Source organism: Galendromus occidentalis, unplaced genomic scaffold, assembly GCF_000255335.2.
Source record: "Galendromus occidentalis unplaced genomic scaffold, Mocc_1.1 scf7180000077470, whole genome shotgun sequence".
In the NCBI taxonomy this organism is placed as follows: Eukaryota; Metazoa; Arthropoda; class Arachnida; order Mesostigmata; family Phytoseiidae; genus Galendromus; species Galendromus occidentalis.
In genome coordinates this window covers 491,818-561,163 of record NW_003805458.1, presented here as the reverse complement: position 1 = coordinate 561,163, position 69,346 = coordinate 491,818, and the positions used below count along the sequence as shown (strand labels likewise).

At 50.9% G+C, this 69,346-nt stretch overlaps 6 protein-coding genes and 1 non-coding gene across 7 annotated transcripts; 3 read left to right on the top strand and 4 right to left on the bottom strand.

The window, feature by feature from the left end:
• Positions 1 to 19,316: 19,316 nt before the first annotated feature.
• On the top strand, positions 19,317 to 20,537 carry LOC108864409 (cyclic AMP-dependent transcription factor ATF-2-like). Its single transcript, XM_018639998.1, has one exon. It carries the CDS (start codon positions 19,374 to 19,376, stop codon positions 20,535 to 20,537), a length of 1,164 nt encoding a protein of 387 aa, XP_018495514.1. The 5' UTR covers positions 19,317 to 19,373.
• A 4,390-nt stretch (positions 20,538 to 24,927) lies between these two features.
• On the bottom strand, positions 24,928 to 33,627 carry LOC108864408 (early endosome antigen 1). The gene is made up of 11 exons (XM_029111793.1): positions 33,447 to 33,627; positions 32,951 to 33,256; positions 31,504 to 32,787; positions 30,488 to 31,352; positions 30,207 to 30,383; positions 28,895 to 30,161; positions 27,685 to 28,831; positions 26,284 to 27,537; positions 25,969 to 26,177; positions 25,229 to 25,377; positions 24,928 to 25,121 (listed from the first exon to the last, which is right to left on the bottom strand). Exons 1-11 carry the CDS (start codon positions 33,625 to 33,627, stop codon positions 25,097 to 25,099), a joined length of 6,864 nt encoding a protein of 2,287 aa, XP_028967626.1. The 3' UTR covers positions 24,928 to 25,096.
• Positions 33,628 to 38,393: 4,766 nt separating this feature from the next.
• LOC100901781 (uncharacterized) lies at positions 38,394 to 42,253 on the top strand. Its single transcript, XR_003777112.1, has 5 exons — positions 38,394 to 38,537; positions 39,019 to 39,387; positions 39,598 to 39,770; positions 39,892 to 41,468; positions 41,660 to 42,253. It is a non-coding gene; the product is annotated as an uncharacterized LOC100901781 (transcript).
• A 2,196-nt stretch (positions 42,254 to 44,449) lies between these two features.
• On the bottom strand, positions 44,450 to 47,369 carry fzr (fizzy and cell division cycle 20 related). Its single transcript, XM_003744546.1, has 5 exons — positions 47,112 to 47,369; positions 45,921 to 46,144; positions 45,474 to 45,802; positions 44,965 to 45,308; positions 44,450 to 44,815 (listed from the first exon to the last, which is right to left on the bottom strand). The coding sequence occupies exons 1-5, from the start codon at positions 47,367 to 47,369 to the stop codon at positions 44,669 to 44,671; spliced, it is 1,302 nt and encodes a 433-aa protein (XP_003744594.1). The 3' UTR covers positions 44,450 to 44,668.
• A 6,990-nt stretch (positions 47,370 to 54,359) lies between these two features.
• Positions 54,360 to 57,388, top strand: ash1 (histone-lysine N-methyltransferase ash1). Its single transcript, XM_029111792.1, has 4 exons — positions 54,360 to 54,493; positions 54,638 to 56,256; positions 56,374 to 57,131; positions 57,257 to 57,388. Exons 1-4 carry the CDS (start codon positions 54,360 to 54,362, stop codon positions 57,386 to 57,388), a joined length of 2,643 nt encoding a protein of 880 aa, XP_028967625.1.
• A 1,632-nt stretch (positions 57,389 to 59,020) lies between these two features.
• On the bottom strand, positions 59,021 to 60,750 carry LOC100908458 (thymidylate kinase). Its single transcript, XM_003744511.2, has 4 exons — positions 60,710 to 60,750; positions 60,125 to 60,283; positions 59,871 to 59,985; positions 59,021 to 59,782 (listed from the first exon to the last, which is right to left on the bottom strand). The coding sequence occupies exons 2-4, from the start codon at positions 60,272 to 60,274 to the stop codon at positions 59,421 to 59,423; spliced, it is 627 nt and encodes a 208-aa protein (XP_003744559.1). The 5' UTR covers positions 60,275 to 60,283; positions 60,710 to 60,750; the 3' UTR covers positions 59,021 to 59,420.
• Positions 60,751 to 60,852: 102 nt separating this feature from the next.
• Positions 60,853 to 64,001, bottom strand: LOC100901497 (WD repeat-containing protein 6). Its single transcript, XM_003744545.2, has one exon. The coding sequence runs from the start codon at positions 63,961 to 63,963 to the stop codon at positions 60,853 to 60,855; it is 3,111 nt and encodes a 1,036-aa protein (XP_003744593.1). The 5' UTR covers positions 63,964 to 64,001.
• Between the last annotated feature and the right edge of the window lie 5,345 nt (positions 64,002 to 69,346).

The following is a 69,346-nucleotide window of genomic DNA, read 5'->3' as shown; positions in this document are numbered from 1 at the left end:
CGAGCTCGGGAAATGACGGCCACTCCGAGGATAAGATTGAACACACAGATGCGAGTACCATTCCGGAAGCTGAGTTGATCAATTTACGACAACGCACGATTCACGTTCCTCTTCTTAACCTAACCTAACCTAAACTTTTTCGGGCTGATCCACACAGCCAAGGTTTAACGTCCCGGGTACTGTTATTCACATTGCTTCCGAGGACGGATCCATAGAGCAAATGTACCCAGGAGGATCAAGGCGAGTACCTGCGTTTCCGTAAGGAATATTTTGCCGGCAGCAGGGATCGAACCCACACCGCCTCCCGCGCGAGCGGCGTCGTTGCGGCTATGCACGAGTAGTGACAAACGCGCTAACCACTCGACCACCCGTCGGTAACCTAACCTAACCCAAACAAAGCAGCAGGACCTGATGGCATACCGGGCAGAATTTTCAAAGTGGTCAAACACGTATCCTGACGTCTGCAAAACAGCTCTTCTCCACCCGGTTCACAAGTCTGGTTCACGCTCGAATGTTGCAAACTTCAGACCAATATCGCTTCTCCCGATTGCGAATAAGATAGTTGAGAGGACACTCAGTGACCAGATCATTGCCTTTGCTGAGAGAAACGACTTGTTGAGCGATAGACAGTTCGGATTCCGGAAGGCGCGCAACTGTGACCAGGCGGCGCTCTGCCTCATCGATTATGTTGTTAATTGCTTGGAGAGTAATCTCCACTGTGTTGCAATTTTCTGCGACATTAGTAAGGCGTTTGACTCCGTCTGCCATGCTCGACTTCTGAGGGAACTGGACCGACTGGGCTACAGGGGTTACTCATTGGAGCTGATCCACTCATATCTGAGAGACAGGAAACAAATATTCAAAACTGGTACACAGACTAGCCAGCCCGGTTGCGTCCGCACGGGTGTCCCCCAGGGTAGCGTGATCGGTCCAAACTTGTTCATTCTCTACATGAATGATCTCCTTGAGGGTCTGCCTGACTGCCAGGCCCTTCCCTTGCGGACGACACCACCCTTCTGCTGTCCGACCCAGATCCTCACCGACTCGGCTTACGAGCTTCTGCGTGTATTTCTGAGGTCAACCGATGGATGCATGTGAACGGTCTGGTATTAAATTCTGCCAAAACCAAGTTCATATCTTTCAACAGACTATCCCCAGTCTTCGACATTCGGGTCCACCGTGCCTCCTGCAGCGGCAGCGGTTCGACCTGCCTGTGTGACCTTATTGAGGGCGGGCAGCATCATAGATTCCTTGGACTTATTATTGATGCCAAGCTCAATTTCAAGCAACACATAGACAGATTGTGCGGAAACATCCGCAGGGGTCTTGCTGTCCTTGCCAGAGTACGCTCCGTCTGTCCGGTCGACTTCAAACTTTCTCTCTACCATTCCCTAGTCGAGTCCAACATAAGATTCATGCTACCAATATACGGCGGATCCGCCAAATATCTCACAGATAAAATCCATAGGCTACAGAAGAGAGGTCCTAGACTAGTCGGTAACCTCGCGTCCAGTACCCCGTCCGGCCCACTCTTCGAGACCTATGACGTTCTCCCGTTCCATAATCTATACGTCTTCTCCCTTCTGCTACTACTTGCTCCCAGCGCCAAAGTCCCCCCCCCCTCGACCGATCCACAATCATTCAACGCGATTCAAAGAAAAGCGATTCTTGCTTACCTCAGTCTTCCGCAGGACTGTCTCATGCATGCGTGACGAAATTTCTGTATTATCCTCCACGCAAAATAAAGCGGATGTTTATAAAGAAAAAAACATCGGGCCCTGAATGCCGTCCAGTCCAGTCCGTCTGTCATCAAAATATCCAGTTCCACGATTGTTGATCTCTGGAGGTCGCTCTTAAAAGATCTTCAGATAGATCGCTGGGATTTGGAGACCTTCTCCCTCTCTCGCGTGTGGCAAGATCGCGTCCATCTTGCGAATGATTCCGAGAACGGGTGCCCCATTCCTTCAGACGAGCGGTCTGTTGTCATTTCTGACTTCTGAAAGGTCTCGCCTCCTGGGAGAGGCGTCGGGGAAGCCCTCAAGACCTCATGGTTTGCCATGTTCGTCGTTCGCCACAGGACGGTGGAGCGAAACGTCCAGTCCCAAGAATATTATGAGGATGGGCAATCAGCGGCCGGTGGTCGTTATTCTTGATCGAACATGACCGAGATTTGTAAAATTTTCTGAGAAACTCTTGAAAGGTATCATGGAAAATATGCATGTTCGGAGCTACAACGCTCCCGGTCGTGATTCGCAAGTTTTCTTCGACTCCAGCGAGGTGTCTTCCGTGCAACCTATTTCGGCCGAAATTTTCGCAGACTTCCCCGTAGTAGCTCCAATGAAATTCGAGATGTTCGGAAAGAGCGTCCCCGTCGGATAGTTTCCTCGAAGTCAGAGTCAGTGGAACGATGATTCCAAGGATTTCTAGTCTTCCTCTTAGGAGTGGAGAGAAACTCCCCGACGGCTTCATAGATCGATCGATGATGTCTTCCCGCAGTCAGAGAGATCTATCCATCACATGCATTGAACTGTTCCATCGCGGATTGCACTGTGATCCAGCAGAGAGCGTATCGATGGGGCGTACGTTGAGCTGATCATCCAGTCGTGGGGTCAGTCAATGAGGCGTCTCAAGTCAGAAAAACAATATGATAATAATGAGTAAAGCCAGGGAGTTAGGCGGATTGCATATATTCGCTCATAATTCATAATGCTTTTCTCCGCCCAGAATGCCTGTTTTCGCCTGAAATGCCTTTCTTCGCCTAACATGCCTACTTCCGCCTAAAATGCCTATTTCCGCCAGACCTGCCTTTAGCGCCAAGTCTCTTGAAAGTATGATCGTTGTCTATCAGATTTGAATACTTCGCGCTCATTTGGGAGATATCGCTCTGTATCACGCGAACTTCGTTATTCGGCACGTATTGAGTGTGTTCGAAGTTTCGGAGTGATCTCGGAGGACTACTAGACTACTAGACTCAAAAATTTCTCTCTCCGCGTCCCGAAGAAAACTGACTAAAAATGCCCCGACAAGGAATCGACACGGCAAAAACTCCGACTCTATGTGGAAGAGTTCGGCCCTGATGTCTTTAGCACGAACGGGGAAAGTCTCATGTGCGACGTCTGTCGCAAACCTGTGAAGGCTACGAAAAAGTACTTCCTGCAACAACACGTGCGAGGTTCCAGACACTTGGCTCGTCTGAATTCCAGGGACCTCCACAGCCTTCCTCCACAAGCATCGCAACAACAGTTGGTGCAACTTTCTCCGCGAGAAAATCCCTTCAATATGGATGTGTGTCGAATGTTGGTGGAATCGAATATCTCTACATATAAACGCGAATGTATGTGTGTCGCTTTGTGCTTTATGCACGGCTAAACCACGCCTAGGAATCTCTACATATAAACGCGAATGTATGTGTGTCGCTTTGTGCTTTTGCACGGCTAAACCACGCCTAGGAATGCGATAAAATTCGCCCAAGTTTTCGCTCCCATCACCAGGATGGTTTACGCCAAATAATCTTTCATGTAGGTTCCTCCAATTCGCGGGAAAAAACTGTTTTCCCTTGGAATGCACATTGTCGTCTTCTGATCACTCCGGATGTTACCGGCAGCGGGCGCTCTCTAAGGACCGGCTAATATGTTCTTCGATATATTTGAGCCCCTGTGCGTGTGTGCACGTGGAAAATATAATTTTCTTCTTGCCGAGTACGTAAATTCCGCTGATCTGCTCAAAGAGCGTCGAAATGCCACCTAAGCGGGCAAGTATCGGTCGTTGTACGCGTAGTGCACTCAGAAGGCGTGCTTCGTTGGTTGCGGAGACGGATGCGCAATATGAAGCGAGATTAGCAGCTGCTCGGAGATCGGATATACAAGCTCGGTCGAATGAAACGGGAGTGCAAGGCACTTCGCGATTGGATGCAGATCGCTCACGAGTGGCCCTGAGTCGCGCAAATGCTTCAGAGAGTCGAGTCAATTTGCGACGAGTAACCGCTCGACTCTGTAATACTCGAACCCGCTCCCACGAAACAGCGCAACAGAGGAGGGCACGGTTATTGAGAAATCGCGAACGGAACGTTCGATCGAGACTGTCCGTGTCTGTTGACTTGACCTTTGCAGCTTTTCGTTACGATCCAAATTCAGAATATGGATCTCATCCGAAGATCGTCATCGGTGAAATGAATCATGCTTGCATTTTTTGCCGTGCTTTGAGGTTCAAAAATGAAGCTCCGGGAATGTGTTGTGTAGGTGGGAAAGTTAAATTGGTGGAACTAAATCCGCCACCCGAACCGTTGTCATCGCTATTAATGGGAGTAACGGCAGATGCGAAGCATTTCTTGACCAATATCCGGAAGTACAATTCATGCTTCCAAATGACGTCTTTTGGCGCAACAGAAATTTGTGTCGACACTTTCATGCCGACATTCAAAGTGCAAGGGCAAATCTATCATCTTGCGGGGTCCCTCCTCCCTCCTCCCTTTGCCGGATTCTGAAAGTAAATTCCTTCAAATTTACTTCATGGGAAGTGCTGACGATCGGCGTTGTCGAATCGATCCTAGAACACGTCGAGATGTTGTTCTCGCTCTCCAGGAGTTTTTCGATGAACACAAGGAATGAGTACGGCTGTTCCGGACTGCTCTCGAACGAATGCCGACGGATGATTATGTAGTTGTTCTTCGGATGCTTCTTCATTCTTCGGATGCATTAGGTCGAATATACACTGTCCACCCAAATAATCAAGAATGTTTCTTCCTACGACTACTCTTAGTTAATGTTCGCGGACCGAAATCCTTCGATGATTTGAGAACAGTGAATGGAGAAATGTTCTCGACATATCGTGACGCCTGTCAAGCCATGAATCTTTTAGAAAACGATAAGGAAACCACGGTCATGACTGAAAAGGCGGTTCGCCACGCAGAGCTCAAGAACAACCGCCGCGAAGCGGCGACGGGTTCCGCTAGTTCCTCTATACAAACTTCGGCATCCTTCTTTCCGGGGCTTCATGGAGGAGTACTGCGGAAAAGTGCTGCCAGACCACACCACGTTGAGGAAGACGTATCTAAAGAAAGTTTACGATGAAACCTCACTGAAAATCCGAGCTTCCGTGGGAGAACACCGCATCTGAGTTTCGATCGACGAAACCACAGACGTCAAAGGTCGCTTCGTCGTAAACACAGTCGTCGGTTGTCTCTCTGCGCAGCACCAATCAAGAGCTTTTTTTTGAATACGGAATTCGTGGAGAGGACGAATCATTCTACCGTTGCTCAAGCCCTCGTCAACTCTCTGAACCTGCTCTGGCCTGAGGGGCTCCGCAATGACAAAGTCCTTCTGCTAGTCACTGATGCGGCGGCGTACATGAAGAAAGCGGGCGATGCCTTGAAGGTCCTTTTCCCGAAGATGACCCACGTGACTTGTGTTATCCATGCAATGCACCGTGTCTGTGAGGAGATTCGCGTACTTTTCCCGGCAGTCGATAATTTGATCGCGAATGTCAAGAAATTTTTTTGAAAGCTCCTTCTCGCGTTCAAACCTTTCGACTTCTAGCGCCGAATATCGGTCTCCCTCCACAACCGGTCCTCACTCGCTGGGGCACGTAGTTGGCAGCAGCTCTGTACTACACAGAGAACTTCGAGGCTGCCCGAAGTGTGGTGTCGATTCTAGAAGGCGCGGAGGTTGCATCCATAAGAAGGAGCCAGGAGATCATGGACGACTCCACGCTGAGCTCCGACCTGGCTTTCATGGCATCATGGGAGCAATTACGCACAGTTCCCGAATTTCATGACAAAACTGGAGTGCAGCTCGCTCCCCCTAAGCAGTTCGCTCAATATTCTGGAGGAATTCAGAGTGTGCTTGCATTCGGCACCCGGCCCGAAAGCCGCCTCGGTGAGGGCCAAGATCGAGAGAGTCATCCAGATGAATACTGGCCTCGCCAGATTGGCTCAAACCGAGAAGGCGCTTCGAGGGGAGCAAGTTGACGACGGAATTTCTGAGCTGTCTGTCGCAGATCTGTCGTCTCATAAATACGCTCCCTTGCTAAGCGTTGATGTTGAGTGATCCTTTTCTCGATACAAGGAGATTCTCTCGGACCGCCGTCATTCGCTGACATTAGAAAATTTGAAGTATCATTCAATACCGATGTGCAATCTCACGACCGATGAATCATAATTTTGTCTCAAATAAAGTTCTGAGCGTTCCGCGGCACCACAAATCATAAAACTGCTGGCATTCTTCTACTTCTTCTTCTTCCACGCCCACTTCTCAATTCTCGATATATTCTTCGATCTCTCCCTTCTCAATCCGTATTTCGCCTATCTCAAGCACCTTCTCCGCCTATTTCGCCAGTTTCGCCTATCTTCGTCGAATCGAAGTGCTTATTTTGCCTATTTTTGAATGCCTGACTTGTGACTTGCATATTATTGGGTGCTTATATCGACAATTCTATTCCGCCTAACTTCCAGGCACTAATTATGAGGCTCTTGAGGATGACGCAGGATTATTGTGGTCGTTCACTGATATACTGATATCCATGAATCCGGTGCATGACAACTCGATGCCGGGACAACTCGATTCCGAACAACTCGATGCCGGGACAAGTCGATGCCGGACAAGTCGATGCCTGATCGGCACAGCACCTGATACTTTCTAGTGACATCTCCATGCGAATGGTCTCGTGTCTCGTAGAGGGAGCAGAGGCTTCTCAGCCGATCCCCTCGGACGAGCAAGATTGGGATATTTGTCATCAGAAGAATCGATTGTTGGGCTCCATGACGTTCGAATATCGTCTTACGCACAGGGAAAGAATCGCCCGAACAGACTCATTCTCGAGCGAGGTCGCTCCATCTACCACCGGGTCATCCCTCATTTACTCTGTACAAGGTATTGATCTCAAGCTTGAAGGTATTAGTTTTAGGATATTCCGGAAGCATTCAAGTTAAGAGCCGCGCTACCCGACGAACTTGCAGAAAGAGAGGATTACGGGTGCATTTCATAGTTCCCCGTCACGCCCTGGAGGTATTCGATTGAGGTGTGACTGTGGAAAGTATCAACAGTCCGCCGCAACCTGACGTCGGCTTCGACGTACTCCCTACGTTTTTTTTCGCTTAATAACCTCCTATGAGGCGGGCGTAGCGCATATCTCTATGATGCTGAACCTTCCGGCAACCATCTATAAGCTTCCAAAGGCTATGGCGGTCGACTTCAAATTCAGTTTGCGGTCTTTTGTGAGCCGCTCAGCGTAGTTATTTGTTCGCGACTCGTCATCCGCAGTACGTTGGTACACCGACCAAATCTCGACGGCGAACAAGGGCTGTCGACGGACTGCGCGTCCGTCAGGCAAGATGTGGAGGAGCGAACCGACGCCGACGTACGTGTCTTCGAAGTGCTCTAGCGTTGGCATGAGCTCTTCGGTAAGGTAAAGCGCTAGAACCGCGATCACATTATCCAGACAATCTTTAGGCACGAAGGCAAGGCGTGATCCTGCGTGCGGCAATGTTGAAATTTGCAACATTGCGATAGCGTCCCATGGGATGCGGCTTGCCGAAATTATTCTTAAGATTCTGTACGAGACGGAAAAAAGAGCCGTGCATTTCGGCGGCAGGGAAAGCATCGGCGAAGGCATTCAGGAGACCTCTTCCAGAATTAGTTGAGACTGCCATTGAATTTAGCGTCGGCTTGCCGAGCATTCTCGGCATCCGGCGATAGACTTCTTCAGTCTTGCTGGGCAGAAGAGCGTAGCATACGGGTGAGACGTATCCGTCCCGCTCGGCCAGGTTGACCAGGATCTGGTAGAATATGAGCGGGGACAAGCTGAACGTTCCGACGACGTAAATCTCCGGAGCCAGACCGATCCATTCCGAAACCGAGTCGCGGCCAAATAGCATGATACAATCGGGATCGCCTTCGCCTGGAGAAATTCGATCGATTGAATGCATGAGAGAAAACTACCGACGTCTGAGGATCATTGTGGAAAAGTCATTCCCCAAGCCGTTTCCTGATCCCCCTGGATGACGATTAGCTTCACGACTCCATCCGTGGTGACGCAGGTGTGCAACCGCGCTTTGCGCACCCCGACTCGTTCACATCGCCAGAACTGCGTGAAACCGTGCTTACTCCGCTTTTCTCGAATATACACGTGCCCGTCGTGGATTTTCTCGAGTGCATCCCCCTGGGAAACGATCGATCGAGATGTCGGAGTCATTCTTCAGACGAGAATTCGCGAGTTTTCAGGCACACAAAGATGAATTCCTAGTCGGACTTCACAAGGGATGCGACGGCAAACAGCTGATCTAATTCAGTGTAATGGAACGAACTCATCCGAGCGGGGAAATTGGCTCAGAGCCCTTCGGGCGTGGGCTTCTTGGGCGAGTTGTTCAAGCGAATTTCTCAGACGTCTAGAAGCCGATCAATTGGAAGCGCCCACGCCGATCGATGAGTATCCCTTCATATGACTCTGGACGATGCACAAGCCCCCGCAAACGAAGGGGACAACAACAGAATACCCCGGAAGATCTGCTGAGGTGCCCGCATACTTTTGAAAATCTAAGCGTGAAGTGCACACTCAGGAACGCGAGAGTGTAGCGACGAGAAGCTCCGCTCGTAAATAGACGAGCGAGAACAGCGATATCAACGAGGAAGTCAACCGGTACTCGATTTTCTGGCTGAATACTTCAGCGTCTCTAGTTTTGAGGAAGATAGGTCTCTATAAGTTTTGAGTTCAAACTTCTTGAGTTGTTTCTGCGGTGGAATCGAAGACCCAATGTCCGCGTTCGATAAGCTTCATCTGGATTGACCGGACCTTATTCGCTCAAGTTGATTTGCAAGGTTCCTCCAAGTTTCGGCCTCGTCTGGGGCATCGAATTGTCGGCATCGAGTTCTCCGGCATCGAGCTTTCCCGAAGGGGAACGCATTCTTCGCCGCGAGCTGACGAGCAGACGGGCATAAGGCTCCGGTGATGCAGAAGGACAGGGGACACGATTGATGTAGAGGGATTTAGGTACATAGGGCCCAAGAGGGTCGCGAGTCGCGACCAATAGCCTGTCAAACGAGCTCCCCGATACGAGGCATGCTTTCAAACCGATATTCGAGCCAACTCAATGAATTCGCAAAGGCCCGAAATTACTGCATTGCATCTTCAGCGCAGTGGGAGATTCAATGCTTAGGCGAATTATGGTTGGTCGTCCGATATTTATATTTTTCACCCTTATTCAAAATTATACAAATTGTGCTCCGTATGAAAATAGACCTCATCAATCACCACTCAGCGCGTCGCCATCCCTTGTGTGGTTTTTTCTCTATATTTTCAGGCGGGCCATTTCGCGCTGAATAGTAGCCATGGGATCAGCATTTTGACGACATCTTGATCGGTGAGTCCGGTCAAGATCGGTCCTTGATTCCAGCGCAGGAGAATTGGGAATTTTCCGCAGCAAAGCGTTCCCATGAGAATCACAGCGTCCGCGTCCTGCGCTGATGGCTGGCGATGCCGCCCATGCCCGTGCTCCAATGGCTTTGTTCGATGCTCGGCTGAAGATAAATCTTCGGAGGCTGGCGACGAGATCCGATTTGTCCCGGATACGGTCCGCAGCGGCATCACAGCTCCCTTCACTCTTTCCCTGAGGCTCCATCATTGATTGGGCCGCTTGCATTGCCCCAGGGGAGAGCTCTTCGGAGATTGTTCGCATCGGGGAATCCGTTCGAGGATTCGGATCCCTGGTCTCCACAGCAGATGGTGTTGCCTGGACATCTCCTCTCAAGGTGGGACAAGTGAGGGAGATCTCGAACCTTTTCCTTTTCGACGAGGACTCCGTCACTTGTCGATCGGAATCGACTCGCTTCACTCGCGGACGACTCCGGATATCCACTAAAGGCTGGATCCTGGAGGACGCCTTTGCAGTTTCGGATGGTGAACTTCTGGTAGGAGACACCGAGTTTATATAGAAGTAGGAGGAGCTACCGATCAAAAATTTGAGAACGCTCGAATATTGGTCGAAAAGTGTGAAGGAAAGGCGCTCCAGGAGTACGTATAAAGGCTAACACACCGATAAACATGATCAACTTCGTCTTTGACATGAACTCCATGCAACATGCAACTATCGCATGGCGCCGCCAAGGGCCATATTGAAAACGGAATTCTCAAGGGGCCGTCGCAAAACATTCAAAATTCGGCGGGAGCTCCCTCCCTTTGAAACTGGATGAGGGTCCAAATTTTAGCTCGTGTCCCACACTAGATGCCAAGAAAATAATCATTCTCGAAAATGCCGCACCGCAAAGCGTAGTACATAAGATCTAAAGGTAAGTTGCAGTTGTTCAATTCGTTTGAGCTACGAAATTCATTTCGGAGGCGATCTTCAACCAAGCTGCGGGCGTCGCGTCCTGGTCTATACGTGAATGTCTCGGCGTGCTCAAATTTCGCCAGAGAAGCGAGCCGCGATCGTGGCTTCGAGGAGAGCAGGTCACACTTATAGGGACATTGCACGTCTTGAAAATGTCTCACTTTGCGGTGCTATAACCGCAGTCTAACGGTATCAGGAAACAGGCAAAAACTGTGATAGACCCAGAAGGGGAGCACCGCGCAGAACAACCAAGGCGGAGGATCCCTACATGTTCGTGATGAGCAAGCGCGATCGATTCAAGACAGCTCGGGATATCCGTGGTGACCTCATGGAAGGCAGAGATGGAGAAATATCCGTATCTATGGTCAAACGCCGTCTCCGAAAAGTTGGGCTTGAAGGAAGGATTGCTTGCAAAAAGCCGTTGCTCCGACCGAAGAATAGGCAGAAGAGATTGGCTTGGGCGAAGGAACACAGGAACTGGGCGCCATCCGATTGGAGGAAAGTCCTTTTCACGGACGAATCGAAGTTCGAGGTTTTCAACTCAAAACGACGCACAGTGGGCCAGCGGCGGCCGAAAATACCTTTTAGAAAAAAATTACACCAGAAGCGCGATTTCCGACACCCGAGGGCTGGGGACATCGATTTGAAGCAATATTGGGAGCTCGAATTAGCTCCGTTGGATTCGCGAGCCGAAAACAATCGAACATTAGGGATATATGAGAATAGGCAGATTTCGAATTTATTCGCATCGTTTTCACTCGATTGTGGACTGAGCCGAGAACCGTCTCAGCCCAGAGTCTCAGATTCTCTAACAGAGGGCTCTTTCGGATCATTTCGAATCGATTTCTACACTATGCTGAATCGGAACCATGAGCGTCACAATTTTTCAGAAGGTATTGCAAATCTTCATCGAGCTCATATTCGGTTTCTGGCGGTTGCGACCCGAAAGAGTTGATGTAAGGATCCGAGAGAACCAGCATTTCATGGAATACATCCTCATTGGTCGTCGATCTCGAAATTTTTCGGGAGTGTCCGAGGCGGTTCTCTCGATAAACCTTATTCGTGGCCTCTTGGGCTTCCTCGCTCAGTGACCCGATAGGGAGGGACAAAGCTTCAGCCGATCTCATTATGTAACTTCCATGAACGAGGACTTTGTGCATGGTGTTCGGCATCGGATACCACGGGTACAGCTGAACGTAGATCACAGCCGTATCCATACGAAAGTTTTCGAACCTTTCGACATCAATCATCCCATTGCAATTGATTGCATTGAGTATGGTACGGAATCGCCCGAGTAAGCCCTCGTCCAATTCCGTGATATTCGCTGTCGCAAGGGGATCTTCGAAGAAGCGTCGGTAGGTGTTGCCGTCGTTTGTCATCCCCATGCCCTGTCGCACCCTATCGACTCTCAAGCCCGATGTCTCTTGGAACTTCCTCTGGATCTCTCCTTTGGCCGCTGCTCTCATGGCTTTCATCTCCTCGGTGGTCGCACGCCAGCGCTTGAACTTGGAGTTGTAAGCGATCTTCAGCAAGCACTCCATTATCTTTATTCTAGCATGCAGGGGGGACATGGAAAGATATTTATCCGGCCCAGGCTGCGCTTTCGCATACATCAGGTCCAAATCGTTCATCTGATGAGTCGGCTTGGCGCCGCAAATCGAGCATACGGCCATCGACTGGGAGTCGTTCATCACTTGGAGAACTTTGCCGTCGACCATTGAGAAATGCATCTCGAAATTTATCGTGAAATGCGTCTCCTGGACCACAATGTCCACAGGATGTAGGGCCTCAATCTCTTTCTCCATGCGTTCGACTTCAGCCCGGATGACCGCTGCGGTTTCCTTGATGAACTCGAACTTGAGGGGCCGGCAAAGTCGAGTTGACGAGGGCCTGGGATTGCGCCAGAAAAAGGTGCGGCCATCTTGGCTCCGAAAAGTCAAAGGGACCGTCCGTGGAGACATGAATATACTGGTGTAAGAAACGGTGGGTCCTAAGAAGGCTTGCTTGTACTCGCTGTGTCCAGACGATCCATCGCAGCCCCATTTGAAGACAAGCGACATCTCATCGACCATTTTTCGCAGATCATCTGCGGACATTGCGAGTAATAAGCGTTCGGCTGTGTGTTCAAGGAGACTTTGCGTTTTAACGAGCGCATACGTTTCGGTAACTTCTATATCTTTGGGATAACATGTCTTCTTGGCAACTCTGATATTGTTGCAGGAGGGAATGACGTCCATACCACGGTTTTTTAATTTCGTTCTGAGGTTTTGGTACTTTTGCTTCGTCAGATCCAGATATTGCTTCATGGCGAGCGCTTCCTCCGGACAGAAGGGCGGATGTTTCGCCGCTTTACGTAGTAGGTCGGGATTCATGCTTCCCTGGATTTCTCTGATCTTCCTCCTCTGACTCCTAGCGGCTAAGTCGTTGAAGTCCTTTCGCGGGCGACCGCGACCCCGGCCGCGGGGCCTCTCCGGATTCGCGGGATCACATGTGGATGTCTCGGTAGTGGAATCCCCCTCGGATTTTCCGGTACCAGGATCACCGTCAGACGTTCCGGTATCTTTGCATGAACTCTCGGGAAAAACTCCGATGAATAATTTTCTCTCCAACCAGGTTGTGCATTTTTCTTTCATGCGTTCTATACTCCGGTTGTTCTTATTCAGCTTTTTCCTCAACTGGGGAAGGAAGTTCTGCCCGAGGAAATGTCTGACTTCTCCTGGAAGCTCCTGTGGTATCTTCAGCTCCAGAGACCCGGCTTGTATTGCTCGCATGATTGGCTCGAGCTCCTTTCCGTTTTGAATGGCCACTCTGAGCAGGAGCGAGTAAGGGATTTCGATCATGATTGTTTCTCCGTGATTACTCAAGCGATCCGAGTTATGCGCTCACCGACGTGATGTATTGAGGAGGTGATTCAGTGTTGATTTCGAAGGTCCGCGAACGATCCGCAGCCTTCTTGTCCAGACCACGAAGGGGTAAACCTTGATCACAGTCAACGGAGAAACAGCGCCTAAATTCTCTCTCCTTGTATCACTCGATGTTCAACGATGGAGACGATCACGAAGAATGAAAAGTGTTCGATTGTTTCTGCCGAGCATTCGCTGAGGATGCACGTGATCCCAGCGTGGAAATCGATTCGAAATGAGAATTCTGTGGGAGAAGTTGACACTCTGGGCTGAGTGGGTTCCTGGCTCACTCCACAATCGAGTGAAAACAGAGCGAATCAGTTCGACAACAGTCTACTCTCATATATCCCTAATGGTCGATTGTTTTCGGCTCGCGAATCCAACGGAGCTAATTCGAGCTCCCAATATTGTTTCCAATCGACGCACAGTGTGGCCAAACCCGATTTTAGGCGGCAGAAATTGAAAATGAAAAATTTTGAAAAGTTATGTCGCGGCGTTCTGGAGGAAGTATGGGGACCTCGGAAACACACACCAATCAGAAACCAAGCACTTGTATCTCCGTGGAGAGACTCCGGAATGAGGTAGTTTTTTTGCTCCGGACCGTCACTTTTTTCTTCCGATTCGTGCTGACGCTCGAGTTTCCGTGGAATCGATCGAGGAAGGAGCAAACACCGAATCGTGAGTAAGATTGAGTCTGAAACTTCACGTTTAGCGTTTCATTCGACGAGAATATGCAAATCAGAAGGTTTTCTGAGTCCATCTTTTTTTGCGAAAAAAAACTGATTTTCATGAAATTTCACCGTCAAAAAAGTATATGGACCATGGCGGACCCGGGCGGCTCATGGGGTGGAAAATCTTCTTTCATTCCCCCGCCTTCCATTTCCGAAAAAAAAAACCAGCAAGTTTTGGCAAACGTGAATGCGTGCTGTTCTCAGATATTCGAATTTGAGTGCCCCGGAGGGCATTTGCGAAGACAATCTTCAACTCCCCGAAGGACGAGTGCATCGATGGGTTGGAGAAACTCATTTTGAGTCATGCTCATGTTGAAATTGAGCAAGTAAGCAACAGATCTCACATCAGGAAGTAGATCAGCAGGCATGTGTCCCGAGTGAGGGGAAACTTGGGAGACATAATTCGAAAGCGGAACGGTTCTTCGCTGAAGGAGCTGAATCGCGCGAAGCCAAAAGCTTCGATTTCATCGTGCACTACACTGAGCTACCCGCACAAGACGAACAGGTCTTACTCCGAGCCGGGACTGGAATCCACATGTGTCAAGTGTGGAATGGTACCGGAAACCATAGGCCGCGTCATCTGCGAATGCAACGAAGCATTCTTCGAGGAAGAGGAAATACTGAAACGACTGGGACTTGACAGAGACCCCTCCTCGAGGATGATTCGCGACACCAAGAGACTCCTACAGCGGAGGAAGGAAGAAACTAGCAATATCCGCTGAGACTACTTGCCACTGAAGTGAAAGTGTCATTTAAGAAACTTAAATGAGGATAAATAAATACCAATACCAAGACGCGCCCGAGGAGCCGGAACCATCGAAAGCGTTTCAAGGGACACCTCGAGCGGGACGACCAGAGACAAATTTCTCGGACTCGGCGGAGAGCACAGAACGGAACAAGGTCAAAGATCTTCTGCCAGCCGGACCTGCTAAGCTATTGTACGCGGCTCTCCGAGGAGCTCAGAGCCAGAAATTCCCTCTGATGATTGATACGAGTTCGTAACACGAGAATAATCCAAAAAACTCACTGAAATAATTTCTGCCGCCTAAAATCGGGTTTGGCCACACTGTGCGACGTCCCCAGCCCTCGGGTGTCGGAAATCGCCCTTCTGGCGCTTTCGATCGCGGTAGATCTCTCGCGTTTTTCATTTTCAGACAATATACCATTCCAGGTCCTCGAATTTTGCTCGGATCAAATTTCTGAGTCGAAATTCGGATTCCCGAGGAAATTTTAGGCCACCTAGGTACTCTTCCCGTCATCACAGACCATCTGGGAAGCTTCAATCGTCATCCGTTAAATAAAAGGTATTTTCGGCCGCCGCTGGCCCACTGTGCGACGCAAATTCGTCCGCCGCAGACGGGGTGAGCGCATGCTTTTAGCTTGTCCACAGCCCACTGTCAAGCATGGAGGGTGGTCGGTGATTGTTTGGGGAGGTTTTGGTGGGGCTAAAGTCGGTGATATCGTGAAAGTTGAAGGACGCATGGATGCTTCTTACTGCCACCGAATTTTGGTGAGGCACGCCGTGCCTTCCGGAAAACGTTTGATTGGTCGCGGTTTCACGCTCCAGCGAGACAATGGTCCGAAGTACACTTCCCGCATCTGCCAAAATTATCTTCGTTCGAAGGAGTCGCAGGGGGAACTGAAGCTGATGGTATGGCCTCCTCAGAGTCCCGACTGCGACCCTATCGAGTTACTGTGGGACCATTTAGATAGAAAGATCCGTATAAGACGAATCACAAATACAACGACGCTCTGGGACGTCCTACGGGAAGAGTGGGCGAGCATCGATGAGGAGACTATAGAGAAACTCGTGAGAAGAATGCAACGCGTTTGTGCGGCCGTCATTAGAGCTCGCGGCAATTTCTTCGAGGAGAGTAAGATCTGAATCGGGATGTCATCGCGCCATTGCGCTTCTCATGAATAAATCGAGACTTCTTCCCGCGGGCCGATCCGCTTTACGGCGCAGTATTTTCGTGGACTTTCATTTTCTCCGAGCCCTTGTGCGGATATCGACCTGAAAATTAGACGCCGGCTCGGTGTTGAAGGGACCGATATTCGAACGTCTTGCGACGAGCCCTTCAGGAATCCCTTCTCAAAGCAATGCGGCCGGCGGCGTTGCATGTGAGTTAAGTCGAAGACGTAGCCGATCATGTCGACCGGTTTGTTCGGCATCATGCGTACCCTTTCAGTGCCGAATGCCGGCGGGAAACACGTTTTTCTTCCAAATATCCATGAATTCTCGAGTGTTCTCAAACTTTTGATCGGTAGTGTATATACAAGTAAGAGGAGCTCTCACGAGCCAGACCCGCTATATTGGCCTCTAATCGCGACCCCCCCCACGCAATCTTCGATCGCAGAGATGGAGTCGGATTGATTCGAATTCCTAGATTTCGTTTTGATAGCATCGGACTCTCGCTGTTGAAAAGAATCCCGCATCAAGCGTAGAGTATGGGTTGCGCTATATTGCGTAGAGCAATTTAGTATAGCCGCTAAGGCTCGAAACTGGAAACTGCACATAGATGTCAGATGTGATGCACAGCGACATTTCGCGGGAGTATTATCGCTCGAGCGGTTTCTACGCGACTGCGTGAAATTCCGCTCGCGAAGAGGTAGGGCTCTGATCACTCAACCATCCCTTCATTCTGCGCCTGACCATCGTGTGGTACCCGAAATTACCAGCACGCGAGAATTGCGATACTCCGCAGACTTCGTTCGACACCCTATTCCTCCCGAAATTGAGTTGCGCCCTGCGAGCTCATTTCAAGAACCTCCGAATCTGTCTCTCCATTTGAACATTCCCATCCCCATCTCTTGGTACGAAGACGTTTTTCGACTTTTATTCTAATCCTAGTCGAACCTCGGATACGGCCAAATCTCCGGAACGAGTTGGCAATCTGATTGGCATCGCACATAGGAATCGGATTTGCGGGTCGTTCAGGTCTCCTCTGCCCGGGGCACCCTCGTCAGCATGGGCGCGACGGACGAAATGTGCTTGGACTTGCGAACATTCAAGAACAGATCACGTTTTTATGTCGATATTTGACTGCTTGAATATATGCATGTGTAGTACCTCCAAGAACGGCGACAACCGCGTCTACGATGATCCCATCCCCCGAACACATATGGGAGTGAAGGGATCTTGAATCGGAGCGCGAACTCCGACGCTGAAGTCAGAGAGTGGATGTGGTCTATCGGAGTTGAGCTTGGGGTGGATGGCTCCGAGAAACTACCAACTTCCCGAAGCCTGAGCCCGCACGAATATCGCTTCTATTCGGTGAATATTCCAGATCGATACAAAAGACATCTAGGGGGCAGTCTACTGATTGAATTCGTAGCTGCACCCATCGGCTGCTCCCTCCGATTCCATCACGGGGATTCCCGCAGGTCGTATGGGAATGCCCCGAACTGTAGAGCTCCGTCACGTCAAGAGTCCGCTGAGAGCGGTCTCTCAGGAGCTCACCGCCAAACCTGAGCTCGCGCTCTGGGAAGTCCTAACAGACCAAGAAGAGCCCATCGAGGACGACGCTTTCCTTGTAGCGCACATATGCTCGTAAACGTGCATACCGGCAACCTGCTGTGCCTATCCGATCATCCCTCGATTCCCCCTTCGTTTCGATAGTCTCGAGTGAAGGTAGACAGAAGCATAGTTCACGCCGCTCCCGATTTCCAAAGTGCTTTCGGAGCTAGCGAGGATATCGGGGCGAGTACCTACCTTCCAGATTCGACGGCATTGTTGGGCTCGGAAGCGGTGGCCCGTTGAGCTTCACGGACGCCAGGTTCTTACGATTCGAACGATTAGGTCGTTGAAGGCATCGCTGCAGCCTCCGTCAAGATACGTGTTTGTGCGCGACACGCAACGAAGCATTGAACGCGCTGTTGCCTCCAGATTTTGACCTGGCGAGTATAGACCTAATAGAAGCGATCCTATTGACATGGATCGGTATGGGAGCGGAACGGAAAAATCTGCTGGAGGAGCGGGAGTCTGTTTTGTGGAGAATTCCGTATGTCTACGTCGAATCCTCATTGCCAGGATCGATGAGCGATTGACACATTTCCCGCCGGTTTCCAGAGAAGTCAGTGGAGTCTCCGACGTCGCTATCGGGGCTCGCTCATCATCTCCCTGCTCCCTCAAACATGAGGCCTCATCAGGATGATTCAAGCAGTCTCGAGACGGAGTTTCTCGCGGGGCTCAGAAATTCTAGAAATTTCTTGCTCTGCTCGGATACAGTCGAAGTTTTCCCCAAACTTGGGTTGTCTCCGTGAGTCTGCTTAAGCAACGATGAGTTCAGGAAGGCTCGGCCCGAGATGTCGCACCGAGAACGACAGGACGATCCATCCCGGGCGAGATTGTGTGATGGAGAACTGGAATCTTCCCACTGCGCGACTGTCAATACCGCGCTGTCCGGCCTTACTGGCACATCATTGTTGCCCAGGTCAACAGTTTGCTCTTCTCAACAACTCAGAACCCTTCATTACTCCCAAGAGGTGAGAATCTTCGTCACACAGCGTAGTTCTAGAACTGGACCGTTTTGCACCAGGAACCTACATAAATTCCCATAACGGTGAGTTCGGAGGAAGTTTCGGATTAAATATCGACTCACGAGCAGGATCATTGAGCGTATCCCACACGAAGCAGCCGGAGGAGCTCCGGAATCATTCATGGAGGGCTCGCAGTATTGTGTTTGTCCTAGCGAGATCAAGAAGTGCTGAATACCGTCCGAAAACGCTGGATTAGTGGGGCAGGGTAGGAGCTCATCTGCTCTAAGCTTCCCCTGTTGATTGCCTTCATGAGATTGCCATTGTCCTCGGAGGAGTCCAGATGCACAATCTCGGATCGTGGCTCGATCCATCAGCCGATTTCGACGCAGAGCGTCCTCATGGTTCCCTCGATCCGAGGTCCTGGGGAGACGTTTGAGAGCAGCCGCATAGTCCAATCCGCCTCATCAACCGCACGCGGTCATTCCTCCTGTGATAATAGAGATACCGATAATACCGCTCGACTTAGCAACCCCCTTGAGCATTGACTGGACCCAAAGCCGACTTCCGACTCCAAACCGAAGCCTGCTAATATCTCGCCATGTAGTGAGCACATGTGGTGAATAGGAATTCCACAGCTCAAAGGCACTCCGAGAAGTGATTGAGTTTCAGAGTGATTCCGAATTCGGATCGGAATTCTCAGAAAAATCCGAGCCTCCTGAGTCCTCCTCCCCCCCCTCTCTCGATTTCTCGCGAGGTTGGGTCGGGGTCTCGATCAAGAACCCATTATCTCTGAGTGACCCGATACAGCCCCTCTCTCAAAAGTCACACTTCTTCTCTCGATGACTCTGTATATATGCCCTGTATTTTCGCTATTCTGTCAATTCCGCTGTGCCTCGATCTCTGCTATCAAGTATCGCTCTCCCGTCCTCCGCCGCATCACTCATGGAGAACATGGCTACCTCAGGAGCTCCGTCGCGAGATGAGATCAGAAGTCGGAAACGAGCCATGCGAATCGACTTGGATCAAGGCGCGACGGAACTCTCCGCGAAGAATATGAGATTTCACTTCGCCACCGCCCGGCCGATGACGACTGTGACTGTATTGGAGACACCCGATCTCGAAAAAGTCCTCATCACCAGTCCTCAGCTCGAGGCAATCCTACACCGGGGTTTCGATGAGCTCGGGCTTAATTTCTTGAAGTCACCTGTTCCTTTAAGTTTGACTCCACTCGGGGAACCAGATCCCGTCAGAGTTCAAGTGAGAGCACCAGCGACAGTCTCGGCGGCGGCGACCACACCGCGAACATCCACAGCGGCAGCATGGGCCTCACCGTGGGCATCGGGAGCACTGCGAATCAGTGTAGTACCGCAGGCTCCGGAAGTACCGCAGGCTCCGGTAGTACCGCAGGCTCCGGTAGTACCGCAGGCTCCAGTTGTACCGCAGGCATCGGCGGCCCCGCAGGCAGCATTGACAGCTTTCGCCGGGGCTGTCCATGTTTTCAGACCTCAAGCGGCCGTGTTCCGAGAAATATCGAACGTGCCTCAACCGGCGAGAACGATCGTCGAACCTAGCAGGGTCGTTCCCGCAGAGGCTGCGGGAACTTCATCAACGAATCCCGCGGGTCCCTCAAGCTTCGACAAGCTCCAGGACAAACGAGCGAGGAATCGCATCGCTGCAGCGAAATGTCGCCAGAAAAAATTGGATCTCATCGCCGAACTCAAGGAATCCATCGCCAGACACACATCTGGGACATCCTCCACGCTGCAGGCATGCGCGACAGCGTCGGCGCACGCTGGAGGGCTCGACGGTTCAGATTCCAACGCGAGCTCTGAACCTTCAGGAGTGCCCAGCACAAGCGCAGAACCTCCATCGGTGGCGGGGACATCCAATGCGACTCCCGCACAATCTTCGCAGAGCGCCAGACGGAGATCTGCCAACCTCACTACTCCTGAGAAGCTCGAAGACAGGAGGGCGAGGAATCGCATTGCGGCAGCCAAGTGTCGCAAGAAGAAACTTGACCTGATCGCTAGTCTTCAGCATCAGAAAGCCCTTCTGGAGCGAGGGCAGAGTGTTTCGAGTATCGAGAGCGATGAGTCACAGGATTAGCCCCTTCTACATCGGTCCTGTAGCTCCTGAGCCTTATGACTTCGTGCAATGAACACGGATCGAGCTCTGATCTGTTTCTACCGTGAGACAATCAACGAATATTTCTTCAAATAAAGTTTGCCGTATTTGTGGTACCTCTTTGAGTCACTTTCACATATGCGTAAGGAGCCCTCCGGGAAACTTGAAAATAAGCAAGTGTATTCGGAACAGCGGAATCACTGGGGCCGAGTCCGTTCAGCCCCATTTTTCGTATAGTCAGTCCCCGATGAGTCGGAGCAAAGACTAGCATTCATAAGCGACGACCGCCGAAGGAAGTAGGTAGTTCCCCTCCGGAAATATATTTCATGACGGTATATGGGCTTCTGCCGTGATTTCGATGCCCGTGAGATACAGGCCGAGTCTCGCAAGTCGGGATCAACGAGGGAGGATCCAATGGAGGATCGGATGGGTTAAGGAACGAAATCGGGCGGCGAGCGAGTTGCACAATATCGTCCACGCTGTCAAAGTGTGAGCCGTCATTTGCGACGCTGCGCCATTTTATCGTCCAATGAAGCGTCCGGTGGCATCGCTTGTGCAAACGAATCCCCCGGCGAGAACAAGCACCCTCGCGAGCGAATCCTTTATTTATGTGTGGTAGCGGGCTTCTGGGGATTCCCAGTCTAATCCGATAATAATAAGTCTGGACATGGTCGCGTCCGGTACATGACAACTCGATGCCGGGACAACTCGATCTCGTTTACATCGCCAGAACTGCGTGAAACCGTCCTTACTCCGCTTTTCTCGAATATACACGTGCCCGTCGTGGATTTTCTTGGGTGCACCCCTCTGGGAAAGATCGATCGAGATGTCGAAGCCACTCTTCAGACGAGAACCCGCGAGTTTTCAGGCACACAAAGATGAATTCCGAGTCGGACTTCACCACATCGAGAACAGGGAGTTTTCGGAAGCGCTCCCCGTTGCTGTTGAGGTCTAGGCAACTTCTTCTGAGACAAGTGGCTGACTGTCGGTCGGACGTCTGAACTGCTGGTGGCGTCGCGTTTGAGCTGTGTGTAAGTCAGCAGCTCTTTGGCGAGGGATTTTAATGTAGTGGATTCCTCGTCCAATTTCCGCAGAGCTCGCGTCCGAAGCTCCAAGTCCTCCGGCGCACTCAAAGCGTTGACCAGCACTAGGCATTTCAGATTTTCGGGAGTGAGCTTCTCGAGCTCCGCAGCTTCCCCCTAGTATTGATAATGCCAACAAGATCTGTGATCTCCTTCCCGTCCCTCTTCGTCAGAAGGAACTTGAAGCGCCGTCTGAACAGCGACGCCGGTTGGCCGAAGAGATTTTTGAGTGTCTCGATGATACCGTCCAGAGATTCATCTTCTGGCTTACTCGGGAGTATGTAAGCCACGAAACGATCGCATTCCTTCGCCCTCAACTTGGAAATGATGAAATTTTTCTTCATCACCTCTGTTAGGGAAACCCCGTCTGTGTCCAGAACAGGTGCGTAACGATTGATCCATTTCTCGAAGATTAGATCAGCTTCTGGATCATAGTTGAAATTCGGAATGCGACCGTTCAGAGAGTCAGTTACTTTCTGAGTCTCTCCAGCTGTCGAACTCATCAAGTCTTTGATGATATCTTTTTGCGAGCTCGACGTCTGGAGGAGCGCAGTCTTTACGGCTTCCTGGACGACCAGGCTCAAGTCACCAACCTCAAGAGGCATTTTGAAGTTTTGCCGTGGGTTTCTGCACTTTCTGGTGATTGAAGGCACAGCTAGTGTTCCACCATGGAAAAACTTATCCTCGTCGCCACTGTAGTAACACACGATACCCTAGGAGTGGAGGAGACTGAAAACACCTCTATGCATCTCCATGGCCAAGTAGCCTCTGACCCTTTTCATTAACGGACTCAACATCGTCGCTTTCGGCGACGCGCGAAAGGAGTTAGCGGCGGTGCCGCGCGCTTCCCGATCGCCCTAACACTAGGCCTTCCAAAGATCCGTGAAATTTGAGATCCGCAGATCCCGGAGCCGTTGGGCTCGGATCCGCGGATAAGATCCGCACCAAACCGGATCCAGAAAAAAATACATATACATGTGTACAGCTTATGTACAGTTCTCTGCGGATTCGCTGCTGAACTCCATATGTTTATGATATTTAAGCGGAGCCTACCCTGGAGCATTTCGTGCATGTTCCGCTTTTGGAACACTTCAAGAAATGTTTCCAAACCCAGCTCTTCTGATCCGTCGCCACCTTGAAGTCCTCCATGATGAGGAATGCTCCGTCTAAATACAAGGTGAACAACAAAAATGGATGTACGGGCTCGTCCCGGCAGGAGGGCTGCAGTTTATTCTCGATAATTTCAGGCTCTGCAAACTTGTTCGCGGGGAGCAGTCCAGATCACGAACTGCGGAACAAGAACGCTTGCGCTTGAGGTATGCGCAGTTGTCTCTCAGCTGCTATCGACCGGATCCCGGTCAACCCCCGCAGCGAAGTCCGACGTGCAGAGCCGTCATGTCGGCGGGAAATGAGTGAGGGAACAAGCCCTCAGTTTTGAGACGAGAGGTTCCGAACCGGAATGGGAAATTCATAACTCGCGGTACCTGCTTCCTCCATCGGAGAAACGCGATTAATGGTCGTTTTACTCCCGACTACTATGAATGTACGATGGTTTTCCCTACATTCGTGGAATTCGTGGAACAAACTCGTGCGGATCCTGCGGATCCGTAAAAATCCTGCAGATCTTGCGGATCCAGATCCGCGAAAATCATGAGGATCCTGCGGATCCGGATCCGCGGATCCGATCCGCTGGAAGGCCTACCTAACACTCCACAAGAGATGCGACAGCGAACAGCTGATTTAATTCAATGTGATGGAACGAATTCATCCGAGCGAGGAATTCGGCTCAGAGCCCTTCGGGCGTGGGCTTCTCCGGCGTCACCCTAGTCGGGCGCGGAAGTTTCCGCCACCTCCATAGAGCTCTGGCGCGTTGTTCCAGCGAATTTCTCGTCGTCAAGGAGCCGATTAATTGGAAGCGTTCACGCCGATCGTTCAGTATCCCTTCATATGACTCTGGGCGATGTACAAACCCCCGCAAACGAAGGGGACAATAACAGAATACCCCGGAAGATATGCGGAGTTGCCAGCGTACTCTGGAAAATCAAAGCGAGAAGTGCACACTCAGGAAAGCGAGAGTGTAGCGACGAGAAGCTCTGCTCTTAAATAGACGAGCGAGAACAGCGATATCAACGAGGAAGCCAAACGGTACTCGATTTTCGGACTGAAGACTGCACATTCTGACTGACTGTTTCGGGGAAGAAAGGCCTTAAATATGTTTCGAGCTCAAACTTGTCTGCGCTGTAATCGAAGACCCAATGTCCGCGTTCGAGAGGCTCTATCTGGATTGACCGGACCTTATTCGCTCAAGTTGATTCGCAAGGTTCGTCCGCCATAAATCACGTTCCGCCACACAGGAACAATAAGAATGAACAATGACATTCTCCGTATTGGCAGGGAGTCCGTTCTGCTCAACCATCCTGAGTAAGACCTGTTTAAGAGTGAGTATTCCTCCAAAGCTTCGCCTCGTGAACCATTCCAATGGCATGCGTGTACTGCTGGAGAACTGCTAACAGCGGTTCGAGGGATTCCGAAACACATGCTCTCGCGTGAATTACCTCGCCCGCGATCAACATCAGGAAGTAGTCGAGGGTTCCGGTGCTGCTGGGAAGAAATGAGTCCAATAATCTCGGTCACGCAGTTTCGACTTCTATCGTTTTTATCATAGCGGACAAGCAGTTCGGAGCGGATAACTTGAATGGTGGTAAACATGTCCAATTTATTTCAAAAGCGTTGTATCCCCATGTGAACAGCCCACAGCAGGGGAGACACGCTAGAGCGGGTTCTGATTTTAATGAATTTCAAGCGTATGTCAATTGGGATTCCGTCAACTATGCATGTACAAAAATATAGTTTGCCAGGATACCCGTATAGAGGTGGGAGTCTGTCGAAGGCTTCACACGTCGCACGGTTCTCGGTATCCTGTCAATCTGGAATACTTATTTCGCCCTGTCTCTCAAACTCTGTATCGATTGAGAATTCCGACATGAAATGTCCATTATAGGACCACCCGTTGTAGCGTAGCTTTTTGTGTACAGTGTATCTCCTGGATCAAATCATGGAGGATGAACTATCAACGGCCAAACTTGTCGGGTCCGGAAGATTTTTGTCAACAGTGGAGGTCTCACCATATCACCTGACACGGAGGTCAGCACAAACTCAATGAACTAAACATGAACAAGATAGTGCAGTCAAGGATTTTCTCCCATCGAGCACGGCTAGAGGATGCAAATTCAACCGAAAAAGAACAAGAAAAGAGGAACACAAGATGGGGCGAAGTACCGCATCAATAAAATTGGATGAGGGAGTCGTGGTGGAACAGTCGCGATTGAGCGCGAGACATCTGAACTCGGATCGATAATAATGAAACATGTAAATGCTTGTGCGAACGATTTCCTGCCAGAGGTGCCATTGTACGCCGGTTCGCGCTTGACGATTAAGGTGTCGGCTTTTTCAGAGGACTCAGTTCTGGGGGAGAGCTCCCGGTCTGTGAAGAAAAATCGAAGGTAGTCAGTATCTGGTCACCGTATTCCAGCCCTTGACATGAGAAAGAATGCTGAAAGGATCGCTCCATCAGAGCCGCATCTCTCTCACCTTGGAGGAGCTGTGTTAACTAGCCACCGAATGAAGCTTTCCACGTATGTGGGGAATTGTCGAGTCACATGTAGCGACCTTTCGGGAATCAGCTGTTTTTGGGAATCCATGATGGGAGCGCTGTCGAACGTGTCGTCGCGATGATTCATCTAGAAATCATGGGCATCTTTCGTCAGATTCAAAGGCAAGCCGACTGGTCCTATCAACAGGCCCCAGATCTCATCACCGCATCCTTCACATGTTATCTTTCTGTGCGAGTCCATCATCGAGGTCGAATCGACCCGGTCGATTCGAGTACTAAGCAAGGATGAGTTAATGGAAGCAGCGCGAAACAAATGCCATCAGTCCGCCCGAAGCATTCGAGACGAGTTTTCCTCAGGCTCGACTCGTCACCCAAAGAATTATTGCCATCACCGCAGTACCATCGGTCGATGTACTCACCTCGAATCTGGGAATCTTTCTCTTTAAGTTTAGAATTTCTCCCGAGGCATCGACTGATGTTCAGATTCGCGTCGAAATGATTGCGGTGCGGAATTCTGGCGAAGTGCCAGGAAATATGAGATAAAGAGTTCCTTCCTAGCAAGTCCCTTTTGAAGCTCTCTCGCATCTATATTATCCGGCTGTGAGCGACTAGCAGCGCAACTTCTACGCACAAGCGGCCTACTCAATTCTCTATCCTACAGTTCTTGAGTTCTGGCGAAGCTCTGCGAAAATTACGGTAAAATCATATCTGCCAATACCTGTGCCACGTTGAAGGAAACCTGCGCATTGTGGAGTCTCGTGTCAGTAGACCAAGATTTAAATCGTTCATCAAGTTCTTTCCGTCTGCCGACTTCTCCGTCGAGAACTTTCTTGGTCATCTCGAGTTTGGCCATGAGTTCGTGGATGAGAATTTTCTGTTGCTTGATGGTGTCGAAGGGATCAACTTTGATCGTTCCTGCGGTATCGCCTGGAAGCGGAAGGAAAGTCAATGCCGGGCAGAATTCAGATGGATAGAAGGAAGTTCGAGAAGTTCTCGGGCCGAAGCGACTTCAAGGAGATGGATGCGCACTAACCATTGCTTAGGTGCAGATCGTGTAAATCTGGTGCGGTGTCGTCTCGTTCCATGGCTGCAGCGAGCTTCTTCATCATTGCTGTTGACGAGGCCTGCTGCTCAGCCACGAACTGGGCTGTAGGACCGTTGAAGGTCTGGAAGTGCACATCAAATGTGTCGAGAGATTCCAGTGCGCGCCGGCCCTCGTCGTCCGGTCGCTGAGCCGTCGCCGCCGCCGCCACCGCCAACGATAGAACTTGATGCTGCTTCAGTGTCTCGAGACAGCGGTCGACAAGCCGGCTCTGTTTCCTCTGCTGGTTGACTGCGAGGTCGCGTCGGAAGGATTTTGCGCACAGCTTCTCAGTCAGGTCGACCAGGAAAGCAGAAAGCTCTTTCTGTTGTCCAACTACAGCGTGGCGAAGTTCGTGAAATTCGTTTTTGTGGCCGTTGAGCTCATCGCGGATCTTCAGCACTCCACAACCCAGTTGAGACATGGCCAGCTTCTGGTCGATCAGCTGCGCTCGAAGGGACTCTAACTCTGATTCTAATCGATTTCTGATTTCTGCGTCCTCCTCGATTGTTCGAGCGAGCTCCTTCCGGGTAGTCGCCAGTTCGCGCTCAAAGTCGCTCAACGATGCGACCGAGGACCGTCTTAATGCTTCCAGCTCTGTCGTCCGGGCATCGAGAGCGAGCTTCGAATCTTCGATTTGTTTCTCCAAGGTGCGCTGTGCGGAATCCGAATGCTTTAGCTGGTCCTTCAAGCTTTCTACTTCATCGTTCCTCTGGGAAGCGGCGAGTTTCTGATCGGTGATTTCTTTCCGGAGGTTCCTCATGCTACGTTCGGATCGTTCAGTTTGCTCCTCACTGTCCTCCAACGTTTGGCAAAGTTTCTTCTGAGCAGTGACGAGTTCGAGCTTCAACGCATGCAACGAGGACTCCGAGGATCTCTCAACCTCCGACACGCGTTGAAGCTCCGTCTGTAGCTGAGTCGAGAGACTCTGTATCTTGCTCTTCGCCTCGAGCTCTGCGGCACTCACGCCTTCCAAACGCTTCTTGAGCTCCTCGATTTCGTCCTCGTTCCGGGAAATAACAAGTTTTTTGCTCTCCACCTCTTCTCGGAGAGAGCAGAGGTCTTTCTGTAGGTTCTTATTTGCTTCGAGACTCTCCTGCATGGAACTTCGCGCGAATTCTTGGTTGGACGCGTATTCTAATTGCAGCTGACTGCATCTCAGCTGTAGATCGTCCGAGAGTTTCTTCAATAAATCAATCTGCTGATCTCGTTGCAGAACACGCGCTCGTTCTCCCTCAACTTGGCCGCGGAGAGAGATCAACTCTTGTTCTAATTTATGCCTCATTTCCTGATTTTCGTTGGAAGCGCGCTCCGATTTTTTCTTGATCGAATCAAGCTGCGACTCGAGCTCGCCGACTCTCTCTTTTGTTTCCTTCTCCAATAGGGCGAGAGCGGCGCACTTTGATTGCAATTCACCCCGAAGTTTTCCCTCTAACTCCCTCGACGACTCGAGGGCAGACTGTCCTTCGAGGATTTCATTCCGCAAACTCTCGGCGTTCGCCGCTTCCAGAGATAAAGTCGAACACAGTCTTTGTATTTCGTTGTGGGCGAGGCGTAACTTCTCTCCCATCTCGCCGATTTCTGCGCCGTGGTCTGCCCTCGTACGCTCGAGTTCCTCACGCGTATGCGCGAGCTCCTTCTCTAGGCCTCCACGAATTCCTTCAGCAGCTTCTTTGATTTCCGACAATTGATTAGTCGCTTCATCCAACTGACTCTGTAAGTGGTCAACTTTCTGCAGGGAAGAAATATGTGCCGTTTTTTCATCATCGAACAACTTCTGTAATCGATCCAACTCGGCTACGCTCCGAGACGCAGAACATTCGAGGGTTGAGATCTGCTTGAGGGAAATTCTTAGTTTCTGCTCCATATCAGCTTTCTCAAGCTCGAGTTGCCGGGTAGTCTGGGAAGCAAGGTCTCTCCGTTCGGAAATCTCAGTCTCGAGTCGCTTCTGGCTCGCGCCCAACGACTCTGAGATCTTCCAGTTTTCTGCTTCCAACGAAGCGAGTCGCCCGTTGAGAGCTTCGATGTCTGCGGTTTTGACTGCAACGTCTTTGTTCAACGTTTCACATTCGTGACATTTGATGTTGTACCTCTCGGTCATGATGGAGAGTTCCTGTTGCATTTCGAGAGCCTCTGCCTGGTATTCGTCACTGTTGTCTTCAATTCGTTTCTTCAGAGCCCTCACTTCTTCCCCGTGACGGACTTTCTCTTCCGCAAGAGCTTTCACGTGATCATGATACGAGTTAACGTCTTCGCAGCGTTCCGAGAGTTCTGTTTTCGCATTTGCCAAGTCGTCGACAAGACGCGCCACTTCGGCTTCGCGTTCGGTGAGTTTGCGTTCGGTTTCGTCGTACTGTGAGCACGCTTCTTGAGTCTTCTGCTCGAGAATGTCCATCTCTTGTCGGATAGCTTCAAGAGACTCGCACTTGTCCCTCAGACTCGACTCGAGCTCGCACTCCCTATTCTCCAAGCCTTCCACCTGTGTTTCAAGCTGAGACACCTTGCAAGTCAGCTGATCTTTCTCAGCCTCGTTCTGCCTGAGCGACTCCTCTAACACGGAGACAGTGTTCGTGAGCGAGCTCTTTTCCGCCTGGAGCGTCGTGAGATTTTTCTGCAGCGACTGCAGTTTCTCGCCGTAGCGATCCTTGAGGGCGTGGAGCTTCTCTTCGAAACGCGACATGTCGGATTGCTTCGAAGCCAGAACTCTCGTGAGTTCCTCGAGTTCCGAAGCTTTTCCCTCGTAATCGGCCCTGGTGGCATCGAGCTCTGATTGAGTTTTGCTTAGCTCAGTCTCGAGGGCCCCCTTCTCCTGCCCAAGGACTCTCACGAGATCTTCGTTCTCCTGTATTTTGGACAACAGTTCTGCGAGCTCGGCTCGGTGTGCTTCGCTCGATTCTTTCTCGCGGCTTTCCATCTGTTCGTTCTCTTTGGCGAGGCAATGGATTTTGTCCATCAGGTTGGCAAGCTCTACGTTCCGTTGTTCGGAGAGACCACACATCATGCTCTCAGACTCCACCAGCAGCTTCCGGAGGTTCGAAACTTCAATTGAATGATTTTCGTGGGCTTCTTCCGAGCTGCTTTTCAACTCCGAATACTCAGCTCTCACAACTTCCAGCGAGTCCAGGGTCTGAGTGTGTTCTTGTCGGATTTTCTCCAAGAATTCGTTGGACATTCTGATGGTGCCTTCCATCTCTTCTATCGCCCGAGCTTGATCCGCGAGCCGCAGCTCTTGGGATTGCGACAGCCGGGATATTTCGGTGATTTGACTCCGAAGCGTAGTGACTTCATTTTCTAGAGCGAACTTCTCTTCCGAGTTTCTTGATAGGTCTTCAACAGCCGTGAAAGCTTTCTCACTGAGTGACTCCAGATCTGAATCGATCTCGACTTCGGGTATGAGTTTTTCGACTATTTTCAGGAGGGAAGATTTAAGGGCGTCGAATCTGCTGGTTACCAAAGCGAGCTCCTCCTCTGAAGCGGTGAGACTTTCGCGGACCTTCTTGTATTCTTCGCCCTTCATGCTGAACACCTTGGCCATCTCGTCGAAAGTGGCGATTCGCTCTCCGAGCTCCGTCTCAAGCTCCTGTATGACTTGATTCTTGCCTCGAATCTTCTCGTCGCGCTCAGCTATTTCTCTTGAGAGCGACTCGATATGTTTGTGGCTTTCTGAGATTTCCGCCGATGCTGCATTCAGTCGCTGTTCCATAATCGGTAGCGCATCCAGACTCTTGAGCTTCAAGTTGTTCTCTTCGAGATCTTGGATTTTCCTCTGCAATTGCTCTTGCAATGCAATCATCGAGGATTCCTTCTCGCAGCTCAAGTTTTCCAGTTGCCTCTCGAGGTCTCGACAGCGGATCTCCCATGTTTTAGATAATGACTCCATGGTTTCTTTGGTCCGTTTGAGCTCATTTTCCGTCTCAGCGTTAGCTTTCCTGAGTTCCTCGATGATCTCCGTGTCTCGCGCCTGCAGGTTCTTCATGCTCTCCTCCAACTGCTGCCGCTCCGACTTCATTTTTTCGATGCAATCAGATTGATTTGTCAAAATCTCCTCGTATCTGGAAATACAAGCTCACTTAGTGAGCTCACTCGCTTCGGACACGACCCATTCAACGTCATGATTTATCTCACATGTTCCTCGCGTTTGGAGAATCAAACTCACCTTTTGAGATTTTTTTCGTCCTTTTCGAGCTGCTCCTTGAGCTGTTCGATGGTTTGGTTGAACGAAGCGTTCTGCTCCTGCGCCGATTTCAGCTTGAGAAGCTCGGCGTCTTTGCTCGATATCGCGATCTCTTTCTCCACCCATTGTGATTCGATAGCCCGAGAAAATTGAGACACAAACTCCCGGAGCTCCAATCCGGGCTTGACGGGGATGTTCAGCTTCGCAACAAATGATGTACATTCTCTCAGAGTGTCTTCGACGAGATTTTCGAGCTCACGCACTTTGGTTTCAGACTTCTCCAATTCGGTCTTCGCATCCGAGGCGCTCCGAACCTGGGACTCCAGCTCCTCTATTCTGCGCGCTTTGTCGCGGAGCACGTCGTTGAGTTCACGGTTCGCATTCCTGACATCCTCCGCGAAGTTTGCAAGCTTCGAATCTTTCTCTTCCAAGTGTCTCTGACACTCATCGCGCAATTCTGAAACTTTCCCCTCCAGAGCGACTCTTAAGGCCCGCTCTCGTTCGAGATCTTTGATGAGGTTGACAATTTGTTGAGCTTTTTCAGACATTGTCACTCGCAGAGCTTCCGACTGCGTTGCGCTCTCCGACAGTTTATCCAAGTTAATCCGATTCTCTGCAGAAGCCTTTTTGAGCTCACTGGAAAGTCGCGACACTTCGCCTTCCATTTCGGCGACTTGCCGAGCCATGGTAGCGGCTTCAGCTCCGAACGAATCCTTTTCGCTCAACGCAACCTTCAATGCAGCCCGAACCGAAGTCAATTCCTCGATCTGAGCCTGAAGATCAGAGAACTCGCTCTGGAGTCGATCGTTTTCCTTCTCGGCCTGACGCAAGCGATGGGTCAATTTGCCTGTTGGGAATTGATATTCAGTCGAAGGCTCAAGATCAGAATCGCTGCGCGCTCAAAGATTCGTGGATCTTCGGATACCAATCATAATAGGAATAGTCTATAGGTCATCTGGGGAATAGCGGAAAGATAATAAGGAACGATTTTTGCTCACCGTTGCTTTCGGTGACGAGCTGCTGTTCGCTCTTCAGTTGGCTCTCGAGCTCCACAACTCGAGCCTCGGCTGCTCCGATTTTTGCGGCCAGCAGATTTTCGTCGTTCTTCAATTTCTCGTTCTCCACAAGAGCCTTCTTGAGGACTTTCTGCATCTTCTCGTAATCTTTAAGCTTGGCTTCACGTGCGTTGACTTCGTCCTGTAGTCTCATCATTTCCGAGTTACTCCGTTCTCGGACTTCAGCACCGAGATCTTTGGCGAGTGATTCTGCGTTGTTCTTCAAAACTTCAATCTGTCTCTTCTGCTCAGCATCGGTCAGTTTCAGCTGTTGCATCTCCGCTCTTTCACAGATCAGCCCCGATCTCAATCTGTCGCATGCGGACGTAACGGCTGATAGTTTTAAGTCGAGAGCATTCAATTTCCTCTCGAAGGCGCCTTCCGTCTGCTTCAAAACATTATCGTAAAAACTGCGGAGCTTCTCGGCCAATACGGCCTGACCTTCGAAAGCGCTCAGTCGTTCCGGCGGCGGGAGCAGCTCTCGCTGCTGCAGCTGCTGCTGTCGTCCTTCAGCCTCTCTCATGGATATTTCGTTGTTCTCGAAGAGGACCGTGTCGACCTGGTCTCGGAGTTCCTCCACGGTTCTCTGCAGAACAACAACTTGTTCCTCGAGAGAGGCGCACTTCTCAGCTAGCGAGTCCCGCTCCTCCACCAGCTGAGCTCGATTCTGATCGAGTTCCGCGATGAGATTCTCGTCTTCGACGACCTGCTCCGCGAGAGTTTTCAGTTTGCGATCCAGTCGCTCCTTGTCCCGTTCGGAAATCTTCAACGACTCCTGCACAGCCACCAGCTCGCTCTCGAGATGAACATTGTACTCTTCGAGGTTGGAACTGTCCCTGAAGAAGCTCGTGCGGCTCACCGACGAGGAGGCCACGGAACTAATCGAGGCAAGTGATTCTGTGCTGCGACTCAGTTCGCCATTCGCCGTTCTGAATAAACTTTGCCATTGGGCTCTCTCTTTCAGTAGATGCTTGTATTTTGAGTCGATCTTTGTGTGACTCCTCCGTAGTTTCGACAGCATTTCCAAATGTCGGACTTGAGCGTCTTTCATATCTTTGAGTTTTTGACTCGATTCACTCTCCACTACAAGTAGTTTCTCCTGCAGGAGTTTCTTATCTCTCTGGAGGTTCGTCAGTTTTCCCTTCAGCTGTGTATTCTCGGCTTTCAGATCCCTCTTCTCGATCTCAACTTTGACAAGTCTCTCCTTGTATTCTCCGAGCAGTTGGCCTGGGCGTGAATGGGACAGCATGAATATAACCTCCGCGGCGGATATTTTGTTGGGGCCAAACGAAACGCATCAAGATACACCTGATTAGAATTTCGATTCCCCGGAGTTCCGACCGAGCCTTCGCTCGCATTCGGATCGGCAATCTCCAGAATCTTTACTCACAGCTCTGTTCCAGTTCTGTATTCCGTTTCACAAGGTTCTTCAACTCCTCTGCTCTATCGCCTTTTTTCGCCTGGACTTTTTCGGAACCATGCACCGCGAGCTCTGACTTGAGTTCTGCCACCAGCTCGCTGAGCTCCTTATTCTTGAGTTCCGCGTTTCGGTAACGTTCATTGAGTTCGGCGAGATACTCTTCCGACCGGGAGCATTTCTTACGTAGTACTGCCACCTCCTCTGCCACCGCTTCCAAGTTGTCGTTGCATACAGCCGTGAGGAAGTCATTCACCCTACGCTCGAGATCACTTTTGGCTGAAAATACAATTATGAAGGAGAATACACTGATTAGTCTCAGGTTTCCTATCGGTAACCAGAGGAAAGACTCGGACCCCGGACCCTTCCAAGCTAAGCTCTTCTCTGTCCGGGACTCCGCAAGGTTCTCGTTGAGTGATGGCAGAGATCTCTCGGTGATACACGGAGTTTCGAGTACAAGGTCACTCACTGTGCAGATCTTTGTGGAGAGCCTCGACAGCTTTCGATTTGATTTGCTGGAGTCCGAGAGCTTCGTGCATTTCTCTTTGGAGCTCGACGTTCTTCTTCTGCAGGGTGGCCACCTGCAGCTCGAGGTCCCGAATTTGCTGCATTTGCTCGCTCGCATGCTGTTTCTGCCTTGAGGTTTCCATAGCCGCGACCCTCGTTGTCGGAGGTCCGGATGTCACAGGTCTCGCGATGACGGCTCCTTCTCAAGATGAATGACAAAAAAATATTAGATTCCGGAGCGCGAAATCAAAAGAGCGACCCCGGCCGTCGGGAGATCCTTTCCTTTTCGGGGTCCTTAACCCGATACTTCCCGATTCCCTCAGAATGAGCAAAGTTAGTAGGCATTTGTTTGAATGAAAAAAAATGGCAAGAAAGCGCTCTGCAGTCTACGAGCTATAGGGCTGCCATTTGGCCCTCCGCTCTCGAGACATGATTCTCACAAGCAGCATATGCCACGTAACAATTGGTTCGAATGGAACGAGAATGGTCGAGTGTCGCCCACTGGACCCGTCGGAGACGACCGATCCCAGCGAACAGCGATCAAAAACTTTCCATTATCAGCTTCTTAGGACAGGCGTGCACGCGTCGGAATTTATAAACTGATTTGAATGATTCTCGCAGCCTCTTGTACTTGTTCGCGCACGGTTCTTGTCAATCTGACCTCTCTCTATCGACTCGATCCACAGTTGCCGCGACTAAAAGAAAATTATCGTACCGGTAAGGAGGCAGGTCATTTTCGCGCTAGAACGGCCGACAGAAGGTCCGAAAATTAATGTCAGGCAAGAGTTTGCGGCCAATGATTCCCGCGACCAATATACGTGATGCCCTTGAATCATCCAGGTGACCGGCATCGATAAGATAAGATTCTTCGTTACAAAGCTAACTTCGATATAGCTGCAGCGGCGATTTCGTACCCCGCGGAACGCGCTAGAACGGTTCGTTCCCGTTCCCTATCGGAATCGCATGCGTGGTGACTATCATATACTCACTCTGGATCGGTCGAACCCTGGACACCTTCCCGTTGTCTGTTGGGGCTTTTGAAGACATCTTCGGAGTGTTTCAACTAGAGAGAAACATCGTCTTCAGCAATTATCTTGGATCTCAACAAGGCCCCTTGTTCATGGGGCTCGAGCGCGATCTGACATTCCAAGTCACCGACCGGAATCCTCGAGAAATTCTTATCAGCTGTATGCCATGCATCCGGTTGTCGCATCGACAACACCTATCACCGACTCGAATCGTCCGACTCAAAATGTTCCGACTCTCCGCCTGAGACATTGTCGCTCCAATCTCTGCGTGATTCCCGTCAGAACTCGACGCTGGCGTACGAGGGTTCTCAGCCAAATAGTCGCTACCGTACAGTCTAGCGAAAAGAGCTCCCGTCACAACGATTCGCCACTCGGCAGAAAAAAAGGTACGAAGAAACAACGAGAATGAGAGAGAGAGTGTCAGGGCCAGGGTCTAGAGCTCAAGGAACATTTATATCGGCATCATCTGACTCTATGTGAACCAACCCATCTAATCGATTTGAAAATATCCTTGTGAGTCAATATTGTACATAGCGGAATATGAAACGACAAAGACTCCTGTGACCAATCGGGATCAATTATCGTGGCGACTACGTTGCGAACAGGCACTGCCAGCAGCCAGCTCAAGCGTTCAATCAGGCGAGCTGTCAAGGTTGCTCAGCTTGAACGCAGGGCTCGAGCTCTTGCAGCCTTAGTGAATTCCGTCCCCGGAGCACGGAGCGAGTCATGACTGGCCAACCAGATGCTTCCGAGCCCCTAGTCCAAAGGAACTAAAGTTCAAAGTACCCGGGCGTCTTTCCCTCGGAATCGAACGTCTGTTCCTCAGAGAAGGAGACAGGCGAATGTTGACATATTGTTGAATATCGTACGGCGCACCGTAGAGCATTCGCAGACCAACTGACCTCAGTGAAGAGTTTCGCACCGGCCTGCACTTTCAGGGAGTCCTCATCGAGTCCGACGGAGCAAATAAGCGTTTATCCATCCTTTTCTTAGACGCTCCACAAGAAAACTTCAGCACTCTTCTCACTCATAGTGTCCGCAACGGGAGCAGTGGTTGTAAAACATTCGACTTCAGCCAACCAGCGGCAGCCGCAGCGGCGGCGGCAGCAGCGGCGGAGTGCTCATGATGACAATGATAACAACACCGGGAAAAAGGCTGCTGCGCTTGTACAGCGCAATTCTTCGACGGGCTCATGTGCTCAAGACACCGTCCGTTATTTCGTGTCTGACGTCCATTGCGGTACCGTCCGGAATATCTTGAGTGAAATTTTGTAGGAGCGAGATTCGTTGACGAGAGATCGGAGGGAATGATGTTCGTGATCTTTACTGCATGCGCAGGCAGAGGCGGGCGCTCCTTTCTCATTCGATCTCTTCTGAGCTGCAAGAAAGAGCTCCAACAATCGATCGAGTCCAATAGTGCTAGATCAGAATGTACCACAGGTCTGGGGGGGCTCTGCGCTTTCCTGGTCCCCGTCTGAGATGGGAAACAGCCTTCCTACATTCAACCAGAAGGATAAGCCGTAACCGACGGTAAGTAGAGAAGAAGGGACGACCCTCGAGATCACGCTCGGTCTTCGTGACCCACCACAATGCATCCTATTCCCATGAAGTTCCATAGGACTAATCCTCGCCTTCGAGTCGCACGAAGGATATCCACCGATTATAAATCGGTCCGGGACGGACTCTACCACGACTTCACAAGAGCAGTATTTCCGGGAGATTCTCCGCCGCCGAAAGATTCGAGGTTTTTGTTCTCTTGCAGATAGACATCAGGGCACGGACTTGGAATCAGTGATCGTTGCGGCAGCCGGCGATGGCGGCCTGGATAATGAAATTCTGCGGTTCGGGTTTCGCAGAGACCGAGGATCATCCTCAACAGAGCTGGCACCCGGGTTCAGGTACCTGAGACTCGGGTACCACGTCAGCCCAGGTGGGCAGCGAAGTCCCGCACAAAAAGTTCCAGGGGTGCCGAGAAAGTTTAAGGCATCTTCGCCTCGCTTTCAATTTCCCTCTCTGTCTCTAAGGCCGAGGTTTCACCGGTCTCTGTCGAAGACCCCTGAAACTTCGTTTCCCCGCGTCGGCCGTCAACTTCGCCTTCGATAAAGCGCCCTTCGGAGTCCGATCTTCCAAAGCCCGGCTCCAGCGGTACCCCCTACGACATCCGCTCGCAGAAAACCCTGACCCCTCTCGGGTCTCGTATTGTTTTCGTATAGGTCCTGTGCGTTCTGCGAGGGCTTATCGCGGAATTCCCGTATATCCTATCTGAGAAATCATGAGGCCAGAACTGCTGCTGAGACCACGCGCTGGCAGGATTTCCCCAGCGATAGGTCGGCGTCAGGCACAGTAATGTTGTCTGTTTTGGAATGAGTGAGACCGAAAAGGATGAATCAGTCACGAATTTGATTATTCTGCCTTGATGGTCCCCAGGAGAAGATCCCTCGAGCTACGAATTCATGTATGACGATTCGCATTTGGAATCCCCTGAATCGCATGAAAACTTGAAGGCCAAGCCGCGGATCGACCTCCCGATGCAGATCATGGAGGAAGTTCCCGACCATGGATGATTCTGATCGTCCAGAAAGAGTGCCAAACAAAGAAGAAGCACATCGACTGCTCATCTTTGTACCATGGAATGTAGACCCAACCACTGTCCTAATGCTACTGATCAACCAGCGCTCATTCACCAGGCGACTCACAAAACCTCACAAGCCCACGATCAGAAGTTCATCATCTTTCACTAACCGGGAGCATATCATCGTTAGCTCCCATCGGAGTGGCACCAGAGGTATGTCGGGATGGCATTCGGAGTACATCGATCATCAGCAGCCTGCAGATCAGAGGTGCACATTTTCATGGGCTCGGCGGGCCAGTTTGGGGGACTCGTGATCCCTGACGGGCCGCACAATTCCCTGGTCTCCCCCTGCCCTGCTCATGAAGAGTGTCGAGCGCTGAATATTTCCCCGAGAATACTTTTTCTGAGAACGAATCATAGATTGGGGCTGTCCAATTTCCCGACAATGTGTCGTGTCGATGACGAAGCGGGCGATCCGCGGGGTTCACAAGGAAAACATGGAAGCCTGGAAGCATTGTGGCGGGCCGCAATGCGGTTCGCGGTCCGCGTGTAGAACACCGTTGACTGTAGCGCTAGAGCTCATCCCGAGCGACCACGGGTCCCGGCCGAGAAGCCTACGGAGGGATAGGTGGTCGGGGAATCATCTCGATTTCTCAAAGTTTCGCGTCGGAGTGAGAATCCCCGAACTCCTTTTACCGAATACTGGGGCCGAGATGACTCGTGATCAGATGAACTTCCGGCCTTCGAGCGACAAAGGACGACGATGATGAAAAGACGGACTCAGCGCCGGAATCCGAACTACCGTATACAATGCAGACTTCACATCATGAAAATACGCTCTTCGAGGCTTCATAGGACCGTTAGTCGGGGTCGGAAGGTATGAGGGGAATCGCCCGACCACTCGAACACGAAGCAGAAATCATCGGCATTCGGGTCCCTCGATCAAATCTCCCAAACTCCTCCTTCAAGTACCTGCAAGTTCATGTCGGGACGCTTCTGGGGGATCCTACAACTCGCGGAGCCGAAGAACAACCGCATGAGACCCCATCAGCGGGATTCGAGATTCCATGACGACCGCGGTTGGAACCAGACCACATGCCAGCGGTAACGATCAGCCTGAGACCAATCAGTTTCGCTGATCTCCATGGAACGGATCTTCTATCATCCGAGATTGCCGCGGGCGTGAGTTCGGCGTAGGAGATTCGGCAATTACAAGACGGGAGGAAAATCCGAGAGTCCGTGAGGCTCCGGTGGCGCGCGCCAAAATTCAAAGCGTGTTTACGCTCGCAGGCAGTGCTGCTTCGCTGTTGCTGTTCGGTGAGAGATTGCGAAAGAGTGCTGATGCTGCTGGTGATTTTGGAACGGAGTTTACAATATGTGAGCTCTTCGTCTACTCTCAATCTGCCGTAGCCTCGAAGCTGCAGGCGTGCGGGGGTCTCCACCGCAGAGACGGGTGAGTGGGACGTCCCTTATACTCAGTAGAACTCAACTTATGGTTCATTTGACCACGGGAATGTGGCCTTGCGCTCTCTTGCTCTGGCAATCTACTGGCGGAATAACTGTTCAATATCCGCGGTCGGTCCTCCGGTCACCTTATGGACGGAACCGGCGAGGATCGCGACTTTTTTCGCGTACGGTTGCGTTTCGTGACGCACATGGCACGGCGGAATGTCGGACAACTGCTTTCGAACACGGCGCAACAGGCTGCTTGGCGCTGCTCTGGAATGATATTGAGTGGGCTCCGGAACCATGCGGGCTCTCGGAAAACTCCAGGAGATCGTTCCTTTTCCTGGATGGGAATTCCGGATTTCGGGTCCAGCTACCGTGTCACGCTCGGATCCGTGACGGGTGGTGGAAGCTCGTCGACCCTCAAGCCCCGATTCGCTTAGAGAGACATTCGTTTTGACAGCGTGTTCTAAAGTGCTCACTTCTAGGCCTCCCGCCCTGAGATGAAGAAGATCCTCCAGATAAAGACTTCGAAGCGCCGGATAGCGGCCGCTTCGTCCACCGCAACTGGATCCGGGGGGAAGTCCGGCAGGAGCGTTCAGAAAACGCTGCATCCACTTTTCACGTGCAGCTCCGAGCAGAGGGATGCTTCGACGCAGCGACGGCTACGGACCGTATTGGATGAGGCTTCGTCGGTGCCAAACTGTCCGAGACCCAAAAGTGAGATACGCCGCAAAAATCGGAACACCAATGCTAGTCTCGTCCCTAATCTGTACCTGCTGGCAGCCGGTGACGTCGAACATTCTTTCGTCGTTCCTGGTTTCGAAGAATACTGTGGCAACCCTGATCATTCCAATGTGAGTCCATCGCTGATTTTTCAGACCATGTACCTACATATGTTGATTTTTCATGTCCTAAAAAAAAATGTGAATACCGTAAAAAGAGTTAATTCTCTTAATCGCATGAAAACTGCCTAATCCCGCGGGAATTGAACGCCGTTCGATTCGCGCTGCTCCGAGGTAATCATCACGGAATCCGATCTTTGTTTCATGACGCTCTCCTTACAGATCCGGAAGTCGAGCGGTGATCGATTGGTCGCTGATGATTCCGAAGTTGTTCGGGACAGAACTGGAAAAGTGCCCTCTGAGAGCAGCAGAAAGTCTTCACCTCGGGAGAAAGAGAGGCTCCGGAGAGACAGACCGGCTGACAGATGCGACCAGCCGAAGTCAACACGAATCAGGTTATGCATTCTGAGATCCCTCAGAATCTCGTATTTGGAATGATCTCCTTATCCGAGGCGAGAATGAACGACCCTAACGACATCGACAAGCGAAAATTCTGACTTCGATCGTAAATTTCAGCTTGGAGAGTCTTCGACACGAAAAGGACTCATTCGCAAAACCGTCGGTCGTTTCGCCCGCGACAACGGTGACAACGGCAACTACCTCGGATCAGAGAATTCCGGAAATATCGGCGCTCAAAGAAATAATTACCAATCACCAGGTGCCTTCGATGATCGCTTGCTTGACCGAGAAAAGCCCCTCGTGCACCCCGACGCATTCTGTGGCGCCCCCTCTCCCGGCTGATCTGGATCGGAGAGTTTCGGATTGGGTGGACAATTGTGTTTCTCAGGAAATCGCGAAAGATGTGGATGTGGACATCGTGCAGAAAAACAGAAAGACCCCTATGAGGAGAGTCTGGTCAGAGAACTGCAGAGATCGTACCTGAAGCTGGTGGACTCGGAGGACTGTAGCGACCTTGTCGTGGAAACGGCAGATCGGCCGATTCGAGCGCACAAAGCGATTCTATTTGTCCGATGCACGAAGATCTCACAAACATTGAGTGCCGATTCCTGCTTTTGGCATTTGAAATGGTGCTCTTCAAAGGCTGCTCTCTACTTTCTGAGGTATCTTTACGCCGCCGACGTGTCGTTCGTTCCCGGTCTGAATGGTCATCTGCGCAAGGATCTCCTCACTCTTTGTTGCCAGTACCAAACGGACGAGCTCGCAGCCCGGCTCATACGGGAGCGGTCGCCGAGCCCCTCGCAATTGACACAGAAGCAGCTGTCACCGACCGACAGTCGGACGAGGAAACGAACGGCCGACAATCAAACCGTCGAGCTTCCCCTAGCATCGGAGAACCGTCTCGACGGATCCTCGTCGTCACAAAAGAAAACCCGGATGAGCATCACATGTGAAACGGTCTCGGTGACGATTCCGGAGGACAACCGGTGCTCGATCCAGCAGTCCCCACGACTGCCCCAGTCATTCCCACCTTTTCAACAGAGCACCCCGTTCATCACGAGGATTACCGACGACGAGAAACGAAACGACAGTGCGAGAGGATCTGCAGGTCTTCCCATAGAGCTCGACTCTAGTAGCTCGGACCTGTTCTCAGACGATGAGGCTGTGATACACCCTGCTCCGCTATTGAGTCCCATAGATAAGGCCGAATCCGATGGCGGGGAGAGAGAGGCATCGGTAGTAGTTGTAGAGGACGCGCCATTTAGAAAATCAAACAAGTTCATGCAAAGAAAAAGCTTAAGTCAACCCATAATTAGCAAACGATTTCCGGATGATTACTCCGATAATGGAGACGATGACGAAGGCGCCCAACAACCGCAAGTCACCCCGAGATCGTCTCGACTAGTCGAGGGGCTCGATGTGACGCCGCTCCCGAGGTACAGCACAATGAAAACCCCTGAGATGCACAAACACCTCGATCGCTATGGAATTAAAAAGGGCATTGGGAAGCAGAAAGCGGTGAAACTCTTGAAGCACATCTACCAGGCTACACATATGAGTCAACCGGTAGTCGCGGAGCCAGTCGCATCGCCGACTTCGTCATCAGGAGAAGACAGTGATGTGCCGGAGGAGGAAACCATGGTCCATGACGATGATGAAGAAGTCAGCGACAATGTCGACGAGAAAATAACCAGGTAAGAATCTCCAGGTTTTCCAAAAATATTCAGGAGTGCCCTCAGCTCACTCAGGAGATCGAATCCGCACGTGACGTCGCGAGTCGCTGTTCCCCGAGCGCTCCGGGAGCCTTCAGTGGCGACTAGAGATCCTCGGGACGGGCTAGCGGTCGACTCGAGTTCGGCATTGACTCACCGATTTCTCTCGACAGATACATCAGAAAAACTCCCGCTCTCTACGACAAGATACTTCGGTTTGAACCTCTTGAGGTGTCGGAATTCAAGAAAGAGCTTCGAGAACACGGCATACGCATAAACGATAAAATGTTGGTGAACTATTTGGACTTTCACTGCGTGAACATCTCTTTCGGGACCCAACGGAAGGCTCAGCGGAGTCCCAGAAAAGCTCGTCGGAAAAAATTCGTCCGGAAACCTGGTCAGGCTACAATAGCGTCGTCGCAACCTTGACGATCGTCCGAAGCACACTAGCTGGTAACATATTCTGTAAAATTAAGTACGGGTGATTAGACATCTCGATGGAACTGAGCGCGGAAATGAACGGAGACAGTAGGTGGTCTCAATTTTACTCCCTCATCGGGGATCGGAATCAATTTTGTCTCTGTTCTCCCTCGTCTCCCTGTTGCGGGATCATTCGACATTCAATGGTCATTCCATGTATAAATTTTTTCCACCATCGATCGATCGATGGAAAACTAGTTTAGATGCATGCATATTCCATACATATAGACAGAAGCGTAGGTTAATTTTCTTGTTCTCTATTCTACCGACTGTTCCATAGAAATGTTAAAGTTCATAGGAACATCCGCAAGATGTGACAGATATCTGGACCGTTGTTTGAAACCGAAAGAAGTATCATTAAGAGCAGAAAGGACGGACTCTTTTTTTGGAAATCGATTGATCAACCTCTGCGCTCTCGACGCAGCGAACGGATATAATCAATCATCAGTCATCATCGTTGACTAATCCTCAGAACTCGCAACTATCCATCCTTATACTACCTATGCTTCTTCTATGATCAACATTTCTCGTTTCGCCTATCCCCCCTGACTCCCTACTCCCTGACTATTCGACCGCATCCCCGGCGGCGCCCCCTCGATCGGGGCTGTTCAAGAGCTTGTGAAAGGCAGTACTGTGGAAGGACCTTCTGGCAGATCATTCAGGAAAAGAGAATACGCTAGCGGAGAGCCAGGATGAACGCACGAAGCTTCGTTCCCGCTTTCTGGGGAGGGAGAGAGCTGAACGACAACTTCTCGGAGGGCACCGTGGAGCGATCCCCTTCGCCGCGGACGGCGGGTCCCGAATCCCCCTAATTCCAATGGAGAATTCGAGCCCAGAGAGCCGTCGCTGCCTTCAGATCCCTAGTGGGCTCATGACTCTCCCAAATACGATAGATCAGGATTGGGGCGACATCTCACGATTCCAGCGGGGGACAAGAACTCAAAACGATGGGGCTACTCGCTCCGCTCCTGCGTCACGAGTCAGGGCCCGGGATTTCTCGGGGAGGGTTTCAAGCTGTACACACATGATATTCATGCTTCTGGCTGACTCCGACTGCTCTGTTCCACGGCAGAGGTCCGCACTCTCTCGAACGAGCCTCGGTTGTACGCCGGAGGTTCTTAGAGATGATCCAAACTGACGAAGACGTTTATGGGCGGAACGGTTGGGGGAACCAAGCTTAGGAGCACAAGATTTTCCGGTCGAAAATGATGAGCCAAGCTGAAGTTCGTCTTTTTTGAATGAATTTATTAGGTATTATCAAATTAGTCGGTCCTGCTGCAAGGGAAGTTGTCGTTGTTTACTGTCTCCGAACATCATAGGTCGTACCGTGATGCAATTCAGTTCATCATTACCCTCCGCATAATCACCATAATATTATATACTTATCTCTGTGTTCGTATCCATTCTTTACAGCCTATATACAAGCTATTGCCACAAACCGCTCTGAATACACCGTTCAAACACCAAAAGGTTTCGAGAACAAACTAGACCAACTACGTCTTGAAGAACAAGCGCACAGCCGTAGTCGATCTATAGACATTGTAGTTAGTCGGAAGAGTCACTTTCGCAGAGACAGGTGAAAATAAGGAATTCGAACCGTCGTTCAAACAGAAGAGATACAAAGTGATGAGGAACGGGACACAGGGGTTGGTCGAAATTCTAAAGAAATCTAGAAATAGGGACTAGATGCGCAAAAATTGCATTCTGCCCTTCATTTCGCGCCCAATCAATTAGTTTCGCCTTACAAACTCACGCAAGAGACTAATCTCCCTCAGAATGGTGCCAGTCGAGACGCGTCTTCCGGAATTTCGCAGCGGCGACCCGGGTCTCATCTATTCAAAAAATCCGATGTCATGGGTACGTCAGGTTGATGTTGCGATTTAGGTTCTCTGAATGACCGGAACAACATTCTTCGAAGGGATCAATTCGCGCATGCGTATAAACTCACGCTTCCACTGACCAGCATCGCACCATTTAGGTTATATTCCCCACGGATCGGCAGTCAACGAAGCGTTTTCCTCTAGGCACATCTACCAACAAATCCTGCTCTGATCAATTTTAATCTACCTCTGTTCTTCCTCGTCGAATGGAGGTCAGGACGGATCCAAACCCAACAGGGAAGCTCCGTTGCCGTCTCAAGCGAGTCAGAGGGTATAGGACTTGGATGACTTGCCCCCTACTGATACGTCAGACGTATCGCAGCGAAAAACAATCAGAAGACACAAACCCTCCGTTGATTGACTTGCGTGACTGTCGCCGCTTCCCGGCAGCGAAAATCTGTACTAAAACTAGAACCCGATCTCCGTGGAATCTCCTCCCAACAACTCACGGCCCGCTAAGGCCGCTCGGAGACGTCGGCGAGCAGCTTTTCGAAAATTATCCTCATCCATCCACACGCAACGGTAAGATGAGAACAACCCGAGCTCCGAACTCATGACGGAACAACGCAACGTTCGGCCATCCAGAGAGTACGCTTGTGCATCCGTGATCTCAGATCCAACATTCCAATGGATTTTAATTCAATTATATATGAAATATATATTTATATATTACGCTCCATCTAAGTGCTAGGTTTCTACGTTCTGTTATTTGCCTCTCTTTCTCTCTCTCTCAATATATCTTCCTTTCTCTACAATTTTGATATAGACGCAATGTTCATCTATGTGGTGTGGTCACAGCGAATCATAGTCTGAGCACGGCTATCAGCGCAGTCCCGTGAACAAATTCAATACACTCTTGGTTTCACGCGTGGAGCGTACTTTTGAGAAAACGTTCCAGAAACGCAACGTTTCGTCACCGGCACCAGTTACTATACTTTCACCATCCGGCGATACGGCTAGATAAAGAACCTGGAAAAGCGAATGCCATAGATCGACGTTAGCAAGCTTCAAAAAATGAATTTGTGGTAGAGTTCGTGGATGTCCGACTTCCCTGATGCGGGGAGAAATCAACGATCGAGTCTAGAAAGTATAGCCCAACTGTTGTGAGAATTCCTTACCCTATAACTATGTCCTGTGAGTTTTGCGACCGGGGTCAGGCTAGGATACTTCCAGACGACAATTTGGTTTTGAGAGTAACCGTGCGTGCTAACCAACTCCGATGCGTGTTTGCTCCAGGCCAGATTGCACACCTGGCTCCCGGTGTCCACACTCTGCATCGGTTGTCCTGTCAAAGTATTCCAAAAGCGAATGTATCGATCCGCAGTTCCTCCACCCGAGGCCAGGAGACCGTGGTGGTGCGGCGACCACGCGATAGCTTTGACGGCGGCCTGGTGCTCGGTGTATGTCTGACACGGCGTATTCGTCTGCAGCGTCCACACCAATAACCGGTTGTCGTTGCCGCCTGGAAGCGAGGAAATCGAGCTCAATGGAGATCGCAGCGAAATGATTTCTCAGTTCACAGCACCTTTCCTTTTCGTTAGAGCATTTACACCGTGTGTATACGACCGGAAGACGAATAACGCGGTCGTTTCCAACGCAGCCGATTTGCGGAAAGAGCTTAACCTACCACTCGCTAGATGTTGTTGATCAGGACTCCATTTCAGACCACACACTTCCTGTCTGTGGCCCGAGAGCTTCCTGGCGTTCGAATTGTGGGGCTGCCGCATATCGCGGACGAAAACAGTTCGATCCCGAGAGCCCGAACACAGTAGCTCACCGTTCCACGCCAGGGCCCCAACTCTGGCACTGTGGCCGGGGAAACACGCGGTTTTCTTCGTTGCCAAAACATCCCATACTTGAACTAGACCCTTATTCGTCCCTACGGCCACCAGATTTCCACGTTCTGACCACGATACCGAAGTCACCGTATCGTTGTCGGTTTGGAGATCACACAATCTGGAAGAAAATTAGCTCTGATTAGAATCATCCGATTACGAACAATGAGAATATTCGAATCTGGAAGACCATCGATGGATTTCTGTGAACTGACGGTGAATGCGGTTCAGTCTCTCACCTTGTGACTTGTGAAGTAGCTGCACTCCATAGATAAACCGAAGCTCCTAGACCAACGCTGAGTATATTCGTCGAGCTCCAATCGACCAGGTTGAGGTAGAAATCATCCTGCAGGTCGGGAGCATCGAGAACTTTGTAAGGTATTTTACTAATCTTTCTCGTTTGCTTCCGCGGAGATTTGAGCAATTTTTGACTTCGTAGTGATATGGGAGATAACTGGTATGCCTGAAACGAAATTCCACCTTTAGAAAGGGATTAATGGGAAACTCCATCACGGAAGGAGTGTAGTCTTTCTCCGCATACGGAATCGGATGATGACGCCACGAGCGGTGATCATGAAATATGAGTATCGCTCTCCGCCGCTCGATTTCATTTGAACATCGCGATCGGGGTTTCCCCTTACTCGATGATTCCCGCCGAGTCCCTCATAGATAGGATCCATGGTATGATAGACTGATTGTATGTACAATACAGTGATTCTATATTAAGGAAAATCTAATTCGCCAAGAAAACTTTTGCTTGGCCACCGCGAAGCCTTGCACGCGCACATCGTTGAGATGATTCGGACGAAACCGCAGTCAGACCGACAGTCGATGACACGGGCATCCTCTGTGATCCCGTCGCTGGATAATTCCCTCGGCGATTTTCAGAGAATTCAAGATAATGGTCTATCGTAGCAGTCTGCAGAAGTATAGCGGTGACAAGATACGCACTGCTTTCGTTGCAAGTGAACTTGAGCGGTTACGCAATAACGGATGACTAATAGAAGTTTCAAAATCTCTCCAAAAGTTTTCATTGTCTCGCGACTATTGGCTCGGACGAAAACCCAGGAACGCTGAGTTCCATCTGAGACCAGAGTGCCGGAATTGGCGTATTCACAGCCTCACGGAAATGATCAGGAATCATAGGAATTCGGTCCTGAGCCTGCCCGAGCTTCGAACATTATTCTCCGACGTTGGATCATTGTAGGGATCCTGGCGAAGTGAAGGGTGGAGGACGAGGAGACATTCGGATCGAGGTCTCAGAAAAGTCCAACGACTTTCTGCTTCTCAAATGCAAGCACTTCGAATGATCGACGTTCGAATGATCGAGTCTCCCGACGGGCAACGGTGAACAAGCACTTCTTGACCAGATGGACGGTCCGCGGTGACCGACGAAATATTTAGAATGTTAGCTTCCCTTAGAAACCCACCTGGTTGGGATCGTGTTTGTTGTATCGATTGTGGTAGTTGAAAAGGCGCTGGGATAGAGTTGACTGTTTGACATCCTCGATATTTTCGCCCAGCAGCTCATTGCGAAGGAGGCACGAGTAGACATTTTCATTCTGTTCTCGAGGACTAGCGTCGAAGTTGAGCTGCCACTTTGCACTGGCTCTAGGGGGAATCATCCGGTCTGGGCCTTCGAGTTTCCGTGGAGAGTAGACCAACCTCTTCTCATAGTCTAGTTCCATGACGTTACGTAGGACACGGCGACGCTGGGCGTCCTCACTCGGCCTCAGCAACAGCACCAGCCCCCTGAGCTTAGTCTCTTCGGACCCTCTGCTTCCGAATAGAGCAGTTCCACAACAACGACACACACACGCACGCAGCAAATTGCCTTGCTCTGAATTCACTCTTCTCCTACCACTCCATATTTGTTTTGAAATTTCCACCAACGTTTTATAATGGTGAAGAAGGAGGCGGATTAATACGAGCTACGCTCAGCTGCTTGTGATTCGGTCGCTGTCCGAGAGCAAGTAGATCCCAGAGGTGAGGCACCGCGGCCCCGCTTTCTGGCATGACGGTAGGAAGCGGGCATCAAAGTCCGTTCTGAAGGACGCTCATCGCGGCTATCAAAATCAGCCAAACTGCGAGAATCATCATCAATCTAGCGCGTGAATGGACTCGTGCGATTGGGATCTCGTCGAAGGCGGTGATTCATCGAGTGCGATTTTATTTACTCGGAATCGCTTTTGCGAATATGCGGGGACGTCGGGGAGCCACTCTCTGGTGTGCGTTTTCCTAGTAGTGTGTCGTCGGAGCCCTGGTGTTTGTTATGAGTGTGTGTGTGTGCCTATGTGTGAGCCTGGAGTAGTATATGCGATATATTGAAATGTGCGATTTTCTGCACAACTGATACCCAATCCGATGGATATTCTCTACAGTGCAACGATGCGAACCTCCCGCTAGGCGTTGGGTAGGCCCTCGACCTGAAAAAACGGTCGCATCCATAACGCCCTGAGTCTCTAGGCTCTTAAGGTGAGTGTTGCTGGTGCTGCTCCAAGTGCATCCTAAGCGAAAAGTTTTCACCGATCAGTTTCCTCGAAACGATCAATCTCCGTCGTTGAACTCTGTCCGATCAACGCGAAGCGCCAACGATAACTCGCTAATCGAGCGTTTCAGCGGAACTTTCTGACGTTCCGATTCTGATCAAAAAATTTCCCGCCCGACTCAGGTGCTGCACTTCACCCCTGTGAAGCGGATCCGTATCCCTATCGCAGAGTCTACGTTATTTGAACCGATTGAATGTAGCGAAGGAGTGGAATTTCTTCATGGTCTGGGATCATTGGTTATCTTATATGGAGAAAAAATGGACCCGCGAGTCTTTATTCGGTCTCTGAGGACGCCGTGTGGCTGAGGTTGTGCTGTCTGCGACGACTACGGCGGCGGCGGCGGCAGCGGCTACGGGGGCCCCCGAAGAACATCTGCCCCGCGAAGGCATTCGGCTAGCGATGAGACCGTTCCTGATCAACTCTCTTTGCACAATCCGAGATTGAAAGATCTTCTGGAATCCGCTGACTTCCGCATCGAGGTCACGGAGTACTGGGAACAGGTGCGAAGAAGATTTTGGAAATAGAGTGGTCATCGTCGGTCCTTCGCGACAATTCGAGCTCCGAGGCACCGGGTGCTTGAGATAATCATTCTCATCGGGAATGGATCTCTTCAAAAAACGTGACATACGGTCCCTGCGGCTTTTTGTTCGCAAGCGATGAATCCGCCGTTCCGTGGTGAGCACCACGACAGCGATGAGGAAAAAGGCTTCCACCAGATCGGACCGCTAGACGAGAAGCAACGGGCACTTGTCAATTTTCTGGTATCCGACGGAATCCAGACAGTCACAGCTACAGAAACGCGAGGAATTTCAAGTGGAATTTGGTTGATACAGAGGGAGCACGAGCGGTGCTGTCAGATATGGAAAATAAATCTCTCCGGCAGTCAGAAGATGGGATTCTTTTGCGCTGGAAAATCTCGATTGACTTATTGTCGCTGGAGCGATATGCCTCTGCCTGATTGGAGAAGGCGCTCCCCGTGATGATCAGCAGAAGAAATCTGGCTCTGTAAATAAACCCATCGTACTCCATGGAGTTTTCCCAAATTTTCTTTGGAGGTGAAAACTCAATCATTTGTCCGATACCGCTCAACTATCGAGTGGCGGATGTATCCCACGAAGATGTTTCATATAGGTACTATAGATACTTGATAATCAACAAAGCTTGAGCGGGTGCGAGCACGGACCTCGATACTTTTAATTAATGCTGACCCGAACAAGATAAGCGATATCGGAATCAGACGAGCGTGAATCCGATCCCGTTGAAAATATCAGTCGCGATCGGACGAGCTCAGTGGTTCGGGCCGGATTGAGCGAGTCCGTGCGAGTTTTTGAGATAAGAGCATGACTCCGAAGCGCCGCATGAATCACCCGAACTCTCCCTCTCTCTCGAACACCGAGAGCCGAATTGTTCATGATGATCATGTGATTACTCATCATCAATCATATTATGAAACCATGATCTTTTTGCCACAATTGGCCCGTGAACGAATACGCAAGCAGGTTCATGAGTTCGGATCGTATCAAGTTCCGTTTGATCTCGATGAATCCGATCGTATAGACTCTCCGCAAATCATCGGTGCCGAAGTCTCGCAAACTTAGAATTGGTCGAAACCGTCCCCCGTCGGACAAACCAACGGGAGAAACCCAAAAATCGCACGTCATTGAAAGTATGCTCTTCCTAATCGATGGGAAATTTCAGTTATGGACTCCCAGGCGGACGGAGACCACTGCTCAGTGTCCTCGGCGTCTTCAGCCACATCGGGCTCCACTTGCTCCTCGGAGTCGTGTTCGACTTCGTCATCTTCCGAAGACGACAAGGATGAGTCGTGCTCGAGCTGTTCCTCCGTAAGGAGTTCCGGAGCTCAATTCAAATCGGCCGTCATCCAGAGGAATGGCAACGTCAAATTGAAAATCCATAAGTCCGCCCCACCGGGAAGAAGACGAAAACGGGAACGTTCCCAGAGCGGCTCGGGGAGTTCCGCCGACTCGAGCAACAGTTCCAGGTCGAACAGTTGCGGGACGTCATCGTCCCGCGGCAGCAGATCGCCTTCTGGGAGCCGAAGTAGCTGTTCGTGTTCAGGGGTGAGTACGATCTCGGATCAAAAACCTTTTCCCCAGGTTCTCAACGAAAAGTGATCAGTGGGACCATGTCGGACCGTCTCTTAGACCTCACTGCGATGGGGATCCCAGAGAATCCGATTCCGGTTCGGATGAAAGCTTCGGATTTTCATTCGCATCTTGTTCCCTCAATTCACAGAGCTGTAGCGGGACCAGCTCCAGCAGTGGTAGCAGCAGTGCTTCGGATAATAGTCGACAAAGCTGTTCGACTTGCATCTCATCCTTCGCGCCCGATGAAGTTCAAGGCGCAGCTCCTGGCTCGCGGAGTTCGCGGAGTCCAGTCGCCGCTCCAACCAGAGCTGTCTATTTCGACTGCCAGGAGAACCATGTATCACCGGACTCCGGAGTCCAATCGTGCACAGAGCTGTCGCCTCAACCGATTTTGCCCTTTCATCTCACTGAAGCACCAAACAGCTCGCTCCTACAGGTACGTGTTCCTGGAATTTAATGAAATGGGGCTTGCCATCAAATTCGGACGAACTCTAATCTCCACGAGCTTTGCCCGCAGGTCCAGAGTTGGTTGTCGACGGTCGATCCCGGCGCGTTGCCATTGTCGGATCCGAGCTCCGAGCTGTTACATCCACCGCCTCTACCGGACAGTCATAAGACATTAGCGCTTGTCGAGACTGTCGAGAAAGCGCTTGAGTTCTTCTCCCACGGAACGTTCATGGATTTCAACGAGAAATTGGAGCCGCAGTCGTCCACCGAGATGCCTTCGATCAATCGAACGATCGACCTGATCGATATATCCCCACCGGTGGGTCAATCTGGATGTCTGGCCTGAGAAAGATGCATGGATTACGATCGTCAGGAGGGAAAAAGCCAGATCCGGGGTTCTGATCTTGCGTGATCTCGGTTTCGATGAAAGCACCAGTCGAGAAGAGAAATGATGTGAATCGGTCGCAGTATATAGCTGATTGCGCGGGAATTATTCAGTTTTGAGCCCGTCTCGGGACGCGGCATAAATTACTGGGTCGCCTCAACTCATTCGCGCTTTTTTTCAGCGCCCCACACTGCAAACCTGCGTTGCTTCTCCCTCACCCTCGCCTTCGACGCCGCGATACAACACGAGTCTACTCACTTCCGGAGTTCACGGCCATTTGATACCTCACGAAATGATTCCCTCGGAAAGCAATACTTCCGATATGCGAAGCCCTTTCGCAACATCAGCCCAAACCTCGAGTCCGGTCGTCCACGAATTCTATCACGCGAGTCACCAAGCTCTTCAGCAGAGTCCCGCGTCGTTCAGGAAAAATCAGGTGGATCAGAAGCTGACCCACGCGGCCGGTCTACCTCAGGAACGTCAGGACCACTCGACAAAGTACACGCCACAAATTACCGCGCATCAATACGATGCGATCTCCTCGCAGGACGACATGAGTGAAGCCGAGGAATCGGTCGCTTGCAGGCCCAAGCCTGCGGTCCCTCGGGCCGAACCCTTCGTACCGGAACCTCCTCCGGAATCCACTTCGATGAGTCCGTTGAATCACTACGACATGGGAATAGTCGGTCGCCTATCGTCAGAAAGTCCCGCGCCTTCACCCGCACCTACCGCGGTGAAGCTCCGCGTTGCTGCCGCGGCGGCGGCCGCCGTCGAGGATCCGAAAGTCAAAACCGAACAAGGTGGCGACGAAGAGAACGACGATGATCTCAACGACCTCCTGGGCTGCGTAGAGCAATCTATCCGAGAACAGGACTTCAAAGAGGAACCCTATTCCCCCCTGCTTCAAATCCCGCTCCCCGAGGCAAATCTGTCGGCGAGAAACGCTCAGCAAGGAACCGCCGACTGGGGATCCGCGCATCCTTCGAGTCTGACGGTTCCTGCTAAGAAGAAGAAAAGATCGAAACCAACTGAAAGAGATTATCGCGTCGCGGCGGAGCTTTCTCAGTTGGCGGAGAGTATTCTATCGCTTAAGGACAAAAACAGCACAAATCTCGCGCTTCCGATGGCGGTGGAGCGTCCCGGCGTCAGGGACGTCAACCCGATGTTCCGCCGGGAAAATTTCCTCCAGAGAATTAGCGCTCTTCCCGTCATTAAGGTGTGCACTTGCGCTTCCACGATTCGCTCAAAGAAGAAGCGAGCTAACAGGACTGGCTTCCCGGCAAACTCGCGAAAACGCAAAGGATGCTTACTATGCTGCAAAAACGCACCGGAAACGAGGTCGAAGAGGACGACGTCGTCGGACGTCCCGATGCGGGTCGAAGACAACCACAATCAAGACCACTTCGACTTGACAGGGACGACGACAGTTCTGCGCAGATCTTCTCGGAACGAGGATCAGAGGATTGCCGAACCGAAACGGGATGAGAACGAGCTCCCGAATAATCGGCTGCGGAACAAGGACGCCCTACAGACTCTCGAAGAGGAACCCCCCAAGGTTCGATAAAGACAATAATTATTCATAAGAATTACTCTTTCAATGATACGTTCCGAGGAACTGTTCTGTTGTAGTATTACAGAACTTTGGGAGAATCGTCTCACAGTGGTTTCAAGAACCCTGGTAGTCTAGTCTATTTTCTCCACTTCACTCGACCGGAAGGAGAGGGAAAAGTAACAATTTTCCGTTTGTTCCACAGTCGCCCCTTGTGCCGATCCAGCAGCCCAAGGAAAAGAGACCGTTGGACAGATCAAAGGGTGGAACGATCTCGAAGAAGATCGCCGCCAAGAAGAAGCGAACACCGAAACCTCCGACCATCGTGGAGGAACCGCTTGCTGAAGTGAACGACGGTGTATCCCGCGTCCTGGCGGACCTTCCCGAAATCAAAGCCGAAGGGAACCCGGACGTAACTGCCACGGTGGTGGCGACAGCACATTTATCCGCGAATATTGCGGCGGAGTCCGCGATCAATGATGAAAACGAGACCAAAACACCCGGTGACATTGCATCGCTGAAGCGTGGCAGAGGGCGGCCTGCGAAAGCTACTGTTTTGAAGAAACTGCTGGAAGAAAGTCGATACATTCTCGAAATGGGCGGCAAGTCGAAGCCCGAGGACTTCGATGCTCCCAGTAGGGAAAACGGACGCTCCCGACGGAAGACCGCTTTGGAAACGATGGAAAAGATCGCCAAGGCCGCTAAGGTCCAAGAGAGGCCCGACGACGAGCTTGAATCCGCCGAAAGCGGCGCCGAGGAACTTGTGCCGGCGACGAAGAGGAGTCGACTGGCAGTCGAGCATCCAGAAGAGGATTCTACTCAAATCGAAATTATGCCCAAACCACTGTCGCCCATCACGGACATGGACAGTAGTTCTCTTACCCAACCCGCAACCATCTGCGGAGACGACGCCCCGCCGTCGTTTGTGGGCATCACCAAAACGATGCAACCCGAGTTGAGACTGGAAATTCCACCGAAGCCGACCGAGGAAAGAGTACGAGAAATGTCGCCGGAACTAGACGACATGTTCCCCGTGGAAACCATGGCCACTCCTGCGGCCCAGGTCGAGAAAACAAAAAAGCGGGGCCGACACAAGAGACTGAAAACACAAACCGAGAAACGCAAACCTAAAGTTTCCAAACAGTCGAAAAGCCGTCGGAAACACGCCCCTCGAGAGGAAAGTACGTTGGATCAACTCATCGAGAGCGTCATCAGAACGGAGGACGTTCCTGACGCTGACGAGAACGAATCCGAACTCCCAACAGCGGCTGTCGATGATGGAGCTCAGGATGGGATCTGCGACGACGACATCGACGATGAAGACGACGGCGATTATTATGACGACGACCTCGACGATAAACGAAGCGAAGATTTGACTCTTGAAGAGCTGGCCGAACGAAGAGCTCGAACCCAAGGATCTCACCACAAACGTCACCGGCATAGAAAGCATCGCAGCAGGAAGGAGACCGCTGCAGAGGATCCCGACGACGAAGAAGGTAAGCCTCGCCGGAGTCAAAGTGGGACAGTCGAATGCTTCGTGCTCCTGAAAGTTATTATTGGGCAAAAACGAAGGATCTTGGCACGGCCGGAACTCGTCCGGGGAATTCATATTGATTGTTCTTCTTCCAGGACCCACAATCATGGTCACGAAACCGTCGAAGGGGTGTGCCGTCGGCGCCAACCAATGTCATAAGAAGCACGGGAAGAGGCATTCTCACACTCCACCGCCTCTCAGGAAGAAGACCCTGAAAGCCGGACTATTCGCAGACGACAGGTGAGTCCCAATTCCAAAGCGGTCTGGTTGATAGAAAAAAATCATCCGAATAATGTACGGAGTCCGCTCTTTGAAGCCTCTGAGCCCATAGAGCTCTGCCCATGGTCTGGAGGGGCCAAAGCCTCGCCACACCTCGATTTTGAGCATCGTTGATAATTATCGAATCCCCACGATTTGCAGTGAGGACCGAGAAGCCGAAGACGGAGCGGAAACCGAATCTTCGCCGATTCCACTTCTGCCCATGCCCGTCAACACTGGTCTGGATCTCATGGGCAGTACAACGCACTTCCGATTGCCCTACGATATCTGGTATCTTCGAAAACATCAAAAACTTCCAATGAGCAACGATCTTCTGGGCGGAGCCAATTACAAGCGTATCAAATCAAACATCTACGTAGACGTCAAACCCATATCCGAGTACGAGGCTCAGGCGTGCATGTGCAAGAAACCCTCAAGCGACGACGAGGCGTACGGGTGTGGTAGCGAATGCCTCAATCGAATGATGTACGCCGAGTGCTCGGCGGCGCTCTGCCCCGTCGGGGAGAAATGCAACAATCAGAAAATTCAGAAGTTCGAATGGTGTCCGGCACTGCAGCGATTCAAAACGAAAGATAGGGGCTGGGGCGTTCGGTCGCTCGAAACCATCAAAGCGGGTCAATTTATTTTGGAGTATATTGGCGAGGTCGTATCGGACACCCTGTTCCGCAGACGTATGGAAGAGGTCTACAAGAACGACAAGCATCACTACTGTCTGAACCTGAGCGGTGGGATGGTCATCGACGGATACCGTATGGCCAACGAGGGTCGTTTCGTCAACCACAGCTGTGAGCCCAACTGCGAAATGCAGAAATGGTCGGTCAATGGAGTTTATCGCATCGCGCTCTTCTCCTTGAAGGACATACCCGCCATGACCGAACTCAGCTACGACTACAACTTCGAAAATTTCAACAACGACCGACAACAACTGTGTCGATGCGGGAGTCAGAACTGCAGAGGTTTCATCGGAGCTCGGAAGAAAGTGGAAAAGAGCGACAAGATCGACCTCGGTCAGAGCGGCAAGAAATCCGGCAACAAGAAACAACAGCGGAAAAAATCCGCGTCCAATCGGATCAAAGACGAGAAAGACAAAGTCAACGGCGCGCAGTCGAACAATCTCGTGAAGGTTTCGTGTGCGAGACCCATGTCGCATCAGCAAAGGTGTTTCGTGCTCAAGCACAATCTCTTCCTTCTACGTAATTACGATCTCATTCGGAGAACGCGCGGTCTCTCTCGGGGGGTCGAGGAGGAGAACGGAGCCGATCAGGGCAACGAAGGTTTCAGAACCCAGCTGACGGCCCTAAGCACGGCCCGTTCCGTGAAGACGAGGCAGCTTGCGGCAGCTCAAGACGACACTAACTGCGTACGGGCAGCGAAAATGGCGCAAGTTTTCAAGGACATCCTCAACGCTATCCATGCGTGCAGGGATCTCCACGGCAAGGAGCTCTGCCTGCGATTGAATACACTTCCGCCGAAAAAGAAGTTCCTCAACTACTATCAGCACATATCTCAGCCGATCGATCTTTCAACGATCGAAGCCAACGTCGACAAGGGAGCGTACGCTTCAGTCGAACAATTCTGCGCCGACGTTCAACTACTCTTCTCAAACTGGACATCGTATGCCGAACAATACGAAAGCGATCTCGTCAACGACCTAGGAGCTCTGAGAGGAACGTATAAGGACTCGCTCTTGGCCTGCACGCCCATGCTGAATGACATCGCTATGGGTGAGTAATATTCCTTCCCTGCCGAGAGGTAGTTCCCGAAAAACTTATCGGAGTCATGCCGAAGGCGCAGGGAAGTGACGGCATTCCAATCAATCCGCTCTTTTTTATTCATTGCAGATGACGGCAACGCGGCGTCCATCGATCACCGGACGGTGGACTGCATTTGTAGAACGACGTCCCGTCATCTTAGAGTGCAGAAGTGCGAGTCTTGCGACCGCTGTCTACACGAGCACTGCGCCTCTCGAGGAGAAGAGAAACGCGTCAAGTGCGCGTCGTGTGCGAAGCCGCCGCTCCTGGATATACCTCTGGAAGATCCCGAGAAGGACACGAGTTCAAGTCCTTACGTGAGAATGCTCTGCGTAACCAACGGCAGCGTTCTCCTGCACAAGGGGGGTTTCGGCTACAGGAAATCGGACGTTCGCTGTGTGATTCAGATCTGTGACATATTCGTCAAGGATTCGGAAAAGTATGTTCGCGGTTTCGAGTTCCTACCACCGAGTCATTTCCCTGCTTTATTCAAAAATCGGACCGTCAACGATCGCGAGCTCGTCCGCCTACCGGAGGCCACCGCCATCCCGCTCAGCGACCTGGTCGAAGACCGGGTGTGCTGTGTGTTGAACGTTGGGGATTTCAGTGCGGGCAAACCCACACACATAAATTCGGAGGACATTTTCGTCTGCGAGTATCGTCTCGACAGACGGAAACAACAGCTGCTCCCGATCAAAATGCAGCTCGAAATCTCTGCGGGGACTTTTGAGCTCTTCTCGACGAAAAAACCATTCAAGCGGAATACGCGAATCAGAGAGGAGCTCCCGCTGCAAACGCAGTCATCCAACGCGAGGAAAATCGAGAGGGACGTTATGAAAGCTCTGAATGTAAGCAAAATAGGATCCGACTTCTACATGCTCCGTGCTCATCGAGGGCTCCCCTAGTTCGAAACTCAATCCTCCCCCGCCATCTGAATTTCATTCAGAACTAATTCTATCATTTTCTCCCACAGTTCCACCACCGGAAACGGAATTTACAGCGGGTTCTGATCCAACGATCGAAGTTTTTCAACCAGGGCTTGTCGGAAGACCCATCCACGACTGTGAAACAGAACGGAGTCGGCGGATACGCCGTCTGTAGATAGCAGGAGATACTCTTCTCGAAGTTTGAACCCACAGCATAACCACGGCGATGTTCGCGATACCTCAGTGCCAAAGCGGAATTTGAGTGCTGAGTGTACATACTATATGACACACTTGTCGATCTGTAGAAACCTAGATAGCTGGACCCACTGACGCAAGATCTTTCTATTCATCGATCAACGCGTAGCTTTCGTTTCGCTGTAGATTCTTCCATGATTCGATGAGGCTCTTGGGAGAGAATTGCTATCTCTGGGAGGGGGGACTCGGCGCGCTCGCAGAACGTATTTTGGCCTCGACTTTGATATGCTGGGAAAATAGTAGTAAGCTCGATTCGGCTCGTTCTGCGGGAAGCGGCATGATCAGAAAGAGAAATTTTAATATAATAATAACTATATGATAATCGAATCTATACATATGTCCACTGTACAAAACCCCCTGCGAATGCATGAAGATCCCCTGTAATATAAAACCTCTTGAAACCGGTATATGGGAGTTTACGTGTGCGTACGTTTGGATGTTGTTAATTGAGAAGATAAATCTTATTCGTATCAGCTATTAGTATTCCTATTGAAATGATAATTATTATAATTATTTCTATTGTAGGCTTGTAATAATGATATAACCATAGAGCCACCACTTGGATGGATGGATCGATCGATTCGTATCGAATGTCTGTGTTGCTATCCTATTTATTGCATACCCTGTAAGAGGTGAGAGAAAACGAGTGTCCCGAATATTGCGAACGAGCGGAAGAATGCACTAGCGTGCTTGTGTGCGTGATTGAGACCGATCGCCTGGCTGGCTGGATGTATTGTATATTTGTGAGAAACGCTGTCTGTTCTTCACAGAGGAAAATCCCAAATAAGTACAGTCTACGTGCAGCGGACAATACGTCCCATGTCGCTTCTATAATCGTCACCGATATCATCAAATAGTAATTGTGTCTAATAATTGGGTGTGCTTCTCACGATATCAATATCGACATCGAAATCTTCCGAATATTTATTTTTGGCGTCGGGGTCTGAGTTCATAGGCGGCTAGTTGACGGAGGAATTTTCACGCAAGCAAGAAGAGAGAAGAGTAGCAGCTCCTTGAACAATCGGCTTCCCTTATTAGGGACTCTGAAAAGAGATTTGAATCGCCACCATGAACGAATTTTCAATCCGCCAACTCTGTGCGCCCGCCTCTAGTTTTGCTTCATTTGCATTTGGGAGAGCGTGACGTTTGTTTCTTTCATATCAAGGGACGGCACCTATTTTCGAAATTCTGGGAAATGCTGATTGAGAGCCTGTGATGTCTTCCGTGAATCGGTCCAATCGCTGATTTGTAGCTGCGGTCTCTGACCGCGTCAGACGTGTCGAATCTGGACCATATCCTACCAACGGCGTTTAGGGAAAAATCATGATACGATATCGAGTTCGAGATTCTCCGAAATATGCAAAGCCTGAGCGACACAACAACATTTCTAAATCTGTCATTGGAATGAGCACGAATCAGGGAGTGGAATCGATTGACAAAAAACGGCAGTACGTGCTGAGATTGAAAACTTCCCTTGCAACATTCGAGTCAAGTCATCGGGTGCGTCCGATAACTTCTTAGGGACATCAGAAGAGAAATGAAATCACATTTGGCCGTGTTGTACACTCTTGTATTTTGAGGACAGTGAACAGTCTCCGAAACGAGTAGATCTAATCATAGTAGCCAGGACATGACAAAGCTATAGAATTATGTCGAGTAGGCGAATTAAGAGGAAAGGAGAGGAGACTTTCTTGGAAAATAAATGGGAACCCTCGATTGAAGATGCTGAGCTTTCATTGGATGGATGTTTTGTCTCGAAATTCTTCCGTCCCTCATCGGGAGACGGAGCTGATCATGGAGTTTCGCTCGAGAGCCAATACGGGAATCAGCTAAGCCGAGGGCTTGCTTGGCCCGGAAACTAGCGAGAGTGAGTAGGATACAGTGAATTCATGGAATCTTGATTTTTCGAGCGCTAGTTCTCGGAGTTCATTCATAGATAAGCGGAACAGACGACATTCAATCCACCCAGAGTTCACGCATTTTCTCCGGCAGAGCTCGCATTGTATTCTCGACCGTTGTGAGCAAGTGTTCAGCGATTCTCTCGGCTGACCACGTCGCGTCAACGCGGATCCACGAAGGATCCTCTAACTCGGAGTACTCTGCGGCGACTCGTTTCTGGAACTCAACATTTTCGTAACGCTCTTCTCCGTATCCTCCGCGCTGCTTCAGGGTCTCCGGGTCAGCCGTGAGGAAGAACACAACGTCAGGTTTAAGTAGCCCGACGTCAGGCTGGCGGCACCATTCTTGGGAAAGACCCGGCTTCGCAGAAGAAAAGGCCACTCCCGAGAAAGCATACCGATCAACGACCAGAGAGATTCCTGCAATTGGAGAATCGACATCAAGGGAACGTTCCCGTCCGCAGGAGCGTGTCCGCATCACGAGACGACTCGATTCATCATATATCACCTTTCTCTAGCTTCGACACCATTGCATTCTTCTTTTCCCAACGATTCGCGGAGAATAGGAGATGGATCGCTCGGTCATCCAAGTCTCGTGCGTGGCTCAAATATTCGCTGATCACCTGGCGAGGAAATTCCAATTCCTCAGAATCGAGTCAAGGCTCCCTATCGGAATGTTGCAGGAGCGCGGAAGAATTCTCCTCATTTTCTCATTGACCACATTCCGGGAGAATGTTTCATTGCTTCATCGAACTCACTTACCTTTCCGATTTGAGTCGTTCTGTCGGGAAAAATTTGGAGCTCTGCGAGTATTCCTTTGCTGTTGAGGTTTTTGACCAGAGTTCTGGCTTGTGTAGACTTCCCTGTTCGATCTAGACCCTCGAGAACAATCAGAGCTCCTCTGGTAGCCATCCTTCGAGGCTGGAAAGTGTCAAATTCAGAGCTAGATGCATTGGAGACGAAAGGTTCCCGGACTACAGGTCTGAAGCGCAACTTGAAGAAAAGGAACGGGAAGAGCGCGGAAACCCCCGGGAAGTATTTGTTGCTCAAACACGCCGCTTGCGGAACCTCACTGTCATCTTCACCGTGGGAGCTCCCGGAAAGCAGTGCGCGAACAGGTCCGACTCATTCGATTCTTACAGGAGGATTTCCTGAGAGTTTTCCGAAAATCTTCCGGAGCGGTCTTCATGCCGACTGGAAATGGGAATATAAACACGCTGCTCTTTGGGAGCGTGAACTGCGCTCTCCCTCAGGCTTTCGGTTTTCTTACGGATCTTTCCTCCCACAAATCCTCGTCCCACATTGCCGAGCCTAGACGAGAAGTCGTTCCGTGAGCGCGATTCTCACCTCTCAGAATGTTGGTGACGGTGGGTCGGAGTCCGCCGATTCTGTAGCCGGCGCAAGCACTGTATCATCCAGCTGTTCCGTCGTCTGCTCCAAAAACTCCACGCGGCTCCTTATGAGAGCCTCATCTGAATAGAATCCCTTCCTCATCTAACCGCTGCTAAAATAAGTCTCATGGCCAATCCAAAATATATCCAGTCGATTCGTTCTTCAGCCTTACCTGGGCGGATGATTTCCACCCCTTGGCCGACTATCAAAATGTCATTATTGCCGAGGATCGTTGCCCCCGATACGTCCGCAATGCAAACCATGACTGATCGGGCGCAGCTTGAGAGCGTCGAATTTTCATCGAATGTCCACCAGGACACTCTCTGATCGATTGCAACCGTCATGAGAATCTTATCCGTCCACCATTGGACCGAGGTGATTTGTGCGCTGTGCGCCTTCTCCATCGTGGCTTTGATTTCGAACTTGAAGCGTAGTCCTGATTCCGGTTCGTCAGCCGTCCCCACGGGAGTCGGTAGGGTCGGAACGGTGCGTAACTCAGTTATTACCAGTGCGTTATCATCTCCTCCTGTCGCTATGTGACGACCTCGCAACGCAACTGCGTTTACCCCGGATTGATGTACTCTGGTGGCTTGAGCCAAGCACTCCGGAGAGCTCGACGCATCATAACACGTAAGTTCTCCATTCGTGGCAGCGTTGACAATGAGACCGTTTTCGGGTGGATCCGGACATCCAGAAAACGTCTCCATCCGAGACAACCAGAAGCTCTGCTGGTGGCAAAATTCGTTCGGGGTGATCACTTTGAGTATTTCGAGCTTGCCATCCAAGACGTAGTCGAAGAGCCGGATCACACCATCGGAGCAGGCCGTAGTGATATGGAAACGCGGGGGAATACTCTTTTCGATCCGCTTAAGCCCAACAGCCATGTATCTTGTCAGAGCTTCGAGTTTCCGTCTATACGAGTTTTTCCACGGTTTGTTGGAGCTCCGGTCCGGATTCCAGATGAAGTGCTGGTCCATGACTTTCACACTGAGATCACTTGCTATCCACCAAACGTTCAGCTGGGCTCGTCCCCCGCAGGTCACTAGAAGTCTATCATCGCTACAAATTTCTACAATATCAACCGCTTTGATTGACGAAATGTGCTCGTAGAGTCGAATCACGGGTCGAATTCGATTTCCCTTCACTTCGGATATGATTGCTAGGTTGTCCTCTCCGCCGGTGACGATGACCGTTCTGTCGGGTTCGCTCCACAAGGTCTGTACACAATTTATTTTCTTCCTGTGCAACGGAAGCTTCGCAATCTTCGCGAGTTTTTTCCTAATGTCAATTTGCTCGTAACTGACTCCTCCATCTATCCGGTTGGCAGTGGCGAAATATAGACGATCCCGGTGTATACCGCAATCCCAAGGTTTGTGCGCGCAGCCTTTGGCGGTGATGGACCACAATACGTAGTCGGTTTCTGGGTCGCACACGACGAATTCATCGGCGATGAAACCGGCGACCATCAGTCTCTCTTCGAAGAAGAGATACTTCGCGACCCAAGACATGGGGCTGTGAAGCCAGAGTTTCCGCAGAATCACTAAGCGATTCTTCTGCACGTCTAATTGGTACATGCAACCGTTCCTACCGCACGACAGAATTCGGTCCTGCACGAGTTGGAGGTCGGTGGTTCCGTTGCTCCCGTGGAGATGTGTCAGAATGGATAGCGGCTGCGTGGTGTTCGCGACCGACGAGATGGAATAAAGGAGAACGTTCCCTTGACGATCACCGACCACGATCTGAGTCATTGTGAAGAGAATAGCGCACGTCGCCCATCTCTGTTGTGCGATAGGTAAAGCGAGGGATTTGATTTTGATGAGCGATTTGTCCCGTTCACAGAATCGGGTGCAGCACATCGAGCCGCTCAAGCCGGACGTGAGCACGTACAGCTGATCGGTTTTGTGACAGACGAAAGGCACGACGGAGAATATCATGCCACTATGAATCTGTTGCGTGTCCCACACAACGAATTCCGTGTCACTCAACGCGAAGCTCACTACGATGCCTAGCTTACAGCCCGTGAACACATGTCCTTCCGAGTGTCCCAACACGTTGTAGCCTCTGCATTCGGGCAACACGAATTTCGAGTTCCATTTGTCATTGCTCCTGGAATCCATACAGTGTAGCGCGTAATTTCCCTCGGAGTCGCTGGATATCAACAGCCCTCGGTCAATTGTCACGTTTTTAATCACGCCGCACGCTCCGAGATACGGTAGTGTGACTATTGCACGCTTGCTCCTGTTTTCTACGTTCAGTTCGTCGATGTTTATGGCCGCGAAACAGCCGTGCGCTCCACCTATGTAAGCTAGATCTTCGTGGATGTAGATCGATGCGATGCTACTCTTGAAAGGCATCTGCTTCCTAGCAAGAAGACTCCCGTCGGATACCCGCCAGATGCAGAGGTTTCCATCTTCCCCCACCGTCACGAAATTCGCGCGGCCCCAGAAAACGGCTTTCCAAACTCGACTCGAGTGTCCGTAACAGGCGGCGATTTCGGTGACTGTCGCCTGAGCGATTGTCTTGGGTCGGCTGAAGTCGCTGTTCTCGAACTTGTAGATTCGCGCACTTCGGTCGTCCGATGTAGAGATGAGCAAGTTTTCTTCTATGGAAATCACTATAGAAAATATCACACCATCGTGGCCTTTCAGCCGATGCCAAACCTCGCCGGTCCGACCGCTCCAAAGAAGCACCTCATTGAAAACGGTCCCGGCTGCGACGAGAATTTCATCCGATTCGTCAGCCACAATCGTTCCGGAGTAGAGTAAGCAGGGTATTGCGCAATCCGTGGAACCTTTCACTGTTCCATTCTCCAGAAAAATCAGCCGATTGTGACTGACGAGCACCACTTCGCAGTCGTTGAAAACTTTGAGATCCCATATCCAGTCTCCTACACAAATCGATGGTCCTTTTGTTTGTACGTCAGCGATCGAATTCCCCTCTGAGACGAGCTCGATTCGCTGGAGGAAGCGACTTCCATAACAGATGAGATCTCCCTCTTCGGAACTTTTCGCGCACGATCGGATACCATGGACGTTCTGAGAGTGGAGAATCTGCCGACTGACTACACAGTCGAGCGTTCGATCCTTGTAGACGGAGAGACTCGATCCCTCGCAAACGAGAAAATAATTGTTTATGTGGTGGATGAAGTTCACCGGAGCTAGGGTAGCGACACTGGAAACTGGCTCGACTTCGGACGGCGAAGATTCCATAGGACGAACGAAAAAAAACGTTCTTATCTGAGTCGAGTTCGAAACGCACTCGAGGTAAATAGCGACCCCCAGGCTCCCGATAGCCGTCCTACGTCGCTCCGCTGAATTCGAATCGCCTTCCACGGCACTAGCTTCTCTGCGGTGCTACGCGGTTACGAATGTGGTTACACTCCAGGCTGAGTACGCGTACGGAATCCTCAGGACTACAGACGTCTTTATTCGGAAAATTCTTTATTCGTTATTCGTCGTCAATGTCACGCATTCAGCCGCGTACTGAGACTTGAGGAAGGAGAGAGCCGATCCATACACAGATGGATCCTCCGGTATGAATGTCACTCTTTCTCAGAAGCTCTGATTGGGCTGCAGGTATGCTTTCTTTATTAGATGCTGTATATTCTCGTTCTTGTGAATCCATGGATTCAGCGTCGCCTTCCACCACGGAGCCCTATTTCATCTTGCGCTCATCTCCCGCACGAACGAAAATCTCGTCGACGGCGGAGCGAGGCGATATCGCGAGCGGCACCTCGAGATCACCTTTCTGAGACTCGTCGAACACTTTTACAGAGGATCGAGACAATTCGCGACTCCGAACGGGTTGCGCGGAGACTGAGCGATCTCTGTGGGGGTGTCGAGCTCGCGGTGAGCCTCATCATGCATGCCTATTACGCCGCTTCCGCTGGTGATGTAATGATGTAGATTCAAAATCCACCGTCCATTGATTCAATAGCTGTTATAGTTTCAGGTTTAGTCCGTATAGGTCGTGTAGCAGGAGACATGCTGAGTTGTCGTTTTTCTACTTCGAAAGTTTATGTGGCGAGGATTTCGCTCCGCGAGGAATGCCTCATCCGAGACATCCTTCCGATCCTTCCGCGGTCACGATGAGGGACGATGTGCACCTGTGAGCTCGGATCTGCATGACGAAGAAATGGGCCAACCGAATTTCTCGAGCGATGTTCTTCGAATGCATGGTCGCGGTCTCTCCCATGCTGTCTCGCGATCTACGAGTCACGTGGTGGCGTGTCAACGTTCCCGAATCTTTTCGGGGCCGCGGTCACGTTCGCGAAAAGCTTTCGAGCCCGGAGATTCCCCAAGCAGGAGTGGAATCAAATATGTACCTCATACAAGCTCTTCAAGCAATATCTCATGCGGATTTTTGGGATTGGAACCTCATAGATGCCAGGCTATGAGCGAGCGTGGTATTCGAAGTCTACGAAACTCACTGTTGAATCACAGGGGACTCCAGGGATATTCTGAGCTCGCCGAAAACCAGGCAAAGTCTCCATGAGCTGACGATATAATCGAGCAGGAGTGGGGGAGCTCGTAAGCATCTGTATGAAGCTTGCTTCCTTTGAACGAATGACATGCCCTTAAATATCACACTGCCTCAAAGGAAATCCTCCGTTCGGAGCATGACCGTCGTGATTCGATGAGTTCGCGCATAATCGGTCCATTTGTTTCTCGCAGTTTCTCCAACGAGATTGGAATTGATTATTATCCACGTTTCTGAAGGCGACTCCAGCGCAGTAGACGCTTTTGCCACCTAATCTGACTCTCGCGATCAGGTTCTGATTCGAATACAAAAAGGACTTCCGCCGATAATCTCAGAGGGCGCTTTCTCCCTCATTATCTTGAGCTCCACTCCTCAATGAGAGAAGCTGGTGCTCAGCTGGAAGTCGGAAGGGGCACTGTCGACTCTCCTCTTTTTATTAGCATTCCCCCCCCTCCCCTTTCCCGAAGATTTCCTTCCCGAATAGCGGAATGCCCGGCGATTCGAGCATGCCCCTCAATCAGAGCTAGCGTGAATTTTCCCGTTCTCCCGCAGAGTGAGCGTCTTTTGGAGTTCGCCGTCCGTATGAGAATACGTCCCCTGATGAAAAATGATGATTCATCATGTATCATCGATTAGGTAGCATTGATGCACACAGAGAACCTCTCGAAAATGTCGGGATTCTTCAACGAGGCCTGGACTCTAGATTATTAGGTGGAATTCCGAGAAATTCATTTGCCCCGTGCGGTCAAGTCAGCTCTGATCGCTCGTTCGTCTCAGCGATCGACTCGTATCGTCCGAGCTCTTCTTCTGGACATTCTCTTGCGTGCAGACCTATCCCGTTGCATGCAAAGCGCATAAATTCGTGCTCAAGCATTCGGTGTTTCAAAAGCTCCTCGGCACGGAACGAGGGTATCATGGATTGCGAAACGCTGAGTGGTGCGAGGCGAAACGAGCGAAGGATCGAAACTCGTGTTTGCATAAATTCATCCGAAGCGTCCGAATCGAAAGCATTTAGCACCCAACGATTCTGTTCTACATGGATGTGAGAAGTACGAGCAGATGGTTTTTGGATACGTCGCGCAAGCCACCACCGAATTCACCTTCGGAGTAATTGGAGACGCGTCCGTCGCGAGACTGCAACTGCCACCAAACGACATACAGCGGTGTTCAAGTCCAATCAATCGACTCCACTTGAGCTACAGGTTTTGAGGCGCGCGATCGAAGTTTCTATCCGTCGCGTGGAACGATTAGCTCGGCTGCAGCCGTTGTGGGTCAACGTGTACAGGTTCGGAGCCTCATTCATCCCCGAACCGCGGTTAGGCACGGTGAGCGTACGCTCTGAGGCGCACTTAGCATGATTCCGCGACACGCGCTCGGCCTGGTTTCAGTCAAGCTGCGAGATTCAAGCGGTTCAACCTGAAGCTTCCTCAGACAGCTGGACGCAAACAGCCGGCTCGGAAGTCGCCCCCGCCGCACAGCGACGAAACGCGGAAGGTGATTGGCGCGTTCGTCCCTCCTCCAAGCAATGATGATGATGATGGTGATACTGGTTACAGTAGAGAAGGTAGCACCGACAGCAGTACTCGCGGCCGTGGTGGAAGTACGTACTTGACGTTGGGGGAAGCTAAGACGAGAATACAGCTGCGATTCAATTCGAACCATCCGTTCGCAGCACGCAATCCCCGTCGCTCTCGTAGCTCGGAGCTGGAACGTCTCCGATGAGCTGTACTCTTCGGTCGTATGCTCCGCTCGCGTATTCTCGATCCGAATTCGACGTCACGCAAATAGAGATCTCGATTGTGATAGATCATGAGCGCGGCGACAGAATGTGGGACGGAAACTGCCGAATCAATCGCACGTTCTGGGTGCCTGATATTTGCCTAGCAAATAGCATATTTCCCTCGATGGGTTTGTTTAGCTCCGGAAGATTTACGATGTCTCCGGAGAAAACAGCTCCGCCGTACCGGATCTACGAGTCGTCAAATGGCAACTACGTGTACAATGAAAACCTCGTCGGAGAAGACTTCGACAACCACTTTCTCCCGTTCGGGATATTGTACTATTAATTGGCTCATCCTTTCTGTGTCTTCTTCCTGTCCGACAGCCGCCAGGTGAAGTCCGCATCTGCCCCCACCATCGTCGGTCGGTCGGCCTGTCTGCCTGCCCGCCTGTTTGTTGGACAGACGGACCGAGGGACGACCGGGCTGCTTGATCTGCCAGACAAAACGAAGACGGAGTTTTCGTCGACGTCGAGAACGGCGACTCTAGCGGCAATAACAAACAACGTGCCACGAAGGATATCCAGCCAGTCCAGAAGTCGCTGTGCGCGAAGAAGTTATGGGAACGGTCAGCCGTTGAGGGCAGAAGATCGTCATGCAGTAGCGTAGCGAAGGGGCCAAAGCGGGGGCAAGGGTCTCCACCGTCTAGAGCTTCGTAACGGTCTTTGCACTGGAGCCTGACGAAGAACTTTCGTTGCCGAGCGGCACTTTAGTCTCTTCTCCCACGTCTTCAGACTGGACTCGTCTCTGGCTCTCGGTCCAAGCTTCTTCCCACGAAAACGGCGCAGGCGTATCATCATCTGAGATGACAACGTCGCATGAAATTGATTGCAGTGGCTCGAGAGCTGAATACATGGAATTTCCAGGGTTCTGAAGGGGATGATGCGAATGTATACACCGATTGATCAAGTAATGAATGTTTCGATTCGGGGTGGTCTTCCATCCACATGGAATTTTCGATGAATATCAATTTGAGGAAATCGGATAACGCCACAGAGATTTCTGATTCTGTTTACGGTTCAATCACGAGATCGATGGAAACCCTATAGTAAGGCTTCCCGAGGACCAAGAGCCGATCCTCGTCGTGAATCCGGACGATCTCTAATCGGCGGAGCGAAAAGGCGATCCGTAGAATGTGTTCTCGATACGGCAAGGACGTGACCCGACCGTATGCCCCGCCAATCACGACGCATTCCCTCGAGTATTGATTCCGGAAGGATTCGTATGTGATCGATGCGGTGTCGACGAGGAGGTAAACGATTCGATGAGTTCGCGCATAATCGGTCCATTTGTTTCTTTCGGGAAACGTAATTCGAGAGTCACGAAGCGCATAGCGGATTAAGTAGCTAGCGTCTAGATTCTCTTCCGGACGTCAGAATCGTAGAATGCATTGCGACTGATTGATTTTCCCCGAATGTTCGGTTTCGATTCGAGCAGCTCTTGAGCGAATCCGTTTAGTATACAGGGATAAGCTTAAAGAACCGCTGAGCCAATTCAAAGTCGACCGCAAGGAGCCTTCTCCGAACAACCGAGTCCAATTTTGTCATTCACGTCATTGGAGCGGCGGCGACAGAGCCCCACGATCGACGATTTTGTTCTTTGGGTTCGGCGTCATCTGTTGTGGGTGGGTCGCCAATCTTACGGGACAAGGCTACGAATCATTCTGAAACTTGTTCACCAGAGGAAACTAGCAATTTAGCCGCTGCTCGCCGATGATGTTCTGACGATGTCTATGGTGACCGTCTGCAGCTGATCACCCAGACCGTGAGGGTGACGATCCCTCGGACGAGGTGCGAACGGTTTTTCCGAAAAATCGCATCTGCCGGATGGATTCAACGAGTTGTTCCGTAGTCAACATCCCATCGTGTTCGCCAATTTATTGTCGTCGAATCCTCGCAGCTTCGATTGTCTAGGAAGCCTAGCTTCCCGAATCGGTCCGACTCGGTACGGGATTTTACCAAAGCGCGAGTACTGTAATTGCGAATTCACGCGAATGCAAAATATTGTGTCTCCAAGTTTTTTTCGTGCCGGGGTGGAGCGCTCCTCGTTGCTGCAGGTTACACCGGCACTGACGACGGGGATTCGGTTTGTACTTCAGAACTGTCCGACTGGATGCGGCTGGGAAGTTATTCTCTTGGACGAGGAGATATATTTGTATGATTTCTGCAAGGAGTCTTCGACGGAGGACTTCGTTACGCGCACTGTGTTTGTTCCAGTTACTGTTAGCGACCCCACAGAGCCACCTGCATCAACGGTCTCCGTCTGGACCGATAAATAAATCATCGTCATTACGGGGGTTGCCGTCGTCTATCGATGCCGAAGTTCCGATCTACGG

Coding starts and splice junctions, on each gene's coding strand:
- LOC100901497 (XM_003744545.2), bottom strand. CDS start 63,963: ATGGAATCTTCGCCGTCCGAAGTCGAGCCAGTTTCCAGTGTCGCTACC.
- fzr (XM_003744546.1), bottom strand. CDS start 47,369: ATGGAACTAGACTATGAGAAGAGGTTGGTCTACTCTCCACGGAAACTC. Junction 45,803..45,920: donor GCTACTTCACAAGTCACAAG/GTGAGAGACTGA, acceptor ATTTTCTTCCAG/ATTGTGTGATCTCCAAACCG. Junction 44,816..44,964: donor TCACAGGACATAGTTATAGG/GTAAGGAATTCT, acceptor TCGCTTTTCCAG/GTTCTTTATCTAGCCGTATC.
- ash1 (XM_029111792.1), top strand. CDS start 54,360: ATGGTCACGAAACCGTCGAAGGGGTGTGCCGTCGGCGCCAACCAATGT. Junction 56,257..56,373: donor GCTGAATGACATCGCTATGG/GTGAGTAATATT, acceptor TATTCATTGCAG/ATGACGGCAACGCGGCGTCC. Junction 57,132..57,256: donor ACGTTATGAAAGCTCTGAAT/GTAAGCAAAATA, acceptor TTTCTCCCACAG/TTCCACCACCGGAAACGGAA.
- LOC100908458 (XM_003744511.2), bottom strand. CDS start 60,274: ATGGCTACCAGAGGAGCTCTGATTGTTCTCGAGGGTCTAGATCGAACA. Junction 59,986..60,124: donor GAACGACTCAAATCGGAAAG/GTAAGTGAGTTC, acceptor TTTCCTCGCCAG/GTGATCAGCGAATATTTGAG. Junction 59,783..59,870: donor GGTGTCGAAGCTAGAGAAAG/GTGATATATGAT, acceptor CTCCAATTGCAG/GAATCTCTCTGGTCGTTGAT.
- LOC108864408 (XM_029111793.1), bottom strand. CDS start 33,627: ATGGAAACCTCAAGGCAGAAACAGCATGCGAGCGAGCAAATGCAGCAA. Junction 31,353..31,503: donor GCTCGTCACCGAAAGCAACG/GTGAGCAAAAAT, acceptor AATTCCCAACAG/GCAAATTGACCCATCGCTTG. Junction 25,122..25,228: donor GTTAACACAGCTCCTCCAAG/GTGAGAGAGATG, acceptor TTTTCTTCACAG/ACCGGGAGCTCTCCCCCAGA.
- LOC108864409 (XM_018639998.1), top strand. CDS start 19,374: ATGGAGAACATGGCTACCTCAGGAGCTCCGTCGCGAGATGAGATCAGA.